We start from the raw sequence: 72,089 nt of genomic DNA, 5'->3' as shown, positions 1-72,089 counted from the left end.
GTGGTTAATTTAATGTGAGTCGCTGTGTGCGGAGGAGCATGGCGAGTTACATTAACAGAATTGGTTGTGGAATTGGAGTAAACAGGTTGAAGAGATGAAGAAGGTTGTTCATGATTAGGGTAAGATTGCAGATTCTGGTTAGGATACGAGATGAAAGAATCAGAATTATGGGAATTAAGAGAGGAAGGTAACTGTGAACTATGGTATGAAGGTGGAGGGCCAAAGGTAGGTCTGATTATCAGTTGAGAATTATTACCTGGTGGTGGAAACAGTTGTGGAGCTGTTTGTATTTGTCTGGTTCGGGGTATTGATCCAGAGTCCTTATTGTCAAATAAGTACCTTGATGTTACTGTTGATTGTTCGGGCATTGTGAACGGAGACTCAAATCACCATCCAGAAGATGGTTATAGCGAGGATGCAGATGCAGTCGCTACCGTGTATTCTGAACCAGCCACAAATAGTGATGAAATCGCAGGAGCTGACGACGGAGGTGCTGCGACAGACAGTGGCGGAATGGCGGACAGAGATGCCGCCATGTCCGATTGTGCAGCAGCAGCAGCTACAGATTGGGATTCGACGGTCGTACTGATCGACCGCTGTTGGGGAAGGGAACCCGAGGTTGTCGGACCGAAACTTGCTCGTGATACCATGTTGATATTGCGGAATAGTTTGAGATAGAGAGAGAGGAATCGGTGAGATAGAGAGAGATATATTGAGTGATTGTAATTTCCCTTAATTAGGGTTTCGATTAATCATAGGTATAAATACCTCAGTAAGTATACTCCTAATACATTACTAACAATAAGTATAGTCCTAGTACATCAATTAGACTAGGAATACAACTATAACTCTACAAGTTAATTATCCTGCAAATAAATACTGATATTATCTATATGATATTCTGATAAATATCCTAGAGATAAAGCGTAGAGATAATAAGTAATATTATCTCTAACAATCGCCTACCATGCCCTAGTTCCTAGCGTGTAGTTAGGGGTTGACCGTTTTGGCGATCTGTTTCGTCTCTGGTGAGAATGATGGCAAAAGGAATTGAAAATAATATGTAAAAGTTGAAACTAACTAATGATGAAGATGTGGATGTGGAATGCTCTTGGTGACTTTGGTTTAGGTGAACCACAGCCCACAAGGATACTTCTTTTAGCTGATAGGACTTTCAGATTTCTCATGGAAATAAATGTCCTAGTTAAAGTTCAACTTATCCATAGACTTTATTGTTATGAATATGGAAGAAGACATTTATGTTCCTATAATTTTGGATAGACCATTTTTAGTCATGGATAAAGCTTATGTTTAAACTCGATATCATCCATGTGGACACCATACTTGGTTACTTACAATCTTTATTACTTGAATGATTAGTGCACTTGCTAAATATGTGTTAGAAATAATGCAGCAGTTAGTCTACTTGTTCAGAGAAAACATATTCATGATTTGCTTACACATGTTGATTTGTTATAAGTTAATCCTATTCCAAATATAATTCAATTGGACTAATCAAATCCAAATTCTGAGTTATTTGCAGAACCATATTCATGATATAGCCTTCATTTCATAATCCAAAAGGACTGTGGAGAAACAGAGAAACGAGGGAGAAAGAAATCAAGTTTTTTCTTCTTCCAACATAACTAGATTTTATCTTATGAAATGAAATATATTTTTTTTTTCTATGATTTATCCAGTAAATTCTAATTAAATTTTTTTATATACATTCTAACTCGAATTCGAAATCTCTAGTTTAAACAACTTAAAAATCTTAACCATTCAAATCTAACTTTAATCGGTATGAAATGGAAGAATAATTAAAACGTATTACATTAATTTAGAAAAGGTTCTAATTTTTTTTTTTTTATCATTCTCACCGTACGAACATAATATTTGTTTGTTTCTGATATTTTAGTTATATTGTCCTAAAAAAGTTGTCATAGAGACCTCTATAAAAGCATCCCCTTAAAAGGTATAGGATTAAACAAAACAGAAAATCAAAAACCATATAAATGAATCATTAAAGTTTGGAAAAATTATAATAGAAGGAATCTCTGTCATATTTGAATGACCTGTACTACATATGCTCTTCTTTCCCTCAGGGATTTGGAACAACAAATCATGCTTTTTAGTTAACATCTCTACTTCTTGTCTTTTTCTACATTTTCGACCTAGTTCATCAATACGTGGGAAACACACTAAATAAAATATACATCAGATTTTTTTTTTTAATTTGCACAACTGCTTAGGGATGTAAACAGGGCGGGATGAGGAATGCATTTTCCATCCCCGACTAGTTGGGAATTCTCTGTACCCACGAGCTAGACAGTTATCCCCGTCCTGTGAAGATTTCAAGATTTCTAAAAAAAACCAATTATCACGAGAAATAATCGGGATGCCATAGAAAGTTAACAGGACAGGGACAAGGATCCTACGAAACTAATGATCTTTTCAATTATAGTTATGTTCTCAACCACTATGGTAAGAGCTTGACCGCATAATATATCAGAATAATAATGACATATATCAGATTAACTCAAGCGTAGCAATAATTTCCAAGAAATTAAATTATCATTACAAGAGAAAATCCCAATAAGATCAAATGAGATTGCATATATATAATTTTAGGTACCATCATTATACATCTGTAATATTGTAATGTACTTATAAAAAAAGCATAATACATCACTAGCTCCTTGAATTTGTCTATAACAGTAGATTGGCTCCCTGAATTTTGCAAGTGTCTCATCAGCTCCTTAAATTTGCTTATTTTGTATCACCACCTTCATAAACTTGTTCATAAAAATTTATTAGCTTCCTGAACTTTGCAAGTGTCTCATCATCTCCCTAAACTTGCTTATTCAGTAACAACTAAATAGAAAAATCATAATACTAACTCAGATTAAGGTGCAAAAAGACCCCGAACGTCTGAAATGGTGCAATTTTATCCCTAGCATTAGTAGCCAAGAGAAAATTTATAAATTTGGTGAATTTTTTAAATTTTTTTTGTCCAATACGTTCAAAAATAGTATATTTTTTTATTTTTTTGTCACATCCCAACATATTTTTGTGATTTGTTACTGATAAAATAACGCACGTGTGAAGTGTAGATGACAAGATTCATGACCGAGAAAACAGTTTGATAAATTATTTTTTAAATTAACCCAATTTATCAATGTTAGGGGTAAAATTGCTCTTGGCTTCCAACGTTAGGGTAAAATTGCACCATTTTAGACGTTAGAGGTAAAATTACTCCTCACCCAAAACCTTAGGGGGTATTTTTGCACCTTAATTCGAGTTTGTATTATGGTTTTTGTATTTAGTTGTTACAGAATAAGCAAGTTTAAGGAGCTGGTAAGACACTTGCAAAGTTCAGGGACCAAATCAATTTTTATGGACAAGTTTAGGGAGCTGGTGATAGGAAATAAGCATGTTTAGAGAGCTGGTGAGATATTTGCAAAGTTTGAGGAGCCAATCTACTATTATGGACAAGTTCAGAGAGCTGGTGATGTATTAAGCCTATAAAAAAAAGTTCAAGACTGTGTTAAGAGGCTTGACACGTATTTTTTTTATTAAATCGGTAGTTGTTTAATTAATTATAGCGGACCGCACATCAGATGTATGGGTAAAAAAAGCACTTGGCACCTCGGCCGGGTCTGCAATGGTGGGATTCGTCTCCTAATTTTTATAATTCATTCATCTCGGATGATTTTTGATTTTGTTGAACTGTTTAGATTTGCTTAGACTTTTTCATTCACCTTCTCATTTCATGCATTCGTTTTTTGGTTCTTTATTTTTAACAATAGTCGAGTTGGGGTGTTAAGGGGGTTTGCTCGGGGTATCAACTTGATTGACTTGAGATGTCGGGCTAGCTCCCCTCAGCATCCAACTTTTACTAAAAAAAAAAAAAAATTTATAGCAGACAGAACAAGCAGTTGGTGACGGATCCAGAGTTCACTAACACAAAATGTTGGGGTGTTCTCTAGTGATCTATCTATGCTCAATTGATATTTTTTGGATGTTTTTATACAAAATGTTAAAGCCCTGTATGTAATTTCCATGACATTTTTTGGCATTTATACAATCGTATTCATTCGTGAACAAATATATCCATTCGAGTTCTATTATTACGGAATGAAATCAAATTCCAATTATTTGAAAAAAAAAATGAATTTTAGGGCAGCGAATGGCGGTAGAGGAAAAACGAGAGGGCAATTTTAGGGCCAACGACGGTGAGAGAAGGTGAACGACGGTAGAAGAAGGTGAACAGTGAGAGAAAAGACGAGGAAGAAGGCGAACAACAGAGAAAATGGAAGAAAGAGGACGAGTTTAGAGCGAACAGCAACCTCGTTCCGTGATGCGGAAGATTGGAAAACGCAGAGAAAATGCTTAATTCTATAAATCTCACTGAATTATTGTTGGTGTATTCATTTATGTTCTGATTTTTTTGTTAAATAATGTTAGAATCCATTGTTGTTTGCCATTTTTTTTGTTATATACCACTTAGCGAATTTTGTTAAAAACACATCCAGATTTCGCATATGCTAACTAAAATCATCAACTAAACCAAACATTCGTTTTGCAGGCTTCGCATATGCTAATTAAAATCATTAACTAAACAAAACATTAGCTTTACAGGCTTCGCATATGCTAACTAAAATCATCAACTAAACCAAACATTAGCTTCGCATATTTAACTTCGCAAGGTTCGCATATGCTAACCTCTGCGAAGTCAGACGGGAGGAAAACAACCGCGCGTAAATATTGAGAGTATTATGGGAAAGTCATACAAAATCAGTCTAGATATGTAGTAGGTTGAGTAAATGGGTTAAATATGTAAATAGGCCTTCTATTTGACCCATTTTTATAATTAACACTTTTTATTTTCATATCCCGATAATAATTTTAAATCGGTTATTAGGTCAAAGGAAGCTACCAACTAATTCCAGCTAGATTGGTAAAAGAAAATCCCTTCAAAAGAATAGTAATGAAATTTTATATATGTAAAGAAAAAAAGAAAAAAGAAAAAGAATAATAGTTATTCGCAAAGCATCTTCGATTTTCCTAAATCAAATTGCAGTTATTTTTATGAAAGCATCTGCTGATTAATTATTGGTCTAGTAAGTGGTTCGTTTGAAAACCACATAACCTAAATTCCACATGTTTTTTTTTTTTTTTTTTTGCCAAAAATGTCACTAATTTTTATATAAATATCCCCCTCCAGTCCAGATCTTACAATTGTATTTAATTATTGCCGCCCAAATTTTATGCCACAAATGTCCCAGAAAAGTGGTAATAATAATATAAGATACCGATTAGTGGACTTAATAAAAAAATTATATCTATGATCGAGACAACCATAGACCACATTAAAATATGCTCATTCATACTTCAAATTCTCATTTATTTTAAATCATAACTCGAGGTTTTCTCAATTATCAATCATAAAAACATAAATCAAATATTTATATTAGGGGTGTGGTTGCTTTTGATGGTGTATATTAATTTTATATAAACGTGAACAAAAACAATAAGCATGTGAATCATGTGCGACAAAGGGCTATTATATGGACTGCATCATCAACTGGATTAATTAATAACTTGAAAACTTAATTAATTAGGATTATATAGTGAGTCAGCTAACACTTGGTCAAGTTATTCAACATGTGACATAAATGGTAATAACAAGTTATTGAACATGTAACATGTAGGGCTAAATCCGTACTTTTCTAAAAACATTAGAGTCAAATTTGATCCTTATCCTTAATTATAAACACAAGTCTTAATTAGTTAGCAGGACAAACTTCAAACTCGTTTAAAAATGCTTGATTTATTTTATATACATCTGATATAAATTACAACTTTGACTGGTCATTCTCCCCCATTAAGAGAAAAAGATTTATTATTCTTCATCTACAATGATAATAGACATATAAAAAATATTCCTACAAGAGTGTAAGAAACTTCATGTTTTGATCACTCTCGAACCTCTAGGGTTCGATCACATAATTAAGCTTGAAATTACACATCTTTTGTTAATAAAAGAAAAAACTCACCTTTCGTTAATGAGACTTGAAATTACACATTCTCGTAAACGTTGAGCTTAATATTGTATTGTTATGTACATTAAGACTAAATATGCTCTTCCCCAATAAGCATAAGGTTTAATTTGTACCTCCCTAGATGAAATGTGCCTCTACCCGAGTTTGGTATTTTCCATGCTAATCATAATGTCATAAGAAACAAATGTGAATGGATAAATGGGAAAAACTACAATTTTCTCATTTAATTCGAAGCTTATATGAGAGTTATATATATACACACAAGAGGAATAATGTTTGTCAATTAGAAAATAGGAAACAATCAAAATTTTACATGCTTTTAGCTCTTAAATAAGAGCACTGGAAAAGAATCTAATGGCTCAGGATGACTCTAATGATTATCTTGGATGGTGTGATGATTGCTTTGATTGATATTGGTTGGCATAGCTTCAAAATGAATTGATGACGTAGTGACAAATTTTCTAGAAGGGCATATGTCTATTTTCAGGGTGCATACCGTTAAAGATAGTTACTTGCTTTCAGCCTGTTTCAACTGATTTCACATGATGCCTTCTTTCACTTTCAGCTCATTTCAACTGATTTCACCTGAACAGTTGGGAAAATAATCTTACTTCCCACACCCAAGTTAGATACAGATTAAAAAGGCCAACTTTGGAAAAAAGAAACTTCAAATGTGGAGAATTTGTTTTGGTGAAGAGATCAGGTAGTTGTAAGGCAGAGGGGATTGTCATAAGGAGAATTAAACCAGATTGAACTCGTTCTCTAATCACATGACAATCGATGTTGATATATTTAGTTCTATTGTAAAATACGATGTTTCAAGCAATATGGAGAGTTGGGATATCATCATAAAAAGCAAGGTTGTAATATATTAAGGTAGGCCTAGGTCTCTTAAGAGATTGATGAGCTAATAAAGCTCGCAATAAGTAGAGGCCATTAATCTACACTCAGCTTCAAATATAGAGTGAGACATTATGCCCTCCTTCTTTGAACTCCGAGAAATAAGGGAGGTGCCAAATAAAACAGGATGACCTAATAGTTGCCAGATTAGAGTCAGATAAGGCTTAAAGTTGCAGTTTGTTGGTGATTGGGAAATAAAGTCCTATGTTAAGTGTTCCTTTAAGATAACTAATGACTTTGTATGCTCGAGATAAAACATCTATTGTAGGACCACAAAGATGTTGAGATAGAAAATTGACAATGTTCACCTTGTGTGAGTGATGTACAACATTTTTTCCAACGAGCCTTCGATTTGATGTGTGTTTTGTCAATGGTTATGCATTAAGACTGGGTCTGAAACTTGGTATGGCTGGTGTGGAGATAGTTTTGCATCTTAGGAAGCCACAATCATTGATTATTTCAAGGAGGTATTTTCATTTCCACATGTGGATTCCATTACTTATTTTGGAAAATTCAAAAACCTAAGAAATTCTACAGTGGCCCTAAATCTTTAATGCTGAATGTGTTTTGTAGATATTATTTGATTTATTGATGGTTTATATATGATTTCATGTCACTATAACATCATCTACAAAGCATTGAATATATCACCTCTTTGTTTGGTAAACATGGATGACTTTATTATAAGTTGCCAATTTGGATCCTTCTGAGCCTAGTTATAAGTTTTTGCTTGTGTGAAAGGTGATGTTTATTAAAAAAAAAAAGACTATTTTTGTGTGAGATAAACTAGTATAAGATGGGTGGTTAAAGAATGAGGTGTATTTGGATTGAGTAGTAAGGAACTGCCTTGTGACAAAGAAGTGTGATAGTCCTGAAGGTAGCCATGTTAGTATTTTTGTCTGGTTGTTTTAAGTGATAAGGATATCAGTTCAAATTGTATCTGAATATGGATTTTTTAGCTCAACATGATGCACCAAGTCATAAATATCTAAAATAAAAGTGACAATAGGTGGGAGAACTTCAATATCCTGATCTTATGTATCATCAGGTGGTATACACCCATAAAATGTCCAATTCTATAGCCCCACAAAATGACAAAAATCAGATACATTGTGTGATTGAAAAGAAAATTCATCTCACAAAATTTGACATTCTTTGATAGGAAAATTGTGTTTGTCACTAGATTAAGTAATTTGGATCCTTTCACCTCATTGTTGTATCCTATGAATGTACATCACATGGCTTGATCTGCGAATTTGTTTTTGTTTCTATCTAAAGTTATAAGCAAGGATTTCAAACACTCTTAGATGGTCAATTGCATGTTTAGTTTTGTGTAATAGATGATAAGGAGTTTTAGTCTAAATAGCAGAAGAAGGGAGCATGTTGATAAGATACACACAATATGACTAACTGCTTCTTGATAGTAGGCTTTTGGCATAAAATTTTGTAAAATGAGTACCTCTATGGTTGCAATGATATCCTGGTGTTTTCTTTCCACCCTTCTAATTTTTTGTGGTATTTTTGGATAGGAAGTTTAGTGTATTATACCATTTTTGTTATAAAAATCTTTCATGGAAAACTCAGGTTCATTTTATGACGTTATTACCTTAACTTTCTTCTGAAACTGTGTAGCTATACAGGCACATAATTTTTATAATAAAGTCCTAGCTTCTTCTTTTACTTTTCATTAATGAAATCCAAGTATAACAATTGGAATAACCAACAATAATAAGAAAATAATGTTCATCTATAAAAGATTCTTTGATTGGTCTCCAAATATCCACATGTATCATATTAAAGCTACTTACATATATGGTATTGTTTAAAGCAAATGGAAACTTTTTCTGTTTTTTCCTTTTGACAAACTGTAGGAAATGATTACTCCGAAAGATATAAACAAAGATATGGTAATATTGTTATATAGATATGATTACAGTATATATATTTATATAAATGAAACCGACTGAAATTTAAGTGAAATAAACGGAAATTACATAGAACTGAACATAAATTAAGTGAAAAAAAAATTTTGCCAAATTAGAAAATGGAACATAATGGTTGAATTTGAGGCCTAAGTAACCATTTTCCTATAGATTGCACCACAATTGGTGACCGTCTCCCAAGATACATCAGACTTCTGTGGCGAACTTTAACCGAGTGCGAAATTATAAGCGGAGGCAAAAATGAAGAAGTAGAAACACAAGAACATTGATTGCTTTGAAGGAATTTTGAGACTTTGCAATTCTCTCTGTATCTAGGACAAAGATGTACAACTTATTCATATAGAGGATGTTGGAAAACATTTTAAAATTGATGAGAAATCCATTCATAACCGCTGAATTTTCAAATTGTAACAAATGTAACGCTTCTAAGTTTTAAATTTTGTAACAATTAAATGTTACAAACAATTTGAATTCAAAAGAATTCTGTGCAGATTTGTAAGATAAAAAAAATATAGTTGGATGATGAAAAATTTGACCGACCTAAGGGCCCCCATTTTGGAGGAGAATTCGTGTCACTCATGTCATACTAGTGCGCTCCTAACCTGGTGGCCAAGGATTTTACACGTGGAGAGCTTTTCATCTACTTAATTTCTAAGAGCATGTAAAGGGCTCTTATTAATAAACTAGAGAAAAGCTTCCTTTTTTTCCTCTGTGGGACTTAGGAATGAGAGATCATTTTATTCTCTTAAAATCCTATTTCAAGTAGTCCGCTTTGAGCTTTAATTTCTCATTCATCACTTGTTCATTTTGAGTGTATAATAAACCATTGGAAAGATCTCATAGTAGAGAATATATTTATGTATTATTTGAAATATCATTATATCCTTTATATATTGAAGCCTCGAATAAAAGATTAACATATAAAATGTTTTGTATGCTCAGTTTTTCCAACACAAGCATCACAAGGTTGATTATAAGAAAAAAACTATACAAGGGAAAAGACTCTCTTAAGTTCAGCAATCTTTTGAAAGAAGGATGTTCAAATCTAAGGTGCCATATGTTGTTATCAGATGTAATTGATAATGATGTAGGATTTGAAATTGGAAATTTTGGTAATGGTTGTTCTAAGTGATATAAGCCTTACTTTTCTCTAGCTAAGCAAATCCTCTCCCAACTTATAAGATGCTTTATAATGCAAGATTTCTCGGTCATAATTACACATATTTCATTTATTTCAGTAAGCTTAATAGTTGAGATGAAGTTATACTCAAATAAACGAACACATAACACATTATGTATGATGGATTTTGGGTATGGAACTAAAAATGTATTCTGATACCATATAACACATCCTTGTGAGAATATGTCATGTAGATCTTGCCAAATATCAGAAGCTTTATCTAATCGTATGATACTTTGAGTAATCGATTGTGAGGTTACATGCAACAACGATGATATCACTATGGTATTGCAACGCTGCCATGTTAATAAAGGAATACTTGTTTTGGACATTAGCGCTACATTTGCAGATCTAGACCACTGATGATAGTTAGGACCAATTAAAATGTGAGAGGTGAGGGATAATGGTGGTGTTTCATTGGCTGGAAGGAAGTATAGGTTGTTTGGGGTATCTTCTGCTCTTAATGAAAGTCTTTAATTTGAATTTTCCATGATTCGAAAAGCAAAGTTTTTTTAGAAATTTGAAAGGAAATTAGAGAGCTAGCAAAATTTGCTCTGATATTATCATGAGAAACAAATATGAATGGATAAAATGGAAAATTTTCAATTTTCTCATTTAATTCAAAGCTCGTATAAAAGCTACATATATACACAAGATGAATAATGTTTGTCGGCTAAAGAAGAGAAAATATTTAAGATTGTACATGTTTTAAGCGTAAAAAAGAAAAGAATATAATAGCTTGTAATGACTCTAATGATTAGTTTGAATGGTGTGATGATTACTTTGAATGCTATTAATTGTTATATTTTTGGAATGGATTGATGATGTGGTGAGAGATCTAAAGGACATCTTATTGATTTTAAGGTGCATATCCTTAAAGATAGTTACTTGTGTTCAACTCGTTTCAACTAACTTCACTTACTACTCTCTTTCACTTCAGCTCATTTCAACTTATTTCACCTACACAGCTAGACAATAATCTTATTACAATGTAATATTATTAATAGCTTAATGTGCCAAATTTTTTTTTCTAAAAATTTGCGCACAATGCGCTTACATTAAAGAAGAAAGAAAAATCCCCACCACCAGATGTGATTCGAACCCATGACCTCCCAAGGTATAGGTAAGCTCTCAACCACTAGGCTAAGAGCTTAATGTGCCAAATTATTAGAGAATAGTTTATTAATTTATGTGAATTGCATTAATAGTCACTTATGTTGAAAGTTATTGAACTGTGTAATTACTGAATTTTATATTTGATTTCAATCATTTCGTTTAATTTATGTATAAAAACTCAATAAAATAATTGATATGACATGAAATAACTCAATATATGCAATCATATCCTTATCTTATATGGCATTTAGTTGACATATACCCAATTAACTTTCATCTCTATCACGATAATATTTCAATGAATTTTTGTAGGAATAATTTAATTGAAATCAAAAATGAAATTTGGTGATTTATTAAAAAGAAAATGAAATGTAATGATTAGAATGAAACAAACTTTAAAGTTCGAATCCCCTAATAAGCAGTAGCATTTTTATTCCTTTGATCCTCCCTTGGAAATTTGGAAGTCCATTTGGGCCCTCAAAGTCCCCTATCGCATTAGGAGTTTTCTATGGCTGGGAGTCAAAGACAGGCTCCTCACGAATGCAGATAGACACAGAAGGCACTTGGCTGTATCTGGTGCCTGTAGCAGATGCAGCGGCCATGTGGAAACCTCGTGCCATGCTTTGAGGGATTGCCCGAATAGTAGAAAGGTTTGGGAAGGGGTCCTTCCTCACCACATCCTTCCTTCCTTTATGGGGTTCTCTGATATTGACTGGTTCTCTGAAGGCGTTAATGGGAATTTGTTGGCCAGTATGGAGCACGGGGCTATTCTCTTCGCTATAATTTGTCACCAAATGTGGAAATGGAGGAATGAAGAGTTATTTGCTGAGAAGACTGTCTTTATTCCTGACCTCCGGTTTTACTTCTCGAAAAAACTCTCTGTTATTACAAAGAGTTTTGAAGGAGAGCCCCTGGTTCACCCCTCCCCGGTTAAAGAGGTCTAGTTAGTTGGTTGGAGGAAGCCCAGGGAAGGGGTTGTCAAGTTGAATACGGATGGCTCCTGCCTTAGTAATGGCAGAATTGCTGCTGGTGGAGTTCTTCGGGATGCTGGTGGCGCCTGGCTGGCTGGGTTTACCCATAACTTAGGTACGGGCTCCTCCTTTACTGCGGAGCTCTGGGGGATCTTGTCTGGCATTAAACTCGCCATTCGCATGGGTGTTAAAAGACTTTCGGTGGAATCTGACAATTTGGAGGCTATCAACAGGATTTCGGATAGACAGGCTGTTTGTCTTAAGAGTCAGAATCTCATTAAAGCCATCTTGAGGCTTCATCCTGCCTTCGATTCTCTTACCTTCTCCCATATTTATAGGGAGCAAAACCGCGTGGCGGATCGCTTGGCAGCTGCTGGGCATAGGGGGATGTTAGGTGTTTCTACCCTTTCCGTTCCTCCTTCTTTTCTGTTACCTTCTCTTCTTGAGGATAGGACTGGGATCAGTCTTCCTAAACTGATCTCGGGTTAGGTTTTTGTTTGTTTGTTTTTTTTCTTCCCTTCTTACCAAAAAAAAAAAAAAGAATGAAACAAACTTTAAACATCAATGCAGGCATGTTAAGTTTTTGGCTCTCTACAAAGATCTCAAAAACCATAATTTTATGGATAAATAATTTATTAATCCCACATTTTACGTAATACATTATTTAATCCTTTTATTTTGAAAAACACATTATAAATTTTTTTATCTTTTATCAATATTAACCCTTTGATCTTTTTCTTCTGCAGCCGATAGGGCTCGTTCAAAGCGTTCTTCATTATAGCTTGGTGACTAAACTATCAATGACCGCCTTCTGGCACTCATCGTACCCGGCTAATGCCTACCTTCTATCCTGTTGTCTATTTTTTTTAGATTTTAATCAAAAGTATCTTAATTTTCAGGACAGTTATAGTACAATACAAAATTACTTTCTGTATGTTGATTATGCCAAAACATAACTATTAGAAAAAGTCTGGAGCCAATGAGGGTTGGTCCGATTGATAAGGCGTTGAACCTCTGCTTAACATGTATGAGGTTCAATTCTGCTTTGCCCTGACATTGGGAATGGATAGACCTACCTTTATTTAAACTTTTAGCTAAAATAAAAAAGTCTAGGAAAAATAGAAAGAAAGATGAAATGGTTACATTAATAATAATAATATCAATTATGATAATGCAAAGTTATGTGAACGCTTGGTTAAATTTAGGCATGAAAGGGGCAATCTAATCAACCACTAATCTTAATTATTATTGGGGTTGTGTTCCTATCACCATAAAAGAAAGACAAAGGAGAAAGGAACTTGTGGGACCCTATCAAATAGTTGTTGTTGTGTCCCTAATTCTTAACATGAAAACAACAAGTTGAAAATGACAATCCCAGAAACTTAATTTTTATGATTTTCCTATTCCATGATGTAAAATAAACTAATTAACAACTTTCTAATCCACGTGATTAACATATATTAAAGGCTTGATACACACCCAGTCCCTAAACTTGTAATTTTTTTCACCTGGCCCCCTCAATTTAGGGGGCAACCTCTCAACCTCCTTAACTCTCCAAAAACATCACGTGCAACCCCTTAAACTTGCAACTTTTTTTCACCTGACCCTCTCAAATTAGGGGACAACCTCTCAACCCCTTCAACTCTCTAAAAACATCACATATAGCCCCTTAACGCCTACGTGGCTTTGACATGGAATAAATTGGGATTGCACTCATTAGAAAGCGCGTGAAGGTTGGCTTTAAAAACTTAAACGGTAAAAAAATCTCCTTTCTTCTTAAATCCCAAATGTTCTTCTCCTCAGAAATCATTCCTTCCTTTTTTCCGATTCCTTCGACTCACCTCTTTTCTGTCTCCGATCGATCTCCGATTCAAGTTCAACAGTAAGTATTCATCTCCTTCATCTCCTTTATTCCTCCTCTACCTTCTTCTTTTTATTCTTCTCCTTCTTCTTCTGGTTTGCCTCTTTCTTCTTCTGAGATAATTCTTTTTTTTTTGTAAATTAGGTTAGGGCTTGTGTTGTTCTTGAAACCAATTTCATGGTGGGTACTCATGAATCATGTTTTTATGGTGAATATGTGGTACTTAAGGTTTCGTGGAAACCTGCAAATCAAGGAAGAAGACTCTACAGATGCCCAAATTATGGGGTAATTTACTGGATTTACATGGAAAAATTTAAGAAAAAAAAGACACGTGGCATTGGTGTGCTCAACAGTCAAGCGCGTTTTCTACACGGGTCAATATTTTGACCGGATATAGAGGTGTAAGGGGCTGTATGTGATGTTTTTAAAGAGTTGAAGGGGTTCAGAGGTTATCCCCTAAGTTGAGGGGGCCAGGTGAAAAAAAGTTACAAGTTTAAGGGTTGTATGTGATGTTTTTGGAGAGTTAAGGGGGTTGAGAGGTTGTCCCCTAAATTGAGGGGGCGAGGTGAAAAAAAGTGACAAGTTTAGGGGACTGGGTACCTATTAAACCTATATTAAAATCTCTAATGTTAGTTAATTAATTAATTAATAGTAAGGTTAGTTGGTCACTCCTAATAACTGATACTAGTAATACTATGAAAAAAGAAAACTATTAGTAACACTTTTCATTTTCGTAATTGGAGATATCGAATTTATTATTTAAAGAATTAATTAAATTTAAAGCAGCGTGATAAAAGGGAACAAATTAAAGGGTCACATAAAAAGAAGATCAACAGGTGAATAATAACAAAGTGAAAATAGTGAAGTTAGGTATTTGTCTACCTATTGCCCATAGAGTTAGTTGCTATTCAATAAAAATCAAAATTAATTGTTAAATATTGTAAATATTAAAAATTAATATTGAATTTAGAAATATTAATTGATAATATCTAAGTTTAAATTTTATTAAATAGTTTTTTAAACCGAATATGTGCTATTTTGATTTAAATAAAAAAATTGAAGTGGTGTCGATCTGAATTGGTTAAAGATTTCATTGACAACTCGAAGGGGACATGGGATATGGCAAAGTTGGAATATTTTATTATTCCATCGGCTGTGGAAGAGGCTAGGAAGATTCGGTTGAGTTATCGTCTCCTCCGGATGAGTTATACTGGAGGTTAGAAAAGAGGGGTGGTTTCACAGTGCGTATCACTTGGCAGAAGCAAATAGGCGAGCAGAGAGGGATAATCCTGAAATGTCAACTCGGGATCATACTAATTTTCGGGACCTTTGGCGGTTAAATCTTCCTTCTAAGGTATTACATTTTGTTTGGAAGCTGTTGAAAGGAATTCTTCCTTGCTTAACGGAATTGCTCAGATAAGGGATTAACTGCAATTGCAACTGTCAGGTATGCTTACATTCCGCCGAAACTATGTATCATATTTTTGTATCATGTACATCGGCGAAGGAGGTGTGGAAGATGGCGGACCTGTCTATACGAGTAGACAAGAACCTATCTGAAGATGTTCGGAGCTGGTTGGACATTTGTGGAAAGGGGCTGCCTGCGGTGGAAATCAGACGTGTGGTGGTCATTCTCTGGTGGATGTGGTATCGACGGAATAAATTTCTTCATGAGCACAAGTGGATTGAATCAAGGGTTTTACTTAACAAGGTTGATGCTTTTATTCAAGAATGTGGAACTGGCATAAAGGCTACTTCTACTAAGCCGATAAATGACCCGTTTTCTAATTCACTAACCCGTGGACCTGCAAGAGTATGGAACCCTCTTCCGAGCGGCGTTATGAAAATCAATTGTGATACCAAAATTAGAATGAATGGCCATGCGTGTAGGGCGGGGTTGGTTATTAGAAATGCGGCAGGTGAGATTATGGCGACTGCTGGAGTTCCGCTTGGAGGTTGCACTTCAGTGGAGGAGGCGAAGCTTCAAGCCATTCTTGAAGGATTACTCCTTGCAAGGGATTGTTGCTTTAATGATATCATTGTTGAATCTGATGCCCAAATTATGGTGCAAGCTCTACAAAAAGATGATTTCCCGAAGTTTTATCTCCTTTTCCTATATGAAGATGTTCATAAATGGAGCTCTATTTTTCGTAGTTGTATTTTCTCTTTTGTACATAGAAAAGGCAATAGAGTAGCTCATTCTCTTGCTGTATGGGTTGTTGATATAAATGAACCGGTTATGTTTATGGAGGACTACTGTGCCCCAATTTGGAACTTTATATGTAACGATGTCAGACTTACTATTATATAAAAGATTACTGTTTTAAAAAAAATTAAGTAGTGTTAAAAAAAAAAAAAAAAAAAGTTAAAAACAAATAAACATTTGATATATTAATTTGAAGTGGTCACCTTAAATATCTATGTGATTGACATTCAATCATATATTAGTGAAGTTATTTTTATTATGGCTTAAATTGGATGTTGTTCTCAACAATACTAAAAAATTATTAAACATATCCAAAGATTGATGAGGGCTTTCTGAAGGTAAAAATTAAACACATTTAGGCATGTTTATTTGCAGGAGAATAGTGTGTTTTCAAAAATATTAAATAAAAGAAAAAAAATTATTGGAAAATAAAAAAAAAATTGATGTTTGACTACAAAACGAGAAGTGGTGGGTAGTTACTATTTTAAAAAAGGTAACAAAAAAATGGGATAAGGTTCTAAAAAGCAAACATTAAAAAGCAAACATTATACTCTTTTCAAAAGGCTAAAACATCTTCCTTACTTCATATGCTTTTACTAAATTTTTCCCCTTATTTATTTTGTTAAGCAAACAAACACATAATATTTCTACAAACAAACAGAGAGTAAACCCATGTGGTAGATTACCTTGCTAATACTGTTCAGGATTATTTTGGAGTTATTCTTGTTTCTTTTTTGCATATTTTGTTTCCAGTGATGCATTCTAAACCTATTCATGGATTGGATCGGACCGATGTTTGCCCCAGATTTAATTGGGTTTAACATGTAATTACATGTCCAAGCCCAGTTCAATTTGTACTAATATATACAAGCAGATCAGGCTAAGCTGGATTAAAAGAAGGGTCAAATACAATATCATAATTAAGTATAAAATCACTATTAAATCGTATTATCAAATTTAATTTTTTAATATCATTTTCTGTATATTACAAATAAAGTATGATTTTATATTCTAAATCCTAGAAAATATATTCTAGATCCCTAATTTATAAATTCTAATACTTAAAATATTTTTTTTTTCTGAAAAGTGAATTTAAAATCATTACTTGACATAATTATTGATAGTTTTTTAAAAGTGAATTTATATGTAAATTTCTCGAATTAATCTTGATGCCTAGCCCAGCCTGCCCAACAAATATTTAAATTAAAAAAATTAAATTAAATTTGAGCCTTTATCCCAACAAAATGGAAAGAATTTAAAAACTACATAATTAATGAAAATTAGTTCATTATAGTACAACAGAACAAAATTCAGTACTTAATAAAACATATTTAACAGTCTCCAATATACACACAATATAATACAACAGAACAAAACAAAACAAAACTCACTAAAGTAAATTAATATAAATGTATGTTGATTTCCTCTGCATAATGAGCTTCTATCTATGCTGAACGGACACCGAGAAACATTATTTCTAAGAAAATTTAGCTAGGAAACGGTAATAGAAACCGAAACGGATGCGAAACGCAGAAACACTAATGAAGTAGAGTTTCCATGCAAGGCTTCTACATATCAAAATGACCACACCTCCAATATCGTTTCAATTTACCAACTTTATTCTTAGTAACTTTCACCACAGTGTTTCATATTCCTTCAGTTACTAACATATGTTCTAAAATTTACTCCACAAGATTGAGCTTCAATGTAAATTTACACATAAAAGAACAGTTGTGCTCTTACTATTTGTCACCACTGCAAGGTGAAGTCGAAGGGGGCGACCTTTGTTCACTAAGAAACGCGAACACTTGTTTCAAATTTCCTCTGGATGGTCGAGCATTTACTGCAAATTTACATATAAATACAAGTCGCCGTCTCATCTCCCACTTTGTAATATCTGTATTGCTGAAAGGTTTTCCATCATCAAAGGTCCCTAATTGAAAAAAGAAAACCAGAAGTTGAGAAAATTCCCAGCAAAACAGAAAGTGCCATCTTAAAATCAAAGAACATAAGGTTGATTGTTAGAAAATGAAATTGATAGCATTTATCAATTTGTAAAAATTGGTCCATTCAACTGCAGCTACTTGAACAATAAGGTATTAGAACACAGCCCGCCAACAAATCATAAAACCGAAGAAAAGTGAAAATTATGTTATTCGTCACCTTACCTTCATCATTAAATAATGATGTTAGAATTGCTAGACAAACACACACACTGATATCTTCCCCTGTAAAAACAGAAAATTTATAAAAAACATCAGCAATCATCAAACTATATGCCGCAGGAATGTTAAGATCACAACACTTTGGATGTCATTTTTGTTCAATGTCACTATTTTACTGTTAAGCATGTAAATGCAAGCAAGATTTATATGAAATTTCATTATCTCATCTAAGCCTATCTAGGAGGAAAGGAAGAATTTCAAGGCCTTTACCATTTTGACAACAAACTAGAAGTCTATTCCCTTTTCTCAAATTCGCCTTCGCGAATCTCACAGCAGCAGGGAGATTGTTTAATATGGAAAATCGGTCCAATTTGGAGCTCTGGGAAGAAAAAACTAGATTCAGCTCATGAATATGAAATTTAAAGAAGTTAAAATGAAATGACTCCTCACACGCACCATCATAGGAAGGTGCAGATATGCTTCACTCTCTTCTAAAGAGACATTGATGGATTGTTGATCACAGTTCAAAACGCAATCAGCATTAGACACATCTATAGCTGCAAAAAAGAGTGGGAGGGAGGGAAAAATTTCAGTAAGCAACCAGCAAAGATAATTAAAAAGATAAGAACTTTGCCAATTTATGTAGTCGATCTCAACTGTTTTCGACTATTTTAAAAACCCACCTCTAGATATATATTTGATTAAATAAACTACTATTTTTCAAATTCAATGAATGAGACTGCACAAACAAGATAAGCAATTGCTTACATGGACATGAAAGAATCCAACCCTTCTATTAGTCTATAAGTGCCTACAATTTAGAGATTTAGTGAACTCTTTCAAGCAATTGCAGCTTCTCGATTGTATGATGCAACTCTACTCTAGGTGTCATGCTAAAGAATCAATAGTGTGAAGAAAAGAATCTTTGACTTTTATATATATATTGTTAATTTTTTACTGCATTCAGATCTAAGAGGCCCTTGAACTTCTATTCAAATTTCCAGAAATTGATCACCATGACCAGCATATATAAATGGCCATCTATAAACATAGTTCTTCCTATGTTTAGAATACTGCAAGGATATGAAACACCATATAACATTAATGGAACAGAACAACATAAAGAGAAGCAAAGCAACGTCTGCCAAAAATACTGAGGCAAATACAATCAAGTGTTTTAATGCAACTCTTTCACTTAATATTTTGACTATAACACTCCTCCCTATGTTCCACACAGTCACAGCCATCAACAACCACTAGGCTATAGTTGTAGGCATCTTTGGAGTTCGACTCTCAAACACGAGACTCAGTAAGTGTAGCTACAAATACCGCAATCTGACTCAGCTACTGTATGCCCCGCCATTCTCCACCAAACCTCCACTGTCATGCCTGTTAACAACTACACCACAACCCACTGATAAGCACCAAACCATGTCCATCTGAATCAACTTGACAATCTCCTTTACCACTCTCCATAATCCTTACAACAGAAAAACTAGAATAATCCACCACTAGCTCCTACCGGAACACTACAAGCTCTTCTCCTGGCACCACTGGCAATGATGTGTAATTTCTCTAATGCCAGCATCATAACCCGTAAACATCATCATTCCCTTGATTAACTCATATGATAATATCTCTGAACAAGGTACAAAATTAATTGGATGACCTAAATAGAGACTAAAGTAAATTTCTGCACTCAACAACAACATAATCGATTTGACTTCCAGAAAGCTTTTCTATGAACATAACATGCTGAAATTTGTAAAAGTGTATATCGAGCATTTTAACTACATGTTGTGTCAATTTTTAAACATTTGGATAACAATACTGGAGAAAATTCATGTGTTCTTTTAAAATTTCACAGAAAGAAATAATTAATTCATGAGGTATTTTATCATTCAAGGAGCATAAAGTATATGCATTCAAGATCTTTCACTGTTCAAGAATAGAAGGTATAGAGATAAATGAACTATTGATCAAAGAAATATTTGTTCACAGATATAGAGTTGACATTGTTGAATATCAGGCCAAGCGTATATCATCTAGCGAAATGTAAAATTCAACTAATAAAATAGCATACCTAATTGAGTTGAGCCGACAGCAAGATTAGTTGAGCCTAGCCAGTATAATTTTTCATCAATTTCAGAAGAGCTCAAACTACTATTACTGTTATCGACATCCAAAGACAATGAATAATCTATTTGAGATGGATCAATTCCCCTATCTATCATCTTCGGGGACTTCAGAGTCACCTGAGGAGCATTCTGTCCCCTATGAGAACGATATACCCTGTCCTTCTCAACAATATCTGCTACCTTCTGGTTGCATAGACCAGGTTCAGAACCTATTAGATCATAGACATTATTCCAGAAAAGGCTGGGCGAGAGACCCCTCGCCCAACTTTCTTCATCATCTCCAGCTCCAGGTATATAATTCCAACTAAACTCAGAGGTAGTTCGATGTTGATAAATGCCACTTGGAGAAGAGGCTGAAACAAGAATAATAGGAGTGAAATCCCAAGAATCATGATCTGGTACTTCATTCAACCAAATAACAGTCTTTTGGGATATCCATAGAGGCCGTAGAGGTTTTTCCAAGCTTAATGCAATAGAAGCAATATCAGCCCCACTATCTTCCAACTCTTTAGCCCATTGCTCCAAACGATCCTCAATAGCTGATTTCTCAGTATCAGGAACCCAAAGGGGAAGATGCAAAGAACAATCCCAATTATCAGAGTCCAGGCTTGTATATTGTGCACAACTAGATGCATCTGCCTCCTGTCAGACAGCAAATGAAGAAATATGCATGTTCTTAGAAATTTGGGCAACAGAAAAACTTGACCAAACAAAAGAAGTGTATTATAAGCATATTTATCTACCAGATACTGTATAACAAGCTCAGAAAGGAATGGCATAGTTAATCCAGAAGATGCTACTAAAGACCGAACCATAGGAAGCAAATTATCAGGGTTTTTTTACCAGGAAACTTAAAAAGGACATCACTAGCACTCACCTTGTGCATTGTCATCTCATTATCACGCAATTTTTTCTTATAATTAAGAATCGAGCGATTCAAAACACAAGCCCAAATCGGTATTGTTTTTGACATGCTATCAGGAAATCGCTTCCCTTTCCGAGTGGAGTCAATAATAAAGCATCCTCTTTTCTGTCCTACCCATGAAACAAACAAATAAATCACCACGCGGTCACGCATTTAAACAATACTCGTTAAGATGTTATGTTTCATGGTAAATTGATCGAATCTGTTGAAGGAAATGAAGAGAAATACGTACCAGCAAGCTGGGCGACATGGAGGTTGAGGCGAGAGGTGTTAAAGGACCAATTATTAGTGTGGCCGTCGGTGGATTTGAAGTAACAAGTGGCATAGAATTTGGACGAATACCAGAGGCCGCAACGGAGGTTGGCGAGAAGAGGAAGGTCTGGCCATAGCTGTGATATCTCCCCCACAAAAATCGAGTCTTCGTATATGGATCTCAAAGCGTTGTAAAGAGTGTTCTCTCTTCGTTTTATGGTTCTCGCAGCTCTGTATATGCTATTTTTTCTCTCGGTGTCCATGCTTATTGCAGAGCTGCTATGTCTACGTGCCTGTGCTTGAGAACACTAGGTTTTTGTTTTAATGGAGGGAATTGAAAATTAGTTCATCTTAACGACATGTCGTTTTGAACTAAACCGTTGATTTTCAATGAAGCGACTAGGCTTGTGAGGATATATATTTTGTTACATGATATATATTTTGTGATTGTATAGGATATAAATGGTTCATGAGGATGGATTAGTGATGAATTCAGTATTTATTGTGTTTGTGGCTGCTTTATTGGTATATAAGTGACAAATTGATTTTTTTTTTTTTTATGTTTTATACTGTTCTTTTTTTTCTAGCAATTAGTGGGTATTCAAGCTTCTAACTGGGTCTGTTTGTTGTCACTATCGTTATTGAAGTCCATATAGATGAAGCAATATATAAGTCATTCCGTAAGTCCTTTCGTGGATTTGGAAACTTTTCATGGCCCTAGATGGGAGATGCCCTCCCCTCCTAAACTTTTTGTTAAGGAAAATCTCTTTGTGGACCAATTTTTTACTTTGATACATAAAATAACAACAAAATAAAAGAGACCAGTAAAATAAATGACACATTGATTTACGTGGTTCAACAGTATGTCTTTTCCACAGGCAATGGAGTACATAAATTAATCCACTAATTAACTGAAAGTGGTAAAAAAAAATTGGAGAAAATAACATTCAAATACTTTTAATCTCAATACACGCAAAGTCTCACAATTCTCTCTTAGAGAATCTCTCACTGTCAACTGAATTATGAACATATTATGGCTATATATAGCCATATACAGTAATATGTGTTAAGATATTATATATCTCAGTTATTAAATGTTGATTTAGTCTTTGATATGATAATATCTCTAGATATGAAATTGTTTGACTTGGTCTTAGATATTATCTGTATCTGTTGTCAGGGCCGTTCTTGATCTATTGGAGGCCCAGGGCGAGATGATAAATTTGGACCCCTTCATATATACATTTTAATTTTTTTAAATACAAGTTATAAGTTAGATGAAAAAGAAATAGCCGGATATTCCAACTAGGTTGGTGCACCCTAACGAATTTTCCAATACATCTAAGTCTGAATTTTATTAAAACGTAAAGAATGAGAATAAAAAGTTGAGAATACAATCCCAAAAGGGACTAACAAAACCGAAATTGCTCTAAACAAGTAAAGTTATACATTTTTAAATTTTAACCACTTAACCGTTAATCAGCTATCACAACGTTTAACTCTCTTCGAAAAATTGATCAAACACTAACAAAACCAAAACACAAATAACAAAATCAAAACACAAACTAGAACATAGATTATATCAGAACACTAATCAATCAAACTATATTAATTGAAAAGAAACTAACAAACCTTAAATTTTGACCATTAAATTTTTCATTAAACATGGAGCCAAATTAAAGAAACAAAATATGATTTTATACCTTAATTTAAAAAATTTAGAACAAAATTCAAAAATGGTCCCAATTTAGAATGAAATTCTATCTAAATTTTAGTTATAATTTTATGGGTTTTTTTTTATGTAAAAAGCCTTCAAATAAATGGTCCAATGGATCCAAAATTAAAGCACATTGTTTTGAAACAGTTGCTTCGGATGGGCCTAAATTTGAGTTTTATTAGCAATGAATCTTTGTGACTTATATTGTATTGGTTGGAAAAAAACAAATGATTTTTTTTATAAACAATGGGCCCTAAGATGATGGGCCCTGGGCCACTGCCCTAAAAATCAACCCTCAAGGCTGGCCCTGTCTGTTGTAACCAATTATTTTCCTGTATCTTCTATATCTCATGTATCTATTTAAATTACACGCATCTAATGAGAAATTCATTCAGACTCATATCCTTTCATGGTATCAGAGCTTTTTGTGGTTTAATAACCCTACAACGTTGTTTTTTTTTTTTCTTCTTCTTAAAATCAAATCGATTTCTCCGCCATGGCTACTAATGGTAGCAACCCAGGAACAAATAATTCTTCATCGTCTTCCTCTACTGTCCCTCTTACGATTAATTTGTCGCACCAGTTGGCTCTCAAACTTACCTCCACAAATTTCTTGTTATGGAAAACTCAAATTCTACTGATTCTCAATGGGTACAATTTTGAAGATTTCATAGATTCCACAGTTCCCCCACCGCCGGAAAAAATGGCAAATGGTGATCGGAATCCTGAATTTCGTGATTAGAAGAGGCGCGATCAAATGGTCCTCAGTTGAATCATCTTCTCCGTATCTGTTGGTGTTTTACCACAATTAGTTGGTGCTACCTCTGCCTGTGATGCTTGGCAGAAACTTGTTAAAGCCTATTCGGCTGGCTCCCGGTCTCAGATAAGAGATCTGAAATCTCGTTTGCACAATATTAGGAGAGAGAATGATAGTATCTCTACTTATGTTCAGGCTGCTAAACTGATTTATGATCAATTATGCTCTCTTGGTCATCCTGTTACTAATGATGATCTGGTTGAATCCATTTTGGATGGTCTTGGACCTGCGTATCGACCTTTTATTCGTGCTTTGGAGGCACGTTTGGAAATTATCTCTTATGATGATCTTGTTGGACTATTGCTCAGTGAAGAGCATCAATTGGCTCGGGAAACTGAACCTATTTCCTTCACGCCATCTGTGAATTAAGATGATTTTGACATAATCAGATGATTTTTGATGGAATTTTTCGTCAGTATTTGACAATTTTCTAGTAGTGTCATCATATTATTACTCCTTCCAAATTTTAAACAAGTATTAGAAGTACCTGTTAAATATCTTAGAATCCATTTTACACCATTTTAATGATCTTTACAAGGATTGAACATGTATCTACTAACTACATTGCCTACATGTGAAATGTCAGGATAAGTACAAACTATAGCGTACATAATACTACCAATAGCACTTGAGTAAGGTACGTGCGATGTATAGTCAGTACCCTTTTCAAATTGTAAGTCTGAAATAAGCAGCAAGTGGAGTACTTACAGATTTAGCATTTTTCATTTTTTCAACAAAACTTCCTTGAGTTAAATAATGTGTTCTTGCAGCTCTATCTCTATGGATTTCCATGCCAAAAATCTTATTGGAAGCCCCAAAATCTTTTCCTCTTGAATTTATTATCCAGCTCTACTTTCAATTTGTTGATATTATACATACCCTTGACAGTTATAATCATATCATCAACATAGAGTAACAAATGAGTCATTTACAAGTTTTGTAAAAAAAAAAAAAACACAACTATTCTATTGGCTTCTATAATAACCATGCCCGATCATAAATGAATCAAAATTATACCATAATAGAGGAGATTGCTTTAACTCATGCAGTGATTTCTGCAATGCCTTTGGTTTCAAAACCCTCAAGTTGTTACAGATAGATTTTCTCCTCTAGTTCTCCATATAAGAATGTGATCTTGACATTGTTTTTTTTCCAACTCCAAGTCATTTATAGCAACCAATGGAAGAAAAACACAAATAGAGTTATGTTTAACAACGAGATAAAAAAAACATCATCAAAGTGAAGACCTATTTACAGCTAACAATATTTTTGTTTTTTTGGTGGGTTCACCAATTTCCACATTTTGTTTTTGTTCCACCTCCCCTAGCATGGGTATCAACCATTTTCTTGAACCATCACCAGAAATAGCTTCTAAATATGTTGAAGGATCCCAAGTCCATCAGTCTTTCGCATAGCAACACGTGTAAAACTGACATAATTTGCTAACCTTAAAGGCATCCTTCTTTCTCTTTCTACCTTGTTTCCAGCAAATAAACGATCCTCTTTAGCTGTAACTTCTTCTACTTCGGTAGACTTTGTCAATTGGGCACTCAATAGAGAGAATGAATTCTCCACCTCAACTTGAACCTCCACATTCTTATCATAATTTTGTATCTTGGTGCCACATGCAACTGAAGGCTCATTTGGATGAAGCATGGAAGATTCATTGAATACAACATTTCTACGGATTACAAATTTTAGTGACTTAGGATCAATAAGTCAAACTTTATATCCTTTTACACTATGAGGATAGCCGAGAAAAATTCCATTTTAGATTTGGGCTCTAATTTTCCATCGTTGACATGGATATAAACATGATATCTGAAAATCCTCAGATCAGAATAATTAGCAGGTTTTTCAGACCATACCTCTTTAGGAGTTTTACAATTAATTGAATCCGACGGAGAACATTTCACCAAATGAAAAGGTGTTAAAGCTGCTTCTGTGCAAAACTTTTGAGATAAGCTAGAATTAAACAACATGCAACGAACCTTCTCTAACATAGTTATATTCATCCGCTCAACTACACCATTTTGTTGTGGTGTTCTTGAAACTGTGTGATGTATTAGGATCGTAATTAAAAACCTTTCTAACCTTATGACAAAATCATAGTAAATTTTCTGGAATTTATTTCATGCATTAGTGGATGGAAATATTTCTTATACTTATATAACAATAGAAATTGATTTTTTCGGTTCATAGTTGTGAATTTGTAAAAAAAGAATCTTGTAAATTTTTTCCCTTTTCCCTACAAACCTTACTCTTTAACCATTTTGATTATTATTTAACAGAAAGTCAATAAATTTTGACCATTTTCTCTTATCTCTTAGGATAGAATGCTAACCTTTCTTTCTTGCTGCCAAAAAACTGATATTTTACAAATGTTCATCAGAATGAGATTTCAAATAAGTTAATAAATTTCTGAGAGGAATTCATGCAATGGAATATAAATGTTAATAGCCAATAATAGCAAATGGGTGATAAAGCTAAAAACATCTCTTTTTCCTCTTTCTTTCTTTCTTTCTTGTTTTCATCTTTTAAATTTATTGGTGTTTGCTGAATTTCTGAGCATTCCAGCAGAGACAGATGAAGCAGGATTAATGGCTTTTCTTATCTTGAATATATTCCAAGCAGTACCACAACAGTGCCCAGCTGTTGCAAACACATCCTCAGTAGCCTCCCCTGCACTTTCTCCAAATCTGACACAACACAATATTTCATTTTTTACTCTCCAAATAAATTTGAAATTAATTATGGATTAGGATATATTCATATAATTAATTACCTATTAGAGACCATTCTAGTTGTAGCCTTTGAGGTTGCAGATATAGCTCTTTTTTCAGCAACTTCAGCTGCATCTAGAACTTTGTCTGAAATTCATAAAATTAAATACTTTACTCAATCATCCACAATTCTAAATTCATTTTATAGATATTGTAACTTTGTAATTTTTCAAATTGAACACTCGATCAATCATTCATGAGAAATTCTAATATGCGTCTAACGTGCGGATGATGTGGTACGTCGAGAAAATAGTTTGTTGACACGTCACATAATTTATAGTTTAGAATTTATATTTTAGGGTATATACCAGGGGTTGGGAGATCTTGCAATTCACACCGGAACGAAAACCTCTTTCTCTCAACGGCCACGACATGCTTCTTTTATTACATGGGCCAAAAACTAAGATCATCATTCAGAAGACTTTATATAATAAGAATTAAACTAAGGAAGTAATTTGGGAAGATATAGAAATTTATAGAGCCATATATTTATTTCACAAATGATATTTATAATGGGAAACTTAATTTGGAATCATAAATCAAGCGAGGTCTCTATATATAAGAGAGAGCCTAAAAAAATAAACAAAAGAGATGTTAATGTCTTTATCTCTCGTCCTTTTAAACAAAAACTTTTGACTAGAAAAGATAAGATAAAAAATTTACACATAGCCATAATTATACACTAAAGACGAGACTAAAGTGGGATAAGATAGTGGGAATCTCTTTTCAAATATGGTGACTAGGAGATATATTATAATTCTAATCGTGGTTATTATCAGAGTCTACATATCTATATAAGAATTTGTATGAAGGTCCTCCATATGCTAAAGAATGAGAAGAAACCCAATTACCTTTTCTTAGAGGAGAGCCCGAGTAAGGATCTTGGGAATCTTGGAAGTGGTGAAGTCGTTTTCTTAGAATAAGATGGTTGAGGTGGACTTGGCTGAGAAATCTCTTTATCTATAACACATCGCATAAAAGGAGTTAGAAGAAGAGGAGAAGATTGATGAAGAGGATAACGAATCCGAGAATAAGCTAGAAAGAAGCGGTGAGCTTGGCTATTATGAGAGTGAATTCGAGGATGGAGTTGAAGAGAGAGAGAACGCTTCTGAAGGTGAGATATGTGAGGATGGTGAATTTTATCATCATGAGAATGAAAATGATTATGATGAAAGATGATTGAGTTTACCATAATGAGAATGAGCATTGGAATATTGACTGGAACTAACATGGAGTCGCTTATGAAGATGACGAAGATGGGGTCTATCATGATAAAAGTGAGTTTCGACACATTGAGTGGAATCAACACGGGGCTACTTATAAAGACGATGACGATAGATTCCTTTATGATGATGAGTTGGAGGATGTTGAGTGGATCCAAAACGAAGATACCTATGAAAGTGATGATGATGGCGATGAGTGTAATGTGTATTTGGTGACGAGGGTGATCATGTCTAGTAAAGAAGAGCATGACCCACGACATCAATTATTTAGAACTCGGTGCTTAGTTTTTAGGAAGAAGTGTGAGGTGATTATGGATAGAGGAAGCCAAATGAATATCGTTAATCGAATCGCCTTGAGTAAGTGTAATTTGGTTCTCGAGCCATATCCTAGACCTTATCGTATTGGTTGGGTCAACGAAGTGGAAAAGCTTCAAGTTACTCGTCGGTGTAAGGTTCCTTTCGCCATTAGGGCTTATTAAGATGAAGGTGTGTGTGATGTTGTAAAGATGGATGCTTGCCACGTGCTATTGGGTAGGCCATGGCAATTTGATTGTGATGCCTCACATACGGAAAGAAGCAACACCTGCACCATATGCAAAGACGGAATCAAGTACATCCTTACACCCTTGAAGAGTTCATTTATGGAGAAAAAGAAAACCACCTTGAGTGCTTGCCCAACTCGGGAGTTGAATTTGAATGAGTGCATCGGTGAAATGGTGAAGACTAATCTAATGGGAGTTGAATCAATGTCTGAAGATGACGAGTACATGTCTTTCAAAGATCAACCTCAAGGGCTTCCACCTTTGGGGATGATAACACGTGACATGGCATGAGATCCCGGAGATAGTACACATATTCCTACACATGGTAAATTGAACTATGGAGAGGAGGATGAAGGGTACCTTGTGACGCCTCTTAAAAGAACCACTATATGATACAAATGAATCAAGCCACCCATTTGGTAAAATCTGAACTTATTCTTTTGTGCTTTGTTGAAATATATGCGTTGGGATATATGTTGTGTTTATTGAGGAAGAATCTATCCTATGAGGAGTCTATAAAAGGTAACCTTGCGGGGAAGAATGTGAGCTTCATTGAGTGTTTTATGAATGGTAATGGCATCTGGGGTGATGTTGATACAATGGGAGATATTCAAGAGTTGCGGGATAGTGCCCAAGCTAGTGACGAGGTGAATCTAGAAGTCCCGAGATTGCTAACTCAAGATAAGGAAGGAGCTAACGTGAGTGTTCTTGGGATCACTATGAAGTGGGTCAACGAGTGTCGCTGGGATATTCAATTTGATGTCGGCTATAAGAGAAAGAATGTTATGGCGAGTCTTCAAGTTAGTGGAGTGGAGACCAACAAGGTTTGGGGCTGGTCCGTTCGATATAATGTGGGAGTGTGGAAAGGCATGCTTTATATTGTTAGGAAGTCGTTTGACAAGCTTCGCCGAGATATCCCAATTAATGTCGGTAGGAAGTGGAAGACGAATGTCAATGAGGATGAGAGCCGCAGCAAGTCACAAGTTTAAATATGGTAGGAAGTTTGTGCGAAGAAGGTGAATCCGAAACTTATGGAATGGGCTTCATGAATGCATTTCGAGCAATGCCTTTGTTCGGTTTGAAAACATAGAGTCCGCTCAATGTCTATGAGTTTCTTCCATACTCAACAAGTAACTTGAGGTCAAGTTCTTTTCAAGAGGCAGTGAATGATGCATGCATCTTCTTCAAGGGTTCGAGTCATGGCGAAAGAAGTTGGGCACATACAAAACAAGAAGAGGATTGCTGAATTTCATCCCCACACGACGTGTCAGGCAAGGCACACACCATGTGGAGCTTAATGAAATTCTGGTGGAGCTCCTAAAACTCATCAAACGCCATGTGGCACAGCCTCACATGTCGTGTGACCCCCTGATAGTTGGGCAGGAGCTGCATACAAAGAATGCCACACGTCGTATGATACTGATTTTCAGCATTAAAATATGAAGGGCACATGAAGGACAATGACCGCAGAATTCTAACTTCCTTTAATTACTGTTTATGTCACTCATCTTGTATTGTTTTGTCATTTAGTTTTATTTTGCTAAATGTCATTTTGGCATCCTTTTCCCATCATATCCCTATCTTTCTTTAATCGGTTGTAACCCTGGCTAGGGTATTTATGTCTTTTACATTTTTATTATTTGGGAGAGCTATTTAAAGTCTCTTATTGTAAAAATGAGTTAACTTTTAATCAATAAAAAACTATGATTTTCTCTTTGAAGTTTTGTTAAGGTTTTACACCTTTAACAATTAGTCCGTAAAACCCGAGGTTAACTCCTTCTAGTTTAAGAGAGTTCGAATTTTGATTAGCTCACGCAGTCGCATGCGAAAATGTGTAAGAGGATAATATTATATGCAGAAGGTAGGGATTCACTTACTAACAGCATCAAGAGAGGCTAATAGGACTTCTCCAGGAACCATAGACAAAAATTTCTTCCCTGCTTGTGATTTAACCAGTGGAGCCATTACTGAACCAGAAGCAATCCCCACACCATTAAGCATAGTTTTACTCAGCTTCTCTGTCATATTCGACAGCCTTCTCACACTGCCCCAAAAAAACAAAAAACCTCAATTATTACATTTCATTTGACTAAAAAGACAATGTTGTTCTTAGGATACCGTTTCAAGCTTTTGTTGACTTTGTTGTTCTTTGAGGCCCCAGTGTTTCTGTTTCTGGTCTTTTCCATAGATGTCCTACCATTTTTCTCGTCAGTTGCACGGCTTAAAATCATCTCCCCTCCTTTATGGACCTGCTTTCCCATTTCAGAATCTATTAGGAGTTTTATAGTAGGACAAAAAGTGTATAATTGGCTGAAATACTTCAGAAAATTCCTTATAAACTTACTATCTAGGATTAATTTGGTTCAAAATCAATTCTTAATTTTCAATTTTATGTTAAGCCAAAATGACACATGTCAACCTATACATACATAACAAGCAACGTCTAAAAAACGATATTTGCATACCGCTGTTAATTTCTGATACGACTACATGATTTATAAATGACCACAATTTAATTGACACAATTATTATTTTATTATATTTATATCATATATAATTAGAGCCATAAATGAGCCGAGTCGCTCATGAGTGTGATTGCCTCGATAAGAGCTTGGCTCGAGTTATAAACCCGAGGCTGAGCATGACAAAGTTCAGCTCAAAATCTTGTGAGCAAGATCGGTTATAGACTCGTGAATAAGCTCGATTATAATGTTCACGAATAGTTTTGATAGAGGTTCACGAACAAGCTCAATATAAGCTCATTAATAAATATCGAATCTTATTTATATTTAATTATAATTTTGATACATGACTCATTTCAAAATTCTTTTATTTGATAGTACAATAGAATATAAATTAGATTAGGAGCATAGAGAAGAGATTTAGGGTTTTTTATGAATCATCATCAGATCACTTAGTATCTTCATCGCATTAACTTCTCCTCTCATTCCTCTTTTAATTTCCGTCTCGCTCTCCTCGCACTATTTCTTTTATTTAATGACTAAAAAGAAGTTTTGAATGTATATACATGTAAAATTGTATAATTTTATTTGCTAAACATATTATTATTTACGTGATATTATTTCATTCGCGAACACAATAAACGAGCTTGTTCATGCACATGCTTTAGAGAGTTGCTCGCAACCAAAGCTTTTGAACAAAATAAAAAGCTGCTTGTGAGTAAGTTTGCGACTAAAATAAACTAGCATCTAACAAATTGGAACGAGCCGAGCTCAAATACAAATTTGAGCACGAATAGAGCTTATGATAAACCAAAGCTCGACTCCGCTATTACAGCTCTATATATAATCATGTAGAATATAGGCAAAAAGCATCCTGAGGCCCCTGATCTTTCATTGTTTGGTGCATTAAGCCCTCGATCTTTTATTTAGACACATTGAGCCCCTGATCTTTCACCATTTGGTGCATTAAGCCCTCGATCTTTCATTTAGACACATTAAGCCCTTGATCTTTCATATATGGGTGTATTAGGTCCTTCCATAAATCAATTAATATATAGGTTTATTAAGGGCATGTTTGGTGTGACAACAAATGATGTTCTAAAAATAACAAATTTTAAAATAAAAAATATATTATACAAATTAATAAAAATAATTTAAATAAAAAATAAAAAATTATTGAACACAATAAAACCTTATTTTTCGATAATTATTTTCTAAAAATAAAAATAATGTTAAAATTAAAGCACATTTTGTGGAAATAAGAAGGATAATTTTATCAATAACAAGTAACTACAAATAACTGTTCATGAAAAGAGCTTTTCATGAAAAGCTCCAAAATGTTGCAGTGTCCAGAGAAAATGCGAAACGCTGCAGTTATATAAACCTAACCAAACAGGCCCTTAATAAACCTATATATTAATTGATTTATGGAATGACCTAATACACCCATATATGAAAGATGAAGGGCTCAATGTGTCTAAATGAAAGATCGAGGGCTTAATGCACCAAACGGTAAAAGATCAGGGGCTCAATGTGTCTAAATAAAAGATCGATGGCTTAATGCACCAAACAATGAAAGATCATGGGGCTCAGGATGCTTTTTGCCTAGAATATATAAACCACGTTAACAATAGTTGATGATGAAAACAAACCTGATTGGTGTAAGCATTGCTACACATAAAAATGCCCTTAACAACCTGACCAGTTCCACCAGCAATAGCCTTAGCTAAAACATTATTATAATCTTCAACTTTTGGAGCAAACTCTTTCCACTCAACATTCCTCCTACTCTTACAATTACTCACAGAAAAGCACGAGTGCTCCGCGAGAAATGAATCCAGCAACCCCAAATTCCCACTCCACTGCTCCATAAAACTAACCCCATAGCTCAAAGGATCTCCATCATTCATAGGCAAAGAGAACAAGTAGTTTAAACCATCAAGTTTAACCACCGGTTCATCTTTTGTTAATGGCCATTGAAGTTCACTGTAATCCCCAATTTGAACAATTGTAGCGAGAGAGACATTGTCGTCGAAGATTTGGAGAAGATTGAAGTTGCCATTTGCAAGTTCTATGGCTTCTCCTGCTTCCATTAGATGAACTTTGCATGATGGGATTTGGAGGAGAAGTTGTTGTTTTAGATTTTTGGGTTCTGGGTTTGATTGAAATGTGGATTCTGATTTCATGGGAGAGTTTCTTTTTGGCCTGAAACAGCCCATTTTGTTTTTCTCTGGTTTGTGTTGAAGGGAAAGGAAAGGAAAGATAAAGGTGTTTTCTTTATGATGTAAAGGAAGGAAGGAAGTGAATAAAGAGAGAGGAAAGTGGTTTGTTTGGTTAATTTTATCTTCGGAGGGAGATGATTCTTTATTTCTTCTAACTTTATTTTTATTCTATTCCTGTTCGATTTGTACAACTTTCGGTGCACACAAATAATTTCACAGCTAGATCTGGCTGAAATGTAATTTTGTTATTGTGTACTTTGTAAATTATTTCAGGATATGGTTGGTTTAAGTTTTCTCATTGACTTCTAGACATTTTTCTAATGAAAAAATACGTTTTAATGAGATTAAGAGGTTTAGAGTAGTAAAGGTTTTTCCTCCCTTAACTAAGTTCAGCGTTCAATTCTTATGGAAGCGTATTATCTTGTACATAGATCTATGGAGATCTATATGGTTATACTAATAGAAATGACTCAATCCGAATAAGAAACTATAGATGAAAATAATTGGTTTGCAGCTGCTTTCCGGTGGATTTGGATTCGAGAGTAGTATGAGATTTGTTATCCTTTTATTAACTATACTTTTTATGATATTTTTTACTTTTGTAGTCATTATATTCCCTTTGTGGCATCATTTGCTCTTTGAAGTTTTTTATTCCCTTTGTGGATTTTATATTAAGCTTTGACCTATATATAAGTAAGGTTTTAATCCTTACTATAAAAATCGTATCTAATTATCTAATGAAATATATATGCATTATTATAAAAAAAAATAAAAAATTCCCCCAACTGGTTTTTTTATTGAATTCGGTTCAACCCGATTGAACCGAAGGAGCAGGACAGGGTCTTACAAATGTCAATTTATATAGTACCCATTTAAATTAAATGAATGTTGGGAAACAATACCATGTTTTACTGACAGGAATTTTCACATGCATCTTAACGAGTAAGTGAATTTGCTCATTCACGGTTAAATATAGGCTTGTTAAATCTAAGGTTCAGGATGTTTTGAATCTCCACCTTATGATTCTAATAAGTCTAGATCTAACGGTGAATGAACAAATTCTACATGCTCATTAAGTTGCATGTGATCAAGACCGGTTTTACTGATATTGTAATGTTTAAATTAAATGGGCTCTAATCATAAGAATTTGCTTATTATTATTTTTGTTAAGAGGTCCAGCCCATTATGAGTTTGGTGGGTTTAGGCAAGAGCCCAATCAAACTCCCTGATGGACCACAACATACAGACAATCGGTGTTAGACACCACACGCCACAACAGAGCAAAGATTGAAGACAACCAAGCTTTTTAAATTTGAAGAACAGGTCACTCTCAACCTCACTTCTTTCTTCCTCCTTTTCTAGCATTTTCTTAGCTGCCAAACGCCGTCTTTTATCAAAGGTACGCTTTTTAATTACCAAAATTTTCTTCTTCTTTCCTTTTTGTAGGATTTGCGGATAGTGAATTTTTTTAAATTTCTTTTTATTGGTCATATAATTGAATGGTATCTTTCCAATCTCTTGAATGATTTCAGTACTGAAAGATTAAGGTTGCTTTGGTTGAAAGCTCATAAGTTGCGCTCTGCATTTGAATTTAATTGGGTAATTTGAAGGTGAATCATAGATATGGTGATAGCTGTGGTGGCATTGATATTGTGCGTCTTATTGGGAGGTTTTCTTTTGAGTCCTAGACACCTTAAATCTGGTAATCCTTTTAGCAATTTGCAGTTTTGTTGATAAGACTACTTTTTCTATGTTTGATGGGTAATTTTTTTGGGTAATGCAGCTCAAAGAGATAACACTCATTCATATGCTACCGTCAAGAAGGTATTTAAGTAATTAATGTCATGGGACCTTTGGATTCAAATACAATACTTCATGCTTTTTTTGGAATTCAGATTAAGTAACAATCATATATATGATAAGGGATTTAAGCCCTTACTATCTTCACTTTTCTTATTTGCTTTACACATGTGGTTGAGGAACCGTGTTCTTAACCTCATAGATGCTCATTGATGTCTAATCTATGTTGCACGGAAACTCCTCTTCATTACCTTTCTGCTTTTCGTGTCCGTTTCAGAAATGGAAACTCTCTACACGTTTCCGGGCGTATTTCTATAAATACTGAAAATAGGAACAGCAATTCTGGTTTAGGAAACCGTTTTCGCCCACAAACACAATCCAATTCCAACTCTCACTATTGATTTAGCTAATTGAAACTTCCTTTTTAACATTTACACATTTCCCCCACGTTTATGTTTTTGTAGAAATAACGTTTGTGGATGTCCGTTTCTGTGCACGTGCAACATAGTGTCTACTGTCTAATGAAAGTGATAATCCTAATTACAGTCTTAATGAACTGAGATAATGACAAGGAAACCCTTCAAGTACATATTGTTCATAAACTGGTTATTCTCATTAGGTGAATAGGTGCAAAATGATGCAATGAAGGGGTTAAATTGTTAGGATAAGTTAGCAATAGCAGCAACTCTGACTTCTGTCAATTGAAGAGTTATGATCAGCATTGAATTGATTCGTATTTACTCTTGACACATAGATTCTTAGTTGTTCATAATAAACTTGATACTACAGATGTAATGTTTATGAAGCAATATATGCCTTTTCTTTTCATCATTGTCATTGGATGGTGAATTGAATAGTTAGTCCAAATGTATAATCAGAAGCGGTTCACTTAAATTTCTTTGTTCTTGTTGCGTTTTTCCAAGTTTGAGTTGTTAATTAAGTCTTTATGTTTTGAATAAACGATTTCTTGTTCTTAGGTATCCCAAGTTTACACTAAATCTGAAGTATCATTGCATAATAAGAGAACTGATTGTTGGGTTATCATCAAGGAAAAGGTACAGTGCTCTTTATGAATTCAAAACTCTCTGCTGTTATACATTTTGATGAAACTTTATTGAAATTGAAACTTTCGTGTTGTATAAGTGCAGGTATATGATATAACATCTTATGTAGAAGAACATCCAGGTGGCGACGCCATTCTAAATCATGCCGGTGATGATTCAACCGAAGGATTTTATGGGTATCAATCTTTTAGCTCAAACTACTAATATTCTTTTGCATCAACTGAACATCAATCTAGTTGCATAATGGATTGTTCTCACTGATTAATATTAACATGAGTAAAGTACATCCATGATCCCTCAATTTTGGCATTATCAACATGGTGGCTTCTGAACTTCAAAACCGAACAATAAAGTCCCTAAACTTTGACATATACTAACATGAAAGTCTAAATGACCCATTGACCAATGTAAATACTGGTTGATCACGTGAAATGCCGGTAATGCCCCTTCAACTTTGAGGTTACTAACATGATGGCCCTTCAAGAAGTGTGATTTACTGACACTTTACGTGGTCAATGGGTATTTACACTAATCAACGGTTATTTCGACTTTTATGTTAGTATATGTGACTATGTCAATGTTTGGGAACTGTTATGGCTTGCATGAAATAGAATCAGGACCAAAATATGATTTCTTTATCTCTTATTATATTTTATTAAGAAACATAAACTGTGTCATACTTTACTAGTTTGATGGTCTCACCATTTTCAATGGCAGGCCACAACATGCTACTCGAGTTTTCGACATGATCGATGATTTCTACATCGGAGAGCTAGAGAAGTAGGCCACAACATGCTACTCGATTTTTCGACATGATCGATGATTTCTTCGTCGGAGTGCTAACACGCTACTCGAGTGATCGATGATTTCTACATCGGAGAGGTAGAGAAAGTAGTTTTTGCAGTCATTAGGTCCACAAAAATGTTCTATATGTTTGTTCCAAGACAATATTATTCTTCTGTTGGTTGTCCTGCCTTAATTATGCCATTTTTCGTTCATGATGCATATTTTTGCAATCAGCCATTCAAGCAGTTCTTTTTCTCATTCATTTTGTGATGCAATTTTATAAGACTTGAGCAATTTGTACAAATTATTTTTCTTATTTAGAGAAATGAGGAGTCTTGTTATCTTTGTCCTATAATCACATTAAAATGGTTGTCAAAGTATATTGAAATTATCATGATTGTAAAAGGATAATAGTATTATTATATTTGCAAAAGGGCTAGATACCAATTTTATTATTTAGTATTATTAATTGTAAATGACATTTAGTATTATTTTGGTTGTAATTTGAAATTAGTATTAATATTAGATAGCGATGTGATACCGATAATCCAACCCGAGGTCCTGAGTTCCTTCTATGCTGGGAAGGGCTCCCTGAATATACTCCAAAAGTTAGTGAGGATTTTAAGTTCTTTCCTTCTTCCCTTTTGGGGGCGTAAACCTGCTATATTTAGAATTTGGACAGAGGTGAAAAGATCATAATGCTTCTGGTACGTACCCGTCTGTCTTGATTGGATTTGGTTGACGTGTTTCCATGTCATTGGGCTATGATCCGAAACGCTGTCTAGATCAAACTTATTTAGTTGTTGTTTGGGTATGAAGTGTACCAATCAAAATATAATTACTTCGGTTTGATTCACTTCTATAAATTCTCTATTGTTGAGTTGGATTTCATTTGGTTCAGTTTGAGGACCAAAGATGAGTTGCTACAAAAATCTTAGACGACCAATTTCATGCTTATGCACTGCAGCAAAAGAAAATTCCCATATGATACTGAATAGAATATTTGCAATACTGCTGACTCGCATTTGATATTTAACTGAATAGAATTACAGCACAAAACAGCGAAAATTACAAAATCAGCCCAGACAAACATGCCTAACATTGATTGAAGAATCAAATTTTGATTGAATGAAGATTAAAAAATACACTAATAGTCCTATTTCTCTATATCAATCAATAACCCTAACCGATCCCACCCACAAACCCCAACTATCCATCTTTTGAATGGGGTAAATAATAATAATAATAATTCACAAGATTCGTTCATTTCTAGGCATCGAATTTCTTAGGTTGTCGCCACTGCGCCCAACTTTTTGCTAATGATCCAAGGAAACTGGTTCGTGGAGGTGCCCCATTCTTCCCGTTTAGATTTTTTCCTCCTAAATCTGTGTATACTGGACCCTTTTCTTTGCTTCTTTCAATCTGCACACAAATACTACTGTAAATTTCTCACACCACAACACAATCCATTTGACATGACCGTTGTAGCAAGTTATTTGTAGTTCCAAAACGGTAACAGAAATGCATAGTCTCGCTAACATCACATGGACTTTAACCGGCATACCTTGTATATCTTCCCTTCCTTCAGGTGGTACCGTATACCCGACCAATTTATAGACTGAGAGAAGTGAGACCGAAATGCAGATACGGGATATAAGAAGTTATCTACCAGCATTGCAACAAATACCTGTTCCATTGCACATCACTTTATGACATTAGTTTCAATTCATTGATCATGATCAAGATGTATTTTTCCTAACTCATGATATTTGAACATCTCATGGAAGTCAGAGCATTAGCTGCCAGCTTCCATTACATTCCAAATAAAATTACTGCATTTGAATCTTGAATCGTATCATCATCTATAGCTTAAGCATACATCATTTCAGCTAATCTGGACAAGACATGTTGCTTTGAAACTTTAGAATCCCTTGCAAGAAGTATAACATTTAAAGCTAACCTAGAAGTAGATGTGACCAGGAGATAGTAATTTCATTGTGAAATAGAGAATTAACCATAACAGCGTAAATCTTTTCAGCACACATTAAAACTGCATCTAGAGCAAAGATTACAGTATAGTTCAACCGCACCAGGAAAATAGAAATACTCACAAGGACCCAGTTATAAGTAGCAAGAGAGAGTTGTGGTGCCTCTGGGGAGAGCATATTGCATAATTGAACCTCTATCCTCGTCAAATTCCACATTGAGAAAAGCTCTGTAAAGGTACATACAACTAGGCCAGTGACCAGTAACAAACCTGGCAAAAACATTATTCGCAGCTTTGAGCATAAGGACAATCAACATTGCTTAGAAAAAATGCCACTACTCTAAGTTAGTATTCAAATTCTAAATTCTAATTTCTGAAGGATCTAATATTTTGCCAGAATCAAAATGCACACATGGCAGCGAAGACCTTTTCTATTTGCAAGGGATTGAAAGCATAAAATAATTATCAAAGATGATATTATTAAGCAAAAGAAAGAAAAGAAAATGAACCTTCCCTCAAATTTTGAGTTTCAGAACTACAACAATCGATCATTCTTATAATATGATTATTATGGTTGAAAATAATCTTCTTTGATATTCCTTTCTTTTCGTAACCTACTCTATTTTTTTCAACAGCATAGCATTTAGAAGACCATTGCACATTCTCCTGCACCCCACCCATTAACACCTCAAAGAAGAAGATAGAAAAGTTTCTCTCAAATATCAACATGCAACTTCCACTCATCTTTTTTAACTAGTGAATAGCACAACTTCCCAAAATTCAAAGTACTGTGCTCACCATTTGAAACAAAGGTTGTTTCTTCACGTGCATATCCTTGCATACAGATTCGAAGTGCTGCTGAAACATGAATCATAGCCATAAAGTATGGTGCCACAAACCCCCATGACAGATAGCAGTGTGTAGAAAATAATGCACGATTCATAAACCAGTTAACTTTTGAGATGTACGATTCCAAAACAAATGTTTGCTTTCTCAAGTAATTCCAATACCTACAAAAGATGTCCATAAGTATGTATGGAATAACATGTAGGGGATTGAAGTCCAAGTAAATATCACAAACCTTGAAAAACAAAGATCACTAGCAAGGGGGTGGGGGAAAACAGCAACTGGAGGTGATGTAATAAGCCTCTTATGAGCCCCTGAAGAAGGATGTAAAATGAGCCATTAAAAGAAGGTTAGTATTAGCCTATGCTTGCGTGAAACTATGCCAATTGGAGACTAAGAGCAAGGTAGCTTGTAACTTGTAAGTTAACTAGTGGAATTTGAGTTTGTTACCCGCTAAAGCAGCAAGGGTCATGTCATCAGAGTATCCACCATCTCGAAGTCCTGTGACCACACCATAGCGGTCACATCTAAAATCATCCGCATGCATCTGAAACAAATAAGAGAAATTATGGCAACTTTTGGGTCATGTTTGCACAATTTTAAAAGCATAGTAGCAAGTGCTTACCATCATACAACCTCCCCACAGAAAGAATGTTTTTCCGCCAGTAGCAAAGCCCATTGAACAAGGCTGTTCATAGAAATATTCAAATGACCATCAGTTTTTTTTTCTTTTTTTTTTTTGAAACAAAAGGACCATCAGTTAAAGAATATATAACTTCGCAAACTTATAATACATCATAAGGAGCAAACATGTAACTAGCTGTCATAAGAAAACCAGCCAGCAAATAGAATGCAAGTTGTCATCCTTTAAGTAGAGGTTCATATTCACTGCTGGAAAAAAACCTCATCCCCAAAGAATTTCAGAGAGGTTTTCTTTAAGGAAAAGTGTAATAGCAATGGAACAAATAAGTGATCTCCACCCATGAATGTGGAATTTATCATCCAGAACATTATTTCAGCTGCGCTTTAATAAGTGAACTTGAGGTAATAGGTAAAATTTAAAATTTTCAAATTGATCCTCACAATCTCAGTAAGAAGAAGTCTCAAGGTTCCTGTTTTCTGTTCTTTTTTCTTTTCTTGCCATCTTTTCATATAAAATCAGAATGTCTGGTTTTATATGTAGTGTTTCTTTTAGTCAAAGGGTCATCAATGAAACGTTCCTATTGTCCAAGTTAAAGTGAACTAAGATCTTAGTTTAATGTGCAAAACATATATAGTATCATATAAATGACTGGCATGAAGCGTGAAACATATGAAGAAAACAGTTTATAACATGTGCTATACCATATGATATTCATAGATGCAATAGCTTCCCAAGCTCCCTGAGGGTAAATCAAGTGGATACCCTGTTTGAATAAATATCTGCATGTCATTAGCCAAAACGTTAACATTATGAATCAGTTTGAAGTTTAGACAACCACACCTCTAACCAAAAGAGGAATCCATACCTCAGGATTTTTTTCCATTTCAACAGTGAGGGCTCCAATTGACCCAGGGTGCAGTCTAACATCATCATCCAAAAACAATACATACTTCGTGTCTTTATGCATTTTCTCCACACCAAACTGTATTTAAAAAATGATAAATATCAAAGCAAAACAAAACAAAACATGCCTCCAGAATCTAGAGAAGATGATTGAAAGGACAAAATATGGAAAAATTTTGGGTCCCAACTTCTTATATAATCTTGCAAATTCAAGTGTCCAGGTTTTCTACATGCAGTTCATGTGGAAACTTGAAAATTTATATTACAGTCAGTACTACTCAGAATCTAATCTAAAGCAGAAAAGGAATGATAGAATGAAATCAGTCAAACATTTTCATGGATATCCAAAAGGAAATTGGAAATGGAAGCATGCACAATAACTGATTGTAAACACGTTACCTACCAGCTGATTGTGAATCTTCTGACTACATGTTGTTGACAGACCAGCTACAATAACTTTAGCATCAACATCATCCTGCATAAATTTAACAAATATATAGAGTCCATCACTCATAAAATAAATAATGAAAATCTAGAGTTAGTAAAGTAAAAATACAAAGATTCGGTCAAAGAACTTGTAAGTTTCTTGATGCTCACAAACACGTAGCATATTTATGTCTCCATCTTGTCCATTTAGAACTTTCTATATCAATTCTGTTGAAAATTTTAACAAGGATTGTTGTTCATCTTTCAGAATTACCCAGAAAATGCACATGCACACATTATTAATAATAAGAAGAAGAACCGAAAGAGAGCAAAAGAACATCACCAACATACCAATTTATGATGTTCCATTACAGGGATGAACATGCCAATTAAATGTGCATGTTGAAGTCAAATTATTAGCTCTATTAATATCAGATACATAAATTACTTATTCAAACAGTACCTTAAACTCTGACAATAACTGACAAACAGCATGGTAAGCAGGGTCTTCTGTTCTTTCTACCACAAAAAGGAACTCCAAAGGACCACCATACAGAGACGTGATCTACATTTATCCCAGAAGCAAAGTCAGTTATAACAACCAAGAAACATCATTTCTCCTAAACAAGAAGGCAAAGCTATTAAAAAATATAATAACAAAAAATCCTGATACCTAACAAAAAAATCATGGAAACTTGGTCTAGATGCCAAAGAATCATCTAAAAAATGAAATGAAATATGTCATTTGAAAATTAGAAATCAAAGAAGTAGGGTTGTTCAAATTTATCAAGGGATGTGTGAAAACATTATAAAACTTGAATATAAAAAAATAGATTAAGTTCACTTTAGCTGTTGGAAAAAAAAAAAAAACAACCACCACCTTAGGATAAACAAAACAACTGACCTGACTTCTCCAATTATGCAGATTGTGTTCTCCAAATCCCTTTAAAGGCATAATAACACTCACTCGAGGCAGATTGACCTGCTTTGAATGTTCAAGCTGATTAATATCATGATTTAGGAATGCAAAGCTGTTGCCAGCTTTCATAGCATCCTTCATCTGCTTGATCTCTCTATTCCTGTGAATGAGAAAACAGCACTGGTTCTTAAAAAGCAAAGGCAACCTAAACTAAAGTAAGAACCAAAACGGAGAGAAAAAATCACTAGTTTCTAAACCTATGAATACCTGACATAAGCAGCACAAGCCCACCCAAATGCAAGAATTAAGCAGATAAAACATCCCTACAGAATGAATAGAAGATTCAGAGTTGCAACTAGACTTCCCAATGTGTCACCACCGAGAGAGCATGAGAAAGATCAGTTGGAAAGAAAAAAAAACAGGTGACACATATAATTATACCACTGAAATTATGTAATGATAGGCACTTTCTGTATTATATGTCTTATTTATTTCAGGACTACATCATTATATCATCAAGCCAAAAATTAAAAATAATATTGAGCACGTATATGAAAAAGAATCCTGTACAACTTTGTAAATGACAAACAAAATTTGATTGATGCTTCGACAGTGCCAACTGCCATGAGGGACACCAGGCTAAAAAAATGAATTTAACAAATATGCAGGGCCTCCAGTGTAGCATAAATTCATCAAAAATTCAGTTGACCATCTGTTACACAATCCATAGCAGTACACACAAAATCAACCATCTCTAACTTTTTACTATATATTTCTTTTTAGTAGTTCAGATTGTTCCAGTCTGAATAACCATAACCAACCACTAAAGATTGTTTGGTAATGCCATATTCCGACTGTTTTGAAATAGTTTAATTCACTTTTTTCAGTTAGAGCTTTAATTTGTTATAGTCCATTACATAGTTACTTAATTATGCATTACCAGTTATACACTTAGGGCTTGATTGGATGAAGGGTAGGTAGGGAAGGGTTAATAAAGGAAGGGTAGAGAAGGGTAGGGAAAGGTAAGGAAAGGGAAGGAAGGGAAAGGAAGGGTAATTTCTAACCCTTCCAAACCCACCAAATTGGAGGGTTGAAAATTGGATGGAATTTCTTTAAAAAAAACCCTTCAAAACCCCTCCAAACCCTTACCCTTCTAATATTTTTGTGTTCCAAACATGGGTTTGTAGAAACCCTTACTAACCCTTCCCCCTCCCAAACAAGGGTTTCTATCAACCCTTACTAACCATTCCCTTATTAACCCCTCTAAACAAGACATAAGAACATAGGAGCAGCTCCTGAGCTCTCTCTTAACTGGTCACAACTTCAACATAATTATTTAATTACTAATAAAGAGTACTTGCGAATTAGGCAAACAAATCTATAACTGAACTTCATTCAAGCAGCATCAAACCCCAAAATTGAAGGCATCTGAAAGGAGAACATTGCCGCTTCCAAGAAATTGGATGCTAATGTCAGGTAAAATGAAGTAAACCACCAAAACCAAGATGATGATGCATTTGTGAATCGGAAGGGGCAGAAACGTGACCTAGGAGATCATGAAGGTATAGTACAAAACAGAAAAAGGCTGCGAAGTTTTCAAATGTAACCATCAACTGGCACCGATCACGAAGAAGCTGGGAGGAAGCGAATTGGAAAAACAGAGTTCGGAATCAACAGCTAACATGTGAACATGCCGTACATAAACTGAATAGCGCAGATCGATAAGGCATGGAGCAAAAAGCATGTCAATATACAAAAGTAAAAAGAAAACGAATGGAAAAACAGAAACGTGAAATTGAGAAAGAACGAAACGAAATCCATGTATACAGAGCCTTGGATATTGAGGGGAAAAGAAAATCAAATTTCACAATCATAAAAGGGCAATTCAATTGAACGTAATTGAGACACCTAATCCACAAAACCAATGTTTTTTCAAATATATAACAGACCTGGATCGGAAGAAGAACAAGAACAAACCTGGATCTGAATGAAAATAGCAAAAGGACTACAGAAAGCTCTGCTGAGAGAGAAGAGAAGATTATCGAGAATATCCAATGCCAGCATTGTTTCTCCTCTCTCTCTCTCTCCCTCTCTCAGTCTCTCAAATTTTCAGCAAAGTGGCTCTCACCACCTCCCTTCCTGGTTCGTATCCTTCTCTGCTCCAATTCAAACAAACAAACCAAAAAAAGAGAAATCCCTAAAAATTGAGCTAACCCTCTCCCCCTCAAAACACAAACATAAATATATTAAAAAAAACGTACTTCTCTCTCAAATAGCCATGAAAGGAAACGGCAAAGAGAGGAAGAGAAACACAGAGAGGGAGAGAGGAGGAGAGGAGGAGGAAGAAAATAAAAGACAGAGAGACCGCGGAATTTTATAATTCGAAGGCAGGTCCCATTTTCACCAAAAAAGAAAATAATAATAGTAATCTTCTTCTTCTTTAATTTTTTTTCAAATTTGAAAGAAAATAAAAGAAAAAATTAGAGGGTGAAGATAATAAAAATTGAAAAAAGAAAGAAAGTAGAGGGAGAGACCGTTAGATGGAGAAGACGATTTGTTATTATGAGACAGATAAAAATAATAAAAATAATTTAGTTTTAGTGTTTGTTTAGTTTATTTATTTATTTATTATGCGCAATGAAAGAAAAGAAGAAGATGCCGCTTTCTGATCCGAATCTCGTTCGTTCAATCGCTGGTGTCGCTTTTATGACACCTTGTCACTCTTTTATTTTCTTAACTCTTATAATTGTACTTTGTTACTATATGATATATTCCTAATGTTGAATATCATCTCTAATTTATATTTTAATAATAATTGTATGATGAGTTTAAGGGTCCGTTTGTTTTACCTACTGTTTGCTGTTACGGTTTGCTGTTTGCTGTTGGAAAAGACTGCTTTTCGGGTGTAAAAGGCAAACAGGAGATCACTAACCAAACACCTAATGCTGCTTTTCAGATGTAAAAAGCAAATAGGAGGTCACTAACCAAACACCTCAAACTCTCCATTTTGAAGTGAAAAGCCAAAAAGCAGATGAAAATGAGTAACCAAACACCCCCTAAGACTACAGTTTTCTAAATGCACCCTAACAAATTCTCAGGCCTGGATGGACTTAATTCGGGTTTCGATCAACACTTCTGAGATAGTATCGGCTCTGATATTTTTAGTGATTGTTCGGGTTGGCTAGAAAGATGTGAGTTCCCAACTAATTTAAACGACACTAATATTGTTTTAATCTCGAAATGTGAATCCTCAAATTCCATGAAAGATTTGAATTTCATCTCTCTATGTAATGTGGTCTACAAAATTAATACAAAGGTCCTAGCGAATAGGTTTAAAGTTGTTTTATCAAATGTCATTAGTGAGAGTTTTGTCCCTAGTAGATTTATTATGGATAGTGTCCAGATTGCATTCGAGTCTCTACATTGCATTAAAAAAAAAAAAAAAAAAAGAAGATGGGTGGGTAATAAGGTGAGATTGCCCTTAAAATTGATATAGCAAAGCATATGATAGAGTTGACTGGAGCTTTATAGAAGATGTTATTCATTGAATGGGTTTCCATGAGATATAGATAAAGTGGATTATGTTTTGTGTTTCATCTGTTTCTTATTCAATTTCACTTAATGAACATTTTGTAGGTCCTATTAGCCTAAGTACATGATTAAGGCAGTGTAATTTGATGCCTCTGTATCTGTTTATCTTGTGTACGTTGAGGTTCTCTCTCAATTGTTTTACAAAGCTGAAACTGATAGATTTATTCATAGGTACGAAGTTTGTCAAGGGACCCTATTATCTCTCATTTGTTCTTTGCATATAACATCTTTTTTTATGCCTCTATGACTAAGACCTTGTTCTTTATCATTTAATTTCAGTAACAATCAGTTCAGTTCAGTTCAGCATTCAGTTTCAGTATTCAGTAATTTATCATTCTTTATTATATTATAATTATTTATATATAATTTATTATTATTATTATTATTATTATTTATCTATAATTTATCATTATTTATTATTATTATTATTATTTATAGTTTATCATTATCTATAAATTAGATAAAAGTAAGAAATGATAGTTTATTAAAGTATATATGGTTTAATAAAAAAAATAAAACTAAAGTATGCATCCATATTTAAAAATTAGGAATTGCATCCATATTATGAATTATTTCTCAAATTTATCCAATTTATCAATGTTAGGGATAAAATTCCACCATTTTAGACGTTAGAGGTAAAATTACTTCTGACCCAAAACGTTATTTTTGCACTTTAACCCTTAATTAAAATAAAAAGTTAAGAGTTTGTATTCATATGAAGATTTGTATTTAATTTCATAGGCTTTAAATTATATATAAATTTGTGTTTGTATGTAATTTGTATTTTTAATTTAAATTAGACTTATTTTTATTTAATTTCATAGGCTTTTATCGAGCCAAGATTTTATCATCCCGGGCTTTTATTTGATATTCAATTTAGTTTTATCTTTAATAATATATTTATTTATTATTGATATTATTAAATTTATTAGAACCATTATTATTATTATAAGTTCATTAATGTCCAATATTATCATGAAAATTATTTTAAAGTCTAATATCATCATTATTGTTAAGTTCGGTTAAGTTCGGTAGCATTCAGTTAAGTTCAGTATTCAGTAGTATTCAGTTAAATTCAGTTCAGTATTCAGCAGTATTCAGTTCAGTTCAGTTCAGTTCAATTCAATTCAGTTCAGTTCAATTCAGTTCAGTTCAATTCAGTTCAGTTCAGTTTTTTTTCAGCAATAAAGAACAGAGCCTAAAGCGCATTTGTGATAGATATTATAGAGGCATATAAGACTGCTTCGAGACAGGAAATCAATCTAAAATAAATAAGATATTTTCTGTAGTTCAAATGTTAAAACTGACATATGTATTGGATTATTTCACACATGAAAAGTATAAATAATGTGATATATAATATCGTTGCAAAAAATAAATAATATGTTTTACACTTTAATTAAAGCAAAAAAAAAATTCGACTCAATAGAAAAAGAAAAAAAAAAGTAAAAAGTTTGACCAACCATGCTACTTCTTGTTTTTTTTTTTTTAAAGTGCTACTTCTTGCTAAATCTGGTCATGGATCGGGCTGAGTTCGGGCCGGATCAGACGGGCTTTTCTATAAAAGTCCTCAGCTCAAGCCCAACCTAATCCACTAGTAATTTAGGCGGAGTCAGGCTGGATTTGGACTTAAAAATCAAATCTTAAGCTCAGCCCATATAACCCACCTAAACATATATACATAATTTTTTAATTATAAAAAATAAAATTTATTAATTAAAAATAAATATTTAATATATAAATATATAAATATATAAAATTTATTAATTAACATTAATAGATGGGCCAGACTGGACCAGCCCGCGCTATTTTTATTAATCCCAAACCCGCCCAAAAAATAGGTGGGCTTTAGCGAACCTGGGCCGGACTGGGGCTACATCAATTAGCATTGTCCAAGCCCGGCTCCAAAAAAACTTTTTATGAATTTTTTTCTAAAAAAAAAATTAGTTTATAGTAAAAACTTAAAAGGCTGATTTTTATAAATGGAACCAAATACTAAAGTTTCCGGTATTTGAAGTATAAACTTCGCAAAAATTGAAACAAACATCTTCTACCCTTTCCCGGGAGTCGATGGCTATTCATAGCTATTACCTTGACACCAAAGAAGAGTTTGACCCAATGCTTTATTTTTGTCCTAGTTGATCCTGATTCGACATTAAAAGTATATTAATTCTTGCTTTTCTTCGGTTTGATTTCAGGAACAAGTTTGAGAGGAGATTAGCCAACTTAAAACCTCTGCTGGAGTTCGTTCCTGGTAAAGTTCTTTGTTGGAGAGATTGATCTACGGGCTGATGTTGACCTTACTCGTACCTTGGAGCTTCCAGATTTGATTCCAACCAGAATAGAAAAAAAATGCAAAAAAGCTCAAAGCAAAACTCTTATTGAGGCAAGTTGGTTTCCGGACTTCTACTTTTTCCGGCGACAACAAAAAAACTTCATCGTAAACGAAGATCCGAATCTCTATTACGAGCATCCGTTTTTAGAGCTTGATAAAGCATATCGATTGGTTGAAAGGCCCTTTGGAGATCTTGGTCCTTTATTTATAGTTCTTGCATTAACCGGTCTGGAGACCGACTAAACGGATTGGAAATGCAATCCAGCGAAACTAGATCTTGTAGAATCATATTGAATATTTGACGATAACGATCTTATCGTTGCATAGATCCATCGTGGTCTTGAAATTATATTAGTATTTTATATATATAACTTTTTCTTTTCTATTTTGTATATAATTGAAGGATAGAAAAAAGATAGAACTATAATTTGAACTTTTCTTTTATAAAGAAATATGAAATTAGTTACATTCAATTAATCATGTTGGCTATCAATTATATTTATATGCACATATAAAATAATAAACAATGGCAATGCATTATTTTATTTCTAATATTTTTTTTATGTTTGAACATCGTATCCTTCACCTAGCTTTTAGTTGCTAATGATAACAAACAATAGAATCTCTCCGAATAAAAGTTTAAGGTTGAGAAAGTATATTTTAATAATGTATTTCAAGTACTACCTATATAAGGGACCTTCGTACTTATTCAAAAAAAAATCGATTGACCTCCTAAATTTTGAAGATGTCTTATTAGTTCGTTGAACTTATTTAAAATGATTTATTAACCCATTGAATTTACTTAAAGTGAATTATTGGCTTTTACCTCTTTTTTATCATTGGGATATGTTCAATCAAAGCCGGACTATAGTTTGTTTGTGCATAACACTAAGGATACAATTACAGTGGTATTAGTCTACGTTGATGACCTGAAAATCATGTTGTCTCAAATGTTTCACATTAAAGATCTTGGTCCTAAACGATATTTTCTAGGTCTGGAAATTGACAGATCAGTGTCAGAATTATTTATATCCCAGAAGAAATATGCTTATGATATCCTCAAGGAATTTGGTATGCTATATGCTAAGCCACTGAAGTTACCTATGGAAGGGAATGCCAAGTTTACACCTGATCAAGAAGACTTCCTACCTGATCCATCTATGTATCAAAGACTCATCGGCAAACTGGTTTATCTCACTATCACTAGGCCAGACATTGCATTTCGTGTTCAACTTCTAACTCAGTTCCACCATAAGCCTACTATTGTTCATATGCAGGTTGCAAAGCGCATTTTAAGGTATTTAGGAGGAACATTGTCGCAAGGGATCCTCCTAGCCTCTTCTTTTGCAGCTCAACGCATACTGCGATAGTGACTAGGCTAGCTGCCCAATATCAAGGAGATCAACTACCGGTTATTGCATATTCCTTAGAATCTCTCCTGTTTCTTGGAAAGCAAAGAAGCAATCAGTTGTTGCTAAATCGTCTGTTGAAGCATAATACAGGGCGATGGCTCTTACTACTTGTGAAATTGTGTGGCTTACTGCTTTACTTCGAGATCCTGGCCTTAAGCATTTACCTCCCACTGTCCTTCATTTTGATAATCAAGCAGTTATCTCAATTGCTGCAAATCATGTGCTCCATGAACGCACAAAACATATCGAAATTGATTGTCATTATGTTCGTGATCAAGTCAATGCTGGTACTGTGGTTCCTTCCCATGTATCCCCATTTGATCAAGTTGCTGATTTGCTTATAAAAGCCCTGCCAGTTAAAGACAATCTTCGCCATGTTCACAAGCTGGGAGTTTCACCAAAGTCTCACTCACAGCTTGAGGGGGAGTATTGAAGGACATTCTAGCTCAAATTAATAATTTAGTGGTTCTAGTAGCATTTTTCCCTTTATCCTTTTTGTACCGTTAGTTATTCCCTTATGCTAGACACGTGTAGGTTGTAGAATAGGTGAGGTTTGTTTTCCTATTTTGTTTGCTTATGTACACAGTCCTTTATTGCTGGGTATTTTGTTTTGCAATTATCATGATGGAATACAGAACTTTTGTGTCCTATCCTCTTCTCTGTGTTGAAAACATATATGAGTATCATTTACTCATCAAATCCTATGACTTCTCCAATTATATCAGGGTGTTTGTTAGAAGGGATATAGAAGGTGGGATAGGGATAAAAAAACACGAGATAAGTTATCCCGTGTTTGTTAGGGAGATAGAAGAGTGAGACAGATGAGGGATAACAAATCTTATACCCAGGAGGGGGGTGGTATAAGGAGGTGAGATAAGCTCTTGCGATTTTAATAGGATGGAAAAGTCCATCGTATCCCTCAAATTAATGTTATGTAGTTTAAATAAGGTTAAAATAGTAAAATGTATTATTTTATCCTTGTCTCTACCCCACGTACCAAACATTGAATAATAATTCTCGACTATTATATTTTTATCCTTATCCCAACCATTTATCCTTGTCTTATCCTAACATTTATCCTTATTCCTATCCCAATAGAATACCAAACGCCTTGTATCAGAAAATACCAAACGCCCTTTATCTTTAAAAATATATATTTAATATATAAAAGTAACGTATGCAATAAAATATTAGAAAATTATATATATATAGTTTTTTTGCTACGAATTTTACCATCCAATGAGATACTATGTTATTCTCTCCATAAGAATGCACAAATCTAACTGCAAATGTTTGACAACTTAAAATAATCCACAAATAACAGCGAAGAGTTTTGGCTAAATTGTTCATGTAATCAACAAAGATTTGTAATTGTTATGTATTATTCCGATGATTTATGTAGAATGATTTTATTATTGGGATAAAAAATAAAAGTTGATTGATTTCATTTTAGTTAAACTCCAAATGTTGGGTGCAATTTATCAAAATGAAGGCATATGCCAAATAGCAGATTCACATGTGTTGCCACTGCCAGCTAATGTGTTCTTCAGTTCATGTTAGCAAAGGATGCCTACTTATGTCATGTGGGCCCCCTTTTTTAATTTAAGTTTACTGGTATGGTATGGTATGGTATGGTATGCACAAACCATCAAATTTGAGTGCAGAGCTTATTTTTACTTAACTTGTTCTTTTTAAGTCTTAATTTGCGTTTAGATTAGAGTTTTGTTTGGAAAGCCAAGTCCAATTCTAAAGTAGGGGTGAGCAAAACCAAACCAAAAACCAAAAACCGAACAAACCAAACTAAAAAAACCGAACCAAACCAAACCAATTTGCAATTCGGTTTGGTTTGGTTCTCATTTTTGTACACTTTCGGTTTTTGATTCGGTTCGGTTTGGTTCGGGTATAAACCGAAAAAACCTAAAAAACCCGAATTAGAGCATTATTTAGATATTAAAAATAAAGTTAGCAGAAGTTGATATAAAGATCGAATTGGAGAATTATTAATTAGAGTATTAATAGACTGTTAGTACTTAATGTACTAGCAATACAATTGCTATCAATACAGTACACTAATCTAGATATATATATAAATTATAATTACTCACTTGGAACAAATAAACGGATAATTTATTAAAAAATATATGTTCCAGCAACATAACATTATAAAGAAATGTTTCAGAAATATTAATGTTTAATATTTTACATAATTTATAAACCAAGTAAATGGATAATAATATAAAACATTAATAAAATTTCAGGAACATTATTAATTATTTATAATTTGGTTTGGAATAGAACCAAATCGATATAGTTTGGTTCGGTTTAAACCGAACCGAATTCCAATTTGATTTGATTCGGTTTATAAAAATAATTCTTATTTGGTTCGGTTTTGTTTGGTTCGGTTTGGTTTTTAAACCGAACCGGACCATGCTCACCCTAAAGTGGATAATGAAAGTGAAAGGTATTAAATTAAATTAATTTTATCTGATTTAAAAAGAAAAAAACAGAAATATATTTGAAGTTGACTAATTACACGTCATCTCACTGAATGTATTAGTTATTTCAATTCGCCCATTGTTTTGGAAAACAACAGAATTTGATTTCAATTTCAATTGCAGGATTAGGATCCAAATTAAACTCTAATTAACTCTAAACCCTTTAAATTTAAATTTCCAATGTGCAAACTAATTTAAAATACACAAAATTAAACTATATAGTAAAGGAATTTATGTATATAAAATCAATAAAGTATTTACATGAATAGTTTGGATTTTGAATTGATGTATGAAATTGAAATTTCGAAATGTAATGAATGAGAAGTGAAGTAGAGAATGATGTTAAGTGATAATATATATATTAAAGGTATTTCAGAAAAAATTAGTTTTAAAAGTGTCTAGTTTCATAAGATGTTTTTATAATAGATCAAAATATATAAATAGGCCACTCAATAGAGTGAGTTTTGTAATTTACCTGAAAAGAAACAATAAATAGTTAAAAATAGTTAAAATCTGTAAATTTCTAATTATGATTGAAAAATTAAACATAAACTAAAATCGTAGTAAAGCAGTATTATAAATTATAACTGAAGAAAATTTGAGAAAATGAAAAGTTAAGAGGTTGTGATGAAGCTCTTAGTTTAGTGGTTGAAGCATATTTTTTCTTTATTATTTAATTTTACCTGTTTGTTTTGGGAAAAATATTCCAAAGAAAAATAAGTGGTAAGTCAATGGAAAATTAAGGAAAAAATAAGGGAAAATATTTTACCTTTTCAAAAGGATAAAGCATTTTCCCCAAAACATATGCGTTTAGAGAAAAATGGAAAAAACGTTAAAAAATGTAAAAATACAAAAAATATGAAACACGAAAAACATGAATAACGTGAAAACGTTACAAAACACGAGAATATGAAGAAAAAGAAACCCGCAAAAAACATGAAAAGGTGAACAAGCACAAAAAACACAAAAACGAAAAAAAAGCAAACACTTGAAACAGCACAAAACATGAACAACAAAAAGTGACAAAACACGAAAAAATACGAAAAACACGAAAATGCACAAAATGCTAAAACACAAAAACGTGACAATACGTGAATAACACGAAAAAAGTAACAAAATGTGAAAAATAAAAAACAGGAAAAAAAAAGAAAAAGGGAAAAACAGTAAAACTAAATGAGAAAACACGGAAAAAATGAAGAAAAAATGCAAAAAAAAATACCAATAACGTTAATAACACGAGAAAACGTACAATTTATAGTAATAGATTTGAAGGTAATGTTGTCTTTTGAATGAAAAAATTATTTATTATATTTTATCTTATTCCACCAACCAAACATATGAATAGTTATTCATAAAGAATTTATGTTCCATTCTTTGCTATTCTATTTCTTTGGAATAACAATTCTATTCCATTTCATTCCATTCCACGAACCAAATGACACGTTACAGTTTATGTGTATTTTTGGTGCTTAATTTGTACTTAATACATGTGAATCTCTTTTTTTGTGTTTTATATATACAATTGAAAATAAAAAAATACATAAAATCTATATTTAGTGGTTGAAAATATTTTTCAGTGTTGTTGCCAAACACAGGAAAATATTTTATTTTCCTGCTCAATATTTTATCTGCATAAAATTTTTCAGAATATAATATTTTTCCTCAAACAAACAGGATCTATATGTAGAATAAATAATAGGATATGGATCATTGTTTCATATGGTTACTTATTGTATTGTACTCATACACGTTATAGCTCCAATACCCAATTTTCACTCCTTATATTCTCCACTATTTTTCATACTAAAGGCACTAAATCCTTGCAAATAAAATGAAATAAAGAAAATCAAAAAAATATATTAATAGTTGCCTAAAATATATAAAGGGAAAATTAGAAAATGAGAAAAATAAGAACGATAAAAGAGAGCGGTCCAGTGCATTATACGTTCCCGCTTAAGCGAGTATTCGGAAGGAATCCCACTATAAAGGTATACTGGAGGCAAATCTTCTCCTACCAATTTTTTAACAAGAGACTGCTCTTAAAATCTGCTCGAATAAATTTAGTCAGAATCCAAAAATTAAAATATAATGGTAACAAAAGTAGATGAAATCAAAATCAAATTAAATACAATTGAAAAATTGAAATGTTCTAACATATTGTGACATAGCCCATATACTTTTTTTTTTCTTTTAATCAAAATAATTGTAAGTTTCGGTTATGCAAATACAATTTCTTACTTTACTAACGGCTTTTGCAAAATTATTTGGGCTGGATTTTAATTAAAGACTCAAATAATTCAATATTTAGATTACATATTTTTCTTGCTCCTAAAATATAAAAGAATAAAATATAATTAAATGGTAATGATTTAGTGAGGTGTTATTTATCTTTTTATCAAATTTGGTAGGTTGTGGGTTTGAACCAATTTTTTTTAAACAAATAATAACAAAAAATTAGAAACATCACAGTTTTGCTACTTATCGCCCCTAAATTACCTCTTACCACCTTCATTTGGACATTTTTGCTCTTTTAAAAGAACAAATACACCAATTTTAGTTTAGGTGGGTGTTAGATCCGCCCAGCCAATGGGCTGGGCGGATCCATCACTCGTCCCACCACTGGGATGGGCGGATCCAGCATCCGCCCAGCCAATGGCATGGGCGGATGTCAAATCCTCCCAGCCAATTGGCTGGGAGGATGCTGGATTCGCCGATCCCAGTGGTGGGACGGGTGATGGATCCGCCCAGTACATTGGCTGGACGGATCTGGCACCCACCTAGACCAAAATTGGCGTTAGGCACAATCGTAGACTTTTTAGCGACGGAAAATACAAAATTCTCCAATTTTTTGTGACGAATCATGCTAATCGTCACAAAAAATATGCATTATGTTCATGATTTTTTTGAGAAAAAAAATGTAAATTTTATTGTTTCCGACTCATAATCATCCATTTTCGGGATTCGGATTGTCGCATATCAATTATTTTCATAATTTCAATTATTATTGTTCGACTTTGTGATTTTAGAGAAATAATTTTTAGTTTTTTTTATCAAAATTATGATAAGGGTAAAAAAGTCCAAATAAGACGGTGAGAGGTAATTTGGGAGCGGTATTGAGCAATTCACTTAATATATTTATTGGTGTAACAATTCTAAAAAAAGAGCAAAGATTTTCTTATTTAAACTCTCTTTCAAATTTAATACTCTCTCTTTAATGATTTTTATTCTCCAATAAACATTAATAATAAATTCAATGAGATTCAATACACTGCATTTAATGCTTTATATTTTTTTTTTGGTAAAGATTTAATGCTTTATATTGATTAAACTTTTTTATTTTCTACTTCAATGAGAAATCAAAATGTCTTTTGTGCATCTTGCAATTTTTCAATTTCTAATTTTAAAATGAAAAGTTGTATTCTGTCTCTAAATTCATATGAACACTACCATAATCAAGATTGGTCTTAGACGTAAACCTGGCTGCTAAGAAATTGGTCTTAGACTCAAACCTAACTATTAAAAAACTCTCTTCTTCTTCATCCAGACTTTGAGGTTTTCTTCCAATTTTTAGCCGGTAAATAAGGCTCTTCTTTTATTTGTTTTGTTTTTTCTTTATTGATTAAATTTTTTATTGGTCTACTATGGTAGAATTTGTAGTTTATTTTTCATTTGTAGTTTTTTTTTTGTTCTTTCTCTCTTTATGAATGGTTGTATCATGTCTCCCTATATGAATATTATGATGTTTTCCATGTTTTTATTCGTGAAAAACAAAGAAGAGTTTTGTCTATCATCACATAGATATGACTCATTGAAAGATCATGAAGTTATTTCCGAAGAAAAAGAATATGAAGTCGATTATGAATGGTGTGTGTTTCTCGCTGATATGTCAAAAACAGTTTCAAACATAGTCTACTATTGCTCCATCACAATTATGATATTAAAGATGTAGATTTAAGTTTCTTTGATGTGCTTCTATATTGTAATTTTAATTACTTATGTCGATATATACTATTTTTTCTATTAATGAAATGATTATCCTTCTTAAAAAAAGGATTGATCTTGCTCCTAATTTTGAGTGTGAAGTCATTACAAAAATAAGGCCTCTAGTCCTTTGGATTCCCTTCGCGAAATATGGTTGTATATTTTCATTTTTCCCCTTTCTTCATCCATTATCATTATTTTTATTTTTATTAGTTTTGAGTTGAGATCCATCGCACATTGGCCCTGTTTGGGAATTAGCTGTTAGCTGATTACATTAGCTGATTTGACTAGCTTTTTGTGTAGACCTGATTAGTAAAAATTAGCTGATTGATAATAGCGGTTTGTGCAAAAAGACGAATAAGGGCATTAATTTTGGCGCAGGAGAAGAGAGAGTCTATCTATTAGGGTTAAAGAAGTCCATTAATTTTAATATTGCAAAACGCTAATTGAAAAAGCTCATTTTAAGAGCTTTTTCTAAATTAGCGTTTTCATCTCAAAACTCTCTCCCAAACCTCTCTCCACCAAACACTCCAATTAGCTGTTTCAGTGGTCAAACCTCTAAAGTTGGTCAAAACCGCTCTTTTTATCCCAAAACGCTCTTTACCAAACAGGGCCATTATTTTTACCTAGATATCTTTTCTTAGTAAGAATTATAGGATTTTCCCTTAAATATCTAAATAAAACCCATAAAAAAAAATATAAATGCGGAAAGAGAGGAGAACACAAGGAAGAAATAGAAATTGGGAATTCCAGATTTCTCACGTATGGGTTTAATACCATATCTCTCTACAACAATAAGGTCCCTCTGGAAAATCTGAGATAAAATGTTCATCATATCAAGAGTGGATTATTTACAAATCGAGAGCTCTAGATTTTCAAGGAGATGTTGAATATGCATAATAAGAAGGTTGTACTAACACTGTTGTTGCTTTCTAATCTTACCAAACACCCGATCAAGCAAAATTTAGCAATATTGATTTTTTTATCTGCTGCTATACCTCAGTGATTATCCTGATAATTTCAGTTTCAGCCTCTTTTCGATTGAATTGATGTAGATTGAAGTCGGGTGAAGGTTTTAATCGTAAACCAACAAAGATTACAAACTTCTCTAGCTCAACTAGAAGGTTGAATAAACCCATAAGGATAAACCTTGGTGCTCCAACGGAGGCTTTCAATTCCAATAATATCAAAGTTGTTTAACATTATAAAAAGAGAGGCTTAAATACTTCCTCTAAACATGTGACAAAAAGACTAAAAACCCTTGAATAGGGTTCCTAGTAAAGCATAGGAACAAGGGTAAGATGGGAAGGCTAGGAAATAATGGTAGTCTAGTAAATTGTGAGTGATGGCAAAATAGTAATTAACAAGAATAGAAATGTCCCCCCCCCATGGTGAGAACTTGGAGGAGAAGCATTCTCCAGCGTAGCACGCCCCGCGTCCCCGGAGTCACGCCCCGCGTGTTTGAATCTCTGAACTTGGTGACGCTCGTTGATGGCCTTCACACGTGGCGTCTTCGGGACTACGCCCCGCGTAGTTGAGCTCCTGGACTTGGTGGCCCTGTTGGTTGGGATCTACGCGTGGCGTCACTTGGCGTACGCCCCGCGTACTTGACCTCCTAGGATGGTTTCTTCTCGGATGCCGAATCCACGCCCCGCGCCCCTGAGCTCTTAGACAACTCTTCGGACATGGGACTCGTTACGCTTTGCGTCTCAGTGAGCATGCCCCGCGTGTTTGGTTGGTCGCCTTTGCTCTTGCTTTCCTCCAATGGTTCCCCTCGTGTCTCGTTTCTAGTCTCTGGGTTCATGTTTGCGGACAAGATGCCCTCATCATTCTCCCCTTCTTTGAAAGAGTCGGACTTCGTCTCGGGCACCTTGGTTGGCAACGACCCATCCGGCTTCCACAAGCTCGAATCCTGCACATTAAAAGAAGAAGACATCTTCCCAAGCCAATTGGGGCGGGTTAGTTGGTATGCATTGGCACTAATTTTCTTCGTGATCCGGTAGGGACCATACTTCCTCGGCCTCAACTTGCTACTTGGGGCATGCATGAGCCACTCCTTTCCCAAGTACACCATCACCTCATCCCCAACCTCAAACTGTATATCCCTCCGGTGTTCATCCACTTTGGCCTTAATCTTGCTATTTTTCTCCTCAATGATGTGTCGGACTTCTTGGTGCATTCTATGATAGTTGTTGGCTAAGTTGTGGGCGGCTACACTCTTCTTCTCCCCCTTGGGAATATCCCCCAAATCAAGTGAATGGTTGGGTGCCTTGGTATACATGATCTCGAAAGGGGATTTCCCGGTAGTAGAACTCACGGCGAAGTTGTAGGCAAACTCGGCTTGGGCGAGCACATAATCCCACATCTTGGGTTTGTCTCGACACTTACTTCTTAATAAATTTCCCAAAGTCCGGTTTACCGCTTCAGTTTGTCCATCCGTTTGGGGGTGAGCTGTGGTACTAAACTTCAAAGTGGTTCCGAGGATGGCCCAAAGAGTCCGCCAAAAGTGGCTAACAAACTTTGTGTCCCTATCCGACACTATACTCTTCGGAACCCCATGTAGCTTCACCACCTCTCGGAAGAACAGCTTGGCAATGGCGGTGGCATCATTAGTCTTTCTACATGGAATAAAGTGAGCCATTTTTTAGAATCGGTCCACCACCACGAAAATGGAGTCCATCCCCCGTTGTGTTCTTGGTAGCCCCAATACAAAGTTCATGGAGAGATCCTCCCAAATGGTTTCGGGTATCGGGAGATGCATGCGTAATCCGACATTAGTAGCATGCCCCTTGGATGTTTGGCACGTCTCACATCGCTCCACGATGTACGCCACGTCTCTCCTCATCTTAGGCCAAAAGTATCGGGAACTAACCGCTTCAAAGGTCTTGTCCCTTCCAAAGTGTCCCCCTAACACTCCTCCGTGTAGCTCTCGGATCACCCTTTCTCGTATGGACGTACTCGGAAGGCACAATTGGCTACCCCTCATGAGAAACCCGTCCACTAACTGATACTCGCCTCCGTCGGTGCTGCTCTTACACTTCTTCCACTCACTTCCAAAGTCCGGATCCTCATCATACTCTCCTTTGATGTGCTCAAAATCCACTAACTCCAAGGCTACATTTTTCAAAAGGGTTACCCTCCGGCTCAAGGCATCCGCCACCTTGTTTTGTTGACCCGCTTTGTGGAGAAGCTTATAAGGGAACTTATCCACAAAAGCGGACCATCTAGCATGCATGGAGCTCCGGATTTGCTTTTGACTTCCCAAGTACTTGAGGGCTTGGTGGTCGGTATACAACATAAACTCTTTTCCAATGAGATAGTGCTCCCACGTCTTGAGAGCCCGCACTACCGCATAGAACTCCTTGTCATAGGTGGCCCACTTTTGTCTCGAGTCACACAACTTCTCACTAAAATACGCAATGGGCCTCCTCTCTTGCATCAATACTCTCCCAACTCCTACTCCTATCGCATCACACTCAACCTTGAAGAGCTTCTCAAAATCTGGAAACGCTAAAACCGGAGCGGTGCTTAGCTTTTCCTTTATCAAGGCAAAACTGCTCTCTTGTTCATCTCCCCACTTGAAGCCTCTACCCTTCTTCAAGCACTCGGTCATAGGAGCCACAATAGCGCTGAAATTCCGGATGAACCGTCTATAAAAAGTAGCCAACCCATGGAAGCTTTTAATATCCCCAATGGTCTTCGGAATCGGCCACTCCCGAATAGCTCTAACACCAAACTCTCCATCACAAAGTCACACTTCTTAGTATTGGCAAAGAGTTGATTCTCCCGGAGTAAGGCTAATACGGTCCTCAAGTGCTCCACATGCTCTTCCAACATCTTACTATGGATGAGAATATCATCGAAGTAAACCACTACAAACTTCCCAATCATCGGACGCAAGACTTGGTTCATCAACCTCATGAAAGTGCTTGGTGCGTTGGTCATCCCGAATGGCATCACTAGCCACTCATACAATCCATCACGCGTCTTAAACGCCGTCTTCCACTCATCTCCCACCTTGATCCGAATTTGGTGGTACCCACTCCTCAAATCAATCTTCGAAAAGACCTTGGACCCACTCAATTGTCCTAGCATGTCGTCAAGTCGGGGAATCAGAAACTTGTACCGAATGGTGATCTTGTTGATGGCTCGGCTATCCACACACATTCTCCACGAACCATCTTTCTTGGGTGTCAACAAAGCCGGCACCGCACATGGACTCATGCTCTCTCTAACATAGCCCATACTTAGCAACTCTTCTACTTTCTCCTTCATCACTTCACTCTCCTTGAGACTCATCCGGTAGTGAGGAAGACTAGGCAAACTAGCTCCAGGCACAAGATCGATATGGTGTTGGATGTCCCGTAGGGGTGGTAGCGCATATGGTAACTCCTCCGGGAACACATCACGGAACTCATTAAGAAAATTTTCCACTTCTTCCGGAACTTCTTCCCCTTCGCTACCTTCCCTTTCCGACGGTGTACTAGATTTCACCATCACTATATAGACCGTTTGACTTTCCTCGCACTCGTTAATAAACGCCTTGTGAGTTGGGCAAACGATCAAAGTAGATTTTCCTTTGGTTTTGGACTCCACTACAAGAGGTGTGAGCACATAACGAACCCCATCCTTCACAAACCGATAGGTGTTCTTTCTTCCGGAATGGGTAGCATCCCTATCAAATTGCCACAGACGTCCCAACAATAGGTGGCAAGCATCCATCTCCACAATGTCACAATAAACCTCGTCCCGGTACTCCCCTATCTCAAGAGGTACCCTACACCTTTGGGTGACCTTCATCTCTCCTACATTCTTGATCCACCCCACACTATACAGACTAGGATGCGCTTCAATCACCAACCCAAACCTCTTAGCCATGGTGTCGCTAATGATGTTCTCTTGGTTGCCATTGTCGATGATCACACTAAATTTCACCCCTTGCACTAGACATCAGGTTCGGAACAATTGATGTTTTTGGTCCGTTTCCACTCTACTCGAGATCAAGAGTCTTCTCACAACATGTATGGCTTGCCCACCTTCATACTCCCCTTCATAATCATCATCAATCGGGTCACAACAAACATCCCCTTCATCATCGTACTCCTCATCATCGTCGTACCGCTCAATCATGTTGGCACTTCTTCTCTTGGGACACTCATTAGAACGGTGACCCGGCCCATTGCATCGGAAACATTTGAATGAAGTCGGTCTCGCATAGGGGTTGTTTCCCTTAGGGGGTTGTGTCGCCTTAAAAGGCCTCACGTCCCCGCTAGGTGCCTTTCCCGCACTTGGCGCCTTGGAATCGCTTGAACTTGCAATTCCCTTGCCCTTATCAATCCCATTGGGAGCTCCTCTCCCTCCATAAGTACCTTCAACCCCGGCTCTCTTATAGCCCTCACGTCCCCTCACATTCAACTGTGACTCGACCTTCAATGCTAAATTGCGGGCGTCTTGCACCCGAATCACCATTTGTGTTCCGATTCGGTCTTGGATGTTGTACCTCAATCCTTCAAGATACCTTGAAGTCTTTTGGCTTTCGGTTTCCGACAAGTTAGCCCTTGCCGAAAGCCGTAAGAACTCCGAGGTGTACTCGTTCACGCTCCTGGCACCTTGAGAACAATTCCGATAAGAACTGTGATAACAACCCAAATTATTCTTGAATAAGGAATAAGGGAAAATTAATAGAGATAATGACAAACCATTATTTCTTCTAAAAGAGATATTTATGCATGATTAATGTGGAATTAATGATAATTAATGCAGGGGTGAATATGCAAATAATGAGGAAAAGGAAGGAGTTTTTAGCATTATGCCACACCACGTGGACCATGGCGAGATACGCCATAACGAGATACACCCGATGAGAGCGAGTAATGGAGACCCGCCATTGTTCTCAAGGAGAGCGTACATACGCCTTGACGAATCCAAGAATACCAAAAGGCGCCTTTATTACCATCCATGCATGGGAATAAATACAATTAAATGGCAATTAATAGCCATTAAAGGGGAATAAAGACTTGACTGTTCGAATACCTCAACTCTGAGGGTTTTAATGATAAATGTTGGGATTAATGGAGAATTGATAGCAATCAAAGATGAGTAATGGCACAACTCTTCACCTGCTTCCCCATTAATGCTGAAGGTTACAGAAACCTATATAAATACCCCAGCTTCCTAGGATCAAAGGTACACTTACTGATTCTCTACTTTTGTGCTTACAGTTTATTCTCAGAAATATTACTGACTTTGGCATCGGAGTGTCCCCGGCCGATCCCAACGGCGCCTCACAGGGAAGTGCTCCGATTAAGGATTTTTCCCCAAGTTATCAATTGGTGCGGTGAAGGTGGACCTCTAACAAACAGAAGATCACAAAATCTTGATTGTATAGAGTTTCACAAAGAACAAAATAATGGAGTCAATGGAATAGAAATCTCAATCTCAAACTTTGGCTCAATCAATACATCAAATCTATCCAAAGATAGGCTTCTCTATAGATTGGTGGGAAAGAGTTTTCTACATTAAATCTGGAGTTTTATGATAAATAAGATAAGTTTCCTACCATTTCTTATTCCATTTTTAATTAAAGAAAATTGAAATTTCTTACCTTTATCAAGTGCTATGAATATCGTTACATGTTATTATGATAAATCTAATAAACTATGAAAGATGAAGTCATGGACACAAATCTTTCATTAAATCTTGCATGCTTACTATGCCCTCATATTTTTATGCATGACAAGTGTAATATGATATTATCATTGAATTAGTACAAAACACATGTATAAGACCCGTAATCTTGGGATTTACAAAAAAAAATTCATCCATTCAATGTGATTTTGTCATTTGATATTAAAATATCATAAAAGGGCTCATGTAATTACATATGATTTAGATCTGGTCGGTCTTTTGGATGAACATGCATATAACTATTAGAAGAAATTACAAAAAGATCATATTTGGTTTTTCCTTGTACAATTCACCATCTATATATGGCTTTTCTCCTATATAGTACTTTTAATATCAGAAATTCATATTTTTGAATATTGTTTTGTCAAACAGTTATTTCATTCCCTTTTTTACAAGGATGTGTCTATTCATATAAAAACTGTTTATTTGACATTGTTAGAATTTCTTTTACCAACGTAAGAGAATTGAACATATTGAATCTATTTGTGATTATCGTGTAATTGTCCCTAACTATTAAAGCCATTATGGACTGTTGAATTACCAAATTGGATAAACGAAACTTTCATACCCCGAGCTAACTACAAAATAGTGCAAGTGTCAGTTTCGGATCAGAACATTAATTTATGCAAAATTCTTAGGATATACATGACAGTTCCTTAGAGATTGTTTGGATGATAGTATATGAAGGTAGGTGATGATGAATTTTGAGCAATTTTCCTTACACCCCAAATTGGAGGAGAATCATGGTACATGTATTTTTCTTCCAAAATTACCCTTTGTATTTTATTTTATTCGTACAAATGAAATGATTTAAGAGTAATTTTATATATACCTATATTATTAAATCATCACTTACATTTCTTTAATTACACCTCATTCAAATGAGGCTTTAATGATCTCTGAATGCCATTAATGTACGGATGCACAATATTAATTGCAAGTAAATAGCAACTATGTAAGATATCTTACCCAATATAGAATGTCTTTTATGACGTTTAAAATAAATATGCTATCTTGGATATTAATGCGCATTGAAATACAAAAGGACATTATTCTTAAACCATTCTCATTATGGTTATTTATTAAGAATTCATTATGATATTCATGTGCAGTAGCAATCTTTATGGTTATGACCGTTATACGTGATATTATTACTAAAACAAGCACGATTAAAATTCTATTATGAATTTGTTTGACATATAATATTTACTCGGTTTTATCCTTTGACTAAGTTCATTCTAGAGGCAGTGACCAACGTGAAGGAATTATTAAGTTGATTCCAAGATGAACTAAAAATTCCATAAAGAGAATTGCATCATACATGATATTTGCCAACAAGGCCAATGCAAACATTCTTTTGCTATGAAGTATGTTCCATAGATCAAGCCATTGATCCCCAAGGTAAGTGAATATAGCTTTTATGCCTTACCACAATCTATTAATAATGGACAGAGTATGCCCCACTTCTGGAGTTCTTTCAGTGCTAACCCACAGGTACAAGGGAGTTGCTAATACTACAACCAGTGCAAACACTGATATGAAAAATAAAGCTCAATCCAAAGAAGTGTATATGCAGAGTCACTTCAGAAAAATTCCTTGACTATGTCATTAGCAAAAAAGGTGAAAATAGCGCCTAAATAAAAGCCATGTGAGGAAAAAGGTGAAAAGAGCGCCTAAATGAAAGCCCCACTATGGGTGAGAAAGATCCAGAGGTTGAACGGGCGGATCATCATACTAGAAAGATTGTCAACAAGCATATCAAGGTATAAAACAATTCCTAGCAGAACCACCCTTGATGAGCAGACCAATCTGAAGGGGAGACATGCATTTATATCAATCTGTCATGGATAAAGCTATGTGCACCGTGGTTATTCAAGAAGAAAAAGGTCAGCAGTTCTCCATCTATTATGTTAGCAAAATGTTGAAGGATGCGGAGACAAGATATTCGAAGCTAGATAAAACGGCTCCCACGGTTGTGACAACATCCATCCGCGTTAAACCATAGCTCCAAGCATAACCTCAACATGATCGAGATCAAGATCAAGAGCCGACTTCACCATCACGATTCAACATTGAACACATGGATGATGAGATTGAAAGGCGAGTACATGCCGCTCTAGATAGACAAGAGAAAAATTCAGAAAGATACGCCATCCAGTTAATAGGAATTCGCCATTCACAGCGCGGATCATGGGGTATGAGGCGGAAAAAACGATTAAAGCTTCCAACTTGCCACAATATAAAAGAAAAGAATTAATATAAGCGGGACATTACATATCCAGAACCCAAAGGAGGGGAGCATGTAACTGTTGGAAGAAACGCCAAAGCGTACTACAGGTTGGCCACCACACTGAAGCTTGCTGGGAGCTGGCAAACTAGATAGCTTTGTCCAGAATAACAAATAACAAGATGACAAGCAGAAGACAGATCCCAAAAATAAATTCAAACGTGTCATTAATGTCATAGCAGATGGACCAGTGTATCAGCCACCCGTGGAAAAAGCAAAAATATCCGCTCTGGATAAAACATCCCTCCATTGCTCCTTTTGCAGAAACAGGTCCAGTAATCTCTCCACATGCAGATGCATTGGTAGTAACAATGGAGATTCAAAGATGGGAGATAAAATAAAGCGAGTAAAGACACGGGCAGTTCTCGCAATGTCATCACCAAAGGTGCATTCGCCAAACTAAAGGTTGATCCGATCCAAATAGAAACAACCATTGTTGACATCATTGGAGTGACGGGTCACACTATCCAGACCAAGGGCCAGAGGTTGCAGCCCTAATTTCCATCCGTCGTCTGACAATGTACATTCCCACCAGCAAATGAGGAGTAATGATTAGCGGGAACCAAAAGGTGGTTAAAGAGACTTATACTCGGCGTCACTATCAATCCGCCCACAATCCAAAGAGGACGAAGGTGAGAAATATTAACTTATCACTACAGCTTTGGGCGACACAGAAACGCTCCTTATTGCTGATGGAAAGCGGGTGCAGATCGCCAAAGGATTAAAACTTGAGATCAAAGAGGATGTTAAAAAAGTTCTCATTGAGTCTGAAAGCGTATTTACATAGGAGAATGAGATCCTCACAGGAGTAAGCCCAGATGTGATTACTCATAAGTTAAACATCATTGAGGATGCGGTTCTAGTTGCTCAGAAAAGACGGAACCATGGGCCTAAAAATCAGTATTTTTACATATTCTTATATGTGCATTAAACTGTTATAGTATCCTATATTTTATAATTTATTCTTTCTCACCATACTTCTTATATTCATTTGCCTAGCTTTTAGTGCTGATATACGCCCAGTGGCTGGCGAATGAAAAGTTCCACAGGTGGATCAATTACCTCAAAGATAGGACAATTGATCCCATCACGGGCGGATCCCCTTTCCATAAAGATAAGAAGCACAGACCCTCAGGAGCTTTCAAATGAGCTCAACTCTCTCCTCAAAGACAGGAAAAGGATTGACCACCATCAAAAGCGGGTTAAAATCGTCTCAAACATGAGATCATTACACCCTCAACTTTCTCCTCAAAGATAGGAGAACACTCTCATGGGCGGATCCATCTTTAGATGATCACCATTCGAGAAAGAGTTAAAACATTCCTTGGACGCAAGGACTTTACACTCTCTCACTCCCTTCCCAAAGAAGGGTTCACAAGTCCTACGGGCGGATCGCTTCACCTCAAAGATAGGTAGCAAGTTGATCCCCTAGGCAGCTTTACTTCCTCTAGAAGGAATAGAACAGCTTCAAACCTTCACAAAGGTTCGCACAACGGAGTATGGCTGGCCACCTACTCCATATTAAATCCTACAAACTTATATATTTACTTACGCAAACGTAAAAGTAAATGGCGACCATAAGGATTAAAACAATTGTACTTAAGTTTTACAAACAATCGGACAATAATCTCAGCGGCGGATCGATCTACCTCAAAGATAGGAAACAATTGATTGCCGTCAGAGACAGAGTTAAAACATTTCTCAGACGTGAGAACTTTACACTCTCAAATACTCTTCCCAAAGAAGAGTCTCAAGACCTGGCGGCGGATCGATTCACCTCAAAGATAGGAAGCAAATCGATCGCCTAAGGCAGCTTAACTTCCTCACCAGGAATAAAAGCTTCTAAACCTTCACAAAGGTTCACACATTGGGGTACGGCTGGCCACCTACCCTAAACAATCAGAGAAATCCTAAACCAGATTCTAGAAAATTACTTGCTAAAAGATATAATACATTAGTAAAAATAGTTCTGGAAAGCAAATGGTTCATCCAACTAATGAAGCCTCGTCTTCATCTCTAAATAATGAAGCCTCGTCTTCATCATCAAAATAATGAAGCCTCGTCTTCATCTCCAAGTAATGAAGCCTCGTCTTCATCTCCAAGTAATGAAGCCTCGTCTTCATCTCCAAACAATGAAGCCTCGTCTTCATCAAATTCATGAAGCATCGTCTTCATCCAATTCATGAAGCCTCGTCTTCATCCAATCAATGAAGCCTCGTCTTCATCCAATTAATGAAGTCTCGTCTTTATCCAAACAATGAAGTCTCGTTTTGATCAAAGTAATGAATCCTCATCTTCATCATAGAAATAACAAAGTCTCGCCTCCACAAAATGCACAAAAGTCCCTAAATGGCTGATCATTCTTACTGATCCCTAAGTGCGGGTCATTCTCCTCAATATGGCAGAACTGAACAAAAGAAGTCCCTAAGGCGAATCATAATCCTATGTCATAGGAACAAATGGTCCCATAAAGGGCGGGTTATTCCCTTTCTAAAGGAAATATAACTCTCAAGAAGCCCCTAGAGGATAACAATGGATACGGTTGGCCACCTATCCACAAGGAAGCAAAAGCCCCTAAAAGTGCATCATATCCATATATGATCCCACATAGGGCGGATCTTGTTCATAAGATCTCGCATAAGGAAGCCCCAAAAGGCGCATCATTTCCATATATGATCCCCCATCTAGGGCGGGTCCACTTTCCTCCAAGATAGAAAAATAAAACACCATTTAGACAGCCCTAAAGAGCTTTTTATACTATTAGGGGGGGCTTCTGATAACAACCCAAATTATTCTTGAATAAGGAATAAGGGAAAATTAATAGAGATAATGACAAACCATTATTTCTTCTAAAAGAGATATTTATGCATGATTAATGTGGAATTAATGATAATTAATGCAGGGGTGAATATGCAAATAATGAGGAAAAGGAAGGAGTTTCTAGCATTATGCCACACCACGTGGACCATGGTGAGATACGCCATAACGAGATACGCCCGATGAGAGCGAGTAATGGAGACCCGCCATTGTTCTCAAGGAGAGCGTACATACGCCTTGACGGATCCAAGAATACCAAAAGGCGCCTTTATTACCATCCATGAATGGAAATAAATACAATTAAATGGCAATTAATAGTCATTAAAGGGGAATAAAGACTTGACTGTTCGAATACCTCAACTCTGAGGGTTTTAATGATAAATGTTGGGATTAATGGAGAATTGATAGCAATCAAAGATGAGTAATGGCACAACTCTTCACCTGCTTCCCATTAATGCTGAAGGTTACAGAAACCTATATAAATACCCCAGCTTCCTAGGATCAAAGGTACACTTACTGATTCTCTACTTTTATGCTTACAGTTTATTCTCAGAAATATTACTGACTTTGGCATCGGAGTGTCCCCGGCCGATCCCAACGGCGCCTCATAGGGAAGTGCTCCGATCAAGGATTTTTCCCCAAGTTATCAAACTGTAAATGTATTGCTCGTAGTCGGGTGGTAGAAACCTCTCCCTTAACATCGACTTCATTCTAAGCCAAGATCTAATCGGCTCCCTTCCTCCTCTTCTTCTCCCTTCCTTCATGTTATCCCACAAACCGAAGCTCCTCCTTTCAACCGATAAGCCACTAAACGGACTTTCCGATCCTCCAGTATTCCCGCATAATCAAAGAACCGTTCCACCTTTAGCAACCAATCAAGAAAGCCCTCGATGTCGAGTTCTCCCCCAAACATCGGTAAGTCCACTTTTAATTTGAAGGCATCATCCCTCTCAAAGTTTCCCCCATAGGCCATTCTCAAATTCGGCTCGCCTCTATATCCGCCTCTTTCATTACCTCGATCCCCATACGGGTCATTCAAACCAAAATTCTCCCTCTCATAACCACCTACAACATTATCATGCACAATATCCACATTCCCGGCACGCACATGCGCGGGACCAACAACATCATTCACATGCATATTATCCCTATGTCTATCATTCAAAACATCATCATCCATTCTAATCCCCATATTCCTAGCAATCCTGGGCATCTCAAAATCATCAAATAGATCTCCATCACTATCACTATCAACATTTCTAATGTTCACGTGATTAGCTCGTCTTACCTCTTGAACCCGAGTGCCCATTGGTTGTGGTGCATGATTTCTTCTAGGGGGAGGTGTTGGTTGTCGTTCAAGTTGGGGTGGATTTGTTCCTCGTGTCCGGTAAGGTTCTCCAGTGAGGAGAGCTTGAGTGTTTCAACCCTCAAGCTTTAGCCCTTCAATGGCGAGAAGGATATCTCGAGTACTCGTGGCATACTTCTCCTCCAGCGCCCTTAGAGATTCCGTTAGATGCTCCACCTTGCCATCCAGCGCATCCACTCGTTGCTCCATGGATCTGGTGGCTTCGTTTGTGATACGTGGTTGAACCATTTCCGAGAAGAAGTCTCCGGGAAGGAAAACGACTCGGCTCTGATACCAACTGATGTAGATTGAAGTCGGGTGAAGGTTTTAATCGTAAGCCAATAAAGATTACAAACTTCTCTAGCTCAACTAGAAGGTTGAATAAACCCACAAGGATAAGCCTTGGTGCTCCAATGGAGGCTTTCAATTCCAATAATATCAAAGTTGTTTAACATTACAAAAAGAGAGGCTTAAATACTTCCTCTAAACATGTGACAAAAAGACTAAAAACCCTTGAATAGGGTTCCTAGTAAAGCATGGGAACAAGGGTAAGATGGGAATGCTATGAAATAATGGTAGTCTAGTAAATTGTGAGTGATGGCAAAATAGTAATTAACAAGAATAGAAATTGTCCCCCCCATGGTGAGAACTTGGAGGAGAAGCATTCTTGAGCGTAGCACGCCCCGCGTCCCTGGAGTCACGCCCCGCGTGTTTGAGTCTCTAAACTTGGTGACGCTCGTTGATGGCCTTCACGCGTGGCGTCTTCGGGACTATGCCCCGCGTAGTTGAGCTCCTGGACTTGGTGGCCCTGTTGGTTGGGATCTACGTGTGGCGTCACTTGGCGTACGCCCCGCGTACTTGACCTCTTGGGATGGTTTCTTCTCGGATGCCGAATCCACGCCCCGCGCGCATAGAGGCACGCCCCGCGCCCCTGAGCTCTTAGACAACTCTTCGAACATGGGACTCGTTACGCTTCACGTCTCAGTGAGCACGCCCCGCGTGTTTGGCTGGTCGCCTTTGCTCTTGCTTTCCTCCAATGGTTCCCCTCGTGTCTCGTTTCTAATCTCCGGGTTCATGTTTGCGGATAAGATGCCCTCATCATGAATTCATTGATTAATTAATATTCGGCTTAATACATCATTTGCCCCCTGAACTCTAAAAAGCTTGATTGGCCCCCTGAACTTTCAAAGTGTCCCGATAGCCCCCTGAACTTGTATAAAATGTTTAGTTAGCCCCATGAACTTGCGTAAAATGTAATCAATTGATCACTCGGTCGTAAAAAAGTAAGTTAAATGCGGAAGATGTATTTCCCGCATCTTAGAATGTTATTACATAATTAAAAAATAAATTAAAAATGAAGTTATTACTTGCTCAACTATACAACTTGTCTTCTTTTATATTAGAATTGTATACCCCGATTTTGGTCGTTTTACTTTTTTTAAAATTCGTGGAATACATCTTCCACATTTAACTTACTTTTTTTCGACCGAGTGATAAATTGATTACGTTTTACGCAAGTTCATGGGGCTAACTAAATATTTCATACAAGTTCAAGGGGCTGTTAGGACACTTTGAAAGTTCAAGGAGCTAATCAAGCTTTTTGGACAAACTCAGGGAGCAAATGATGTATTAAGCCTTAATATTCATTATGTGTTATGGCCGGTTTTCTATCATGACTTGTTGTTGTGACGCTTGATCCAATTAAAACCTTACATTTTTCCCCCGAATTTCAATTTATTTCCATTCAATTTTTTTGTTCAATCCACCCAGTTACTCACGCATATTTATTTATTTTAGTATACAAATAATGAATTTGCTGTTAAAAGTATGACTGTAAATTTCAAAAAGATAAAATCTTCTAGAATATAAATATTCTCACAACTCATTGTTTAGTATTAGTTGATGGTTTTGTTTCATTTTTCAATTATTGTAATAATTTAAATTTGATTTTATTCATTATAATGGTAACTATGTTGAGATGGAAAAAAGCCATTAAGAGACTTTATTATCATATATTTTTCATTATATAATATATTATACGATAAAATACATGATTATATACTTATATATACTATAATAGAAATATAAAAAGAAAATATTCATTCCCAATAAATTTATTTTACGAATAATTTATATAATAAAAATAATATATAAATTATCATTAAGTAAATTATAGCTAGTGAGTTCGTAAACGGTCTTATAACACTCAATTTGAAGGTTATATCATAGAATTTTTTTTAAAAATATATTAAAAATGATTATATAAGTGTTTTTTTA

At 35.2% G+C, this 72,089-nt stretch overlaps 4 protein-coding genes across 7 annotated transcripts; 1 reads left to right on the top strand and 3 right to left on the bottom strand.

Annotated features, from left to right (window-relative positions):
• Positions 1 to 17,511: 17,511 nt before the first annotated feature.
• Positions 17,512 to 22,140, bottom strand: LOC136204069 (tRNA A64-2'-O-ribosylphosphate transferase). Of its 2 annotated transcripts, none has more exons than XM_065995251.1 (7): positions 21,703 to 22,140; positions 21,423 to 21,580; positions 20,491 to 21,187; positions 18,864 to 18,964; positions 18,678 to 18,786; positions 18,411 to 18,470; positions 17,512 to 18,175 (listed from the first exon to the last, which is right to left on the bottom strand). In XM_065995251.1, the coding sequence occupies exons 1-7, from the start codon at positions 21,983 to 21,985 to the stop codon at positions 17,985 to 17,987; spliced, it is 1,599 nt and encodes a 532-aa protein (XP_065851323.1). In that variant the 5' UTR covers positions 21,986 to 22,140; the 3' UTR covers positions 17,512 to 17,984. The 2 variants fall into 2 exon arrangements, with proteins under 2 accessions (XP_065851323.1, XP_065851324.1); XM_065995252.1 differs by having other exon boundaries at positions 17,513 to 18,175; positions 21,423 to 21,575; positions 21,703 to 21,930.
• A 4,445-nt stretch (positions 22,141 to 26,585) lies between these two features.
• On the bottom strand, positions 26,586 to 33,606 carry LOC136202051 (senescence/dehydration-associated protein At4g35985, chloroplastic-like). Of its 2 annotated transcripts, XM_065992500.1 has the most exons (5): positions 32,919 to 33,606; positions 30,923 to 31,053; positions 30,682 to 30,848; positions 27,042 to 27,126; positions 26,586 to 26,955 (listed from the first exon to the last, which is right to left on the bottom strand). In XM_065992500.1, the coding sequence occupies exons 1-5, from the start codon at positions 33,483 to 33,485 to the stop codon at positions 26,787 to 26,789; spliced, it is 1,119 nt and encodes a 372-aa protein (XP_065848572.1). In that variant the 5' UTR covers positions 33,486 to 33,606; the 3' UTR covers positions 26,586 to 26,786. The 2 variants fall into 2 exon arrangements, with proteins under 2 accessions (XP_065848572.1, XP_065848573.1); XM_065992501.1 differs by lacking the exon at positions 27,042 to 27,126.
• Positions 33,607 to 34,753: 1,147 nt separating this feature from the next.
• Positions 34,754 to 37,483, top strand: LOC136202910 (cytochrome B5-like protein). Of its 2 annotated transcripts, none has more exons than XM_065993893.1 (6): positions 34,754 to 34,887; positions 35,021 to 35,190; positions 35,272 to 35,312; positions 36,266 to 36,343; positions 36,437 to 36,528; positions 37,070 to 37,483. In XM_065993893.1, exons 2-6 carry the CDS (start codon positions 35,112 to 35,114, stop codon positions 37,134 to 37,136), a joined length of 357 nt encoding a protein of 118 aa, XP_065849965.1. In that variant the 5' UTR covers positions 34,754 to 34,887; positions 35,021 to 35,111; the 3' UTR covers positions 37,137 to 37,483. The 2 variants fall into 2 exon arrangements, with proteins under 2 accessions (XP_065849965.1, XP_065849966.1); XM_065993894.1 differs by having other exon boundaries at positions 34,765 to 34,887; positions 35,099 to 35,190.
• Positions 37,484 to 38,129: 646 nt separating this feature from the next.
• LOC136202602 (uncharacterized) lies at positions 38,130 to 45,366 on the bottom strand. Its single transcript, XM_065993328.1, has 14 exons — positions 44,840 to 45,366; positions 43,130 to 43,185; positions 42,848 to 43,022; positions 42,407 to 42,508; positions 41,921 to 41,992; positions 41,480 to 41,596; positions 41,316 to 41,393; positions 40,597 to 40,659; positions 40,422 to 40,518; positions 40,207 to 40,285; positions 39,924 to 40,135; positions 39,250 to 39,395; positions 38,703 to 38,825; positions 38,130 to 38,560 (listed from the first exon to the last, which is right to left on the bottom strand). Exons 1-14 carry the CDS (start codon positions 44,924 to 44,926, stop codon positions 38,408 to 38,410), a joined length of 1,560 nt encoding a protein of 519 aa, XP_065849400.1. The 5' UTR covers positions 44,927 to 45,366; the 3' UTR covers positions 38,130 to 38,407.
• Positions 45,367 to 72,089: the final 26,723 nt, after the last annotated feature.

This window comes from Euphorbia lathyris, chromosome 8, assembly GCF_963576675.1.
Source record: "Euphorbia lathyris chromosome 8, ddEupLath1.1, whole genome shotgun sequence".
NCBI classification, from domain to species: Eukaryota; Viridiplantae; Streptophyta; class Magnoliopsida; order Malpighiales; family Euphorbiaceae; genus Euphorbia; species Euphorbia lathyris.
This window is presented reverse-complemented; position numbering and strand designations above follow the sequence as displayed.

Bases quoted from the DNA above. Each gene is read 5' to 3' on its own strand.
- LOC136204069 (XM_065995251.1), bottom strand. From the start codon at position 21,985: ATGGACACCGAGAGAAAAAATAGCATATACAGAGCTGCGAGAACCATA. The intron at 18,787-18,863 runs GTGCGTGTGAGG...TTTTCTTCCCAG, and splicing joins ATCTGCACCTTCCTATGATG to AGCTCCAAATTGGACCGATT. The intron at 18,471-18,677 runs GTAAAGGCCTTG...CTGTTTTTACAG, and splicing joins TCTAGTTTGTTGTCAAAATG to GGGAAGATATCAGTGTGTGT.
- LOC136202051 (XM_065992500.1), bottom strand. From the start codon at position 33,485: ATGGGCTGTTTCAGGCCAAAAAGAAACTCTCCCATGAAATCAGAATCC. The intron at 31,054-32,918 runs GTTTGTTTTCAT...ATGGGAAAGCAG, and splicing joins GCAATGCTTACACCAATCAG to GTCCATAAAGGAGGGGAGAT. The intron at 27,127-30,681 runs GTAAGTGAATCC...TATGAATTTCAG, and splicing joins AGCCTCTCTTGATGCTGTTA to ACAAAGTTCTAGATGCAGCT.
- LOC136202910 (XM_065993893.1), top strand. From the start codon at position 35,112: ATGGTGATAGCTGTGGTGGCATTGATATTGTGCGTCTTATTGGGAGGT. The intron at 35,313-36,265 runs GTATTTAAGTAA...TCTTGTTCTTAG, and splicing joins CATATGCTACCGTCAAGAAG to GTATCCCAAGTTTACACTAA. The intron at 36,344-36,436 runs GTACAGTGCTCT...GTATAAGTGCAG, and splicing joins GGGTTATCATCAAGGAAAAG to GTATATGATATAACATCTTA.
- LOC136202602 (XM_065993328.1), bottom strand. From the start codon at position 44,926: ATGCTGGCATTGGATATTCTCGATAATCTTCTCTTCTCTCTCAGCAGA. The intron at 42,509-42,847 runs GTCAGTTGTTTT...GGATAAATGTAG, and splicing joins TGCATAATTGGAGAAGTCAG to ATCACGTCTCTGTATGGTGG. The intron at 41,993-42,406 runs GTACTGTTTGAA...AAATTTATGCAG, and splicing joins AGTTATTGTCAGAGTTTAAG to GATGATGTTGATGCTAAAGT.